We start from the raw sequence: 67,403 nt of genomic DNA, 5'->3' as shown, positions 1-67,403 counted from the left end.
CTGTCAGAAACGGACATGAAATAAGCTTTTATCCTGAGCAAGCAGGAGCAAAATGGAAGAAGGTTTGTGATAAAGAATATGCAAGCAGAAACTTAAGTCAGATGCACTGCTTTCTTTTTCCTGAGGCTCCAAGACACATCAAAATGCCTGAAGAACTATGGTGTGTGCAGGCTCACCAGTGGTAAAGTCTCTGCACAGGTATAAATAAATTCTACGGCATCACTGCCACAAAAAACAATTGGTTAGGTAATTTGGCTTACCAATTAGTGTAGGCACCCCACAGAAGTAGAGTTTATAATAAGTAATTTAAGCCATGTGCATGTAAAAATGAATTAATAGAAACACATGGAATCTGAATAATTTTTAAGCAGGTGAAGTAAGCTATTTTCTGTGTTGCACAAACATAATAAGGTCATTTAAGAAACAATTATGAGGCACCACAGGGTGAATAAAGTATAAAACTAGAATGACTGATGGCCAATATAACCTTACTTAGTTCCCATAATTGCCTATGTGTTCTACAAAGTTAAGTAAAGGGACACATGCAATTTAGTTGCTCCAATATGATTAGCTATTATCAAGGAAACAGGATGATTCCAGAGCAGGCACTTAGCTCAAGAAATATAGAATTAAGCAATGGTTTCTTCATACTGATGGTTGGGTTATTTTAAATTTCATAACTTTTTTTTTAGTTTATACTTTGAGAAAGGTTTTTTCTCACTCTAAAATGTCCATCAGCCTTCCAGAATTCATCACTGAGTGCCAACACAGTAGCTGTCATTCAGACAACTTTCTACCAGATAATTCCACTCACCATGCTATCTTCTCCGAGGGAGTGAAATAACAACATAACAGGAGCTTAAATGGTGGTTTTTATCCACAACATTATTCTGTTTGTGAAGAAGCCAATTTTGAAAGGTTAGAAGTCCTTTACATGCTTTACATTTTGTCAACAACACAATGTACTGATAAAAGTAAAGTTAAAGTAGTCTCTCCAATTATAATCAAATAACACAGGATATGCTTCTATAAGGCCTTCAAAGCCTGCTAACTGATCCATGCTTCTCTAGCTCTCAGGTACTTATCACTACACAGGTGTGCTTCTTATAAAGAGTAGACAATACCTTATTAGCTATTTGGAAAAAAAAATCTTGATTTTACAGTATATTGAAGCTTAACATAAGAAAGACAAAACATTTTTATATATCACTACTGACAGAAATAGTGGTCCTATTTTTAAGCTAGTTAATATAAATTTTAATTGGGGTTTTTAGTTAAAGAATTAGAACCATTTTTCTAGTCTGTTTCCACGTGATACAATCAAGCCACAAACCTTTGTAAAGTAGAAAAGAGTAGTACAGAAAATGTAAATGGACTCTTAAATAGAAGTATTATGACCTTGAAATTTAAATGCACCTACCTAAATAAAAATCATGATTCCATGCAAAAATCCAACAGCAGAGCTGGAATGTAGCTGTCTTTTGATACATTAAACCCGGATGACTTATTTTAAATTAATAAAAAATGTACAACTCAGCAAGAGAATGCTTATTAAAATCCCCCTTACATAGGTATTTCTCATTAACTTTGGAAAGCTGCTTATAGAAAACATTCCTCTAAGCTTAGCACCTTTCTGCAAAAAACTTTAACATGTTTTTTCTACTCTACTGAATGGACTGCCATAAATAGCATTTCTAACCTAAGTCATAATTTATTGTCCAACCAACTGTACAGTCCATCTTAGCACCGCCTCACAAGATTAATGTCATTTACCTTTACAATATTCTTGGAAGTAGTTATAATTTCTCCCATTGAAGAAGTGAGGAAATGAGAAATAAATGCTTTATCGAGGATCCCACCGAAAATCAAACACAAGATATCCACACAAATCATCTGGGTCCTAGTCAAGATAAAAATCAATAATAAAAAATATTTTACATAGTACTAGAAGAAATCTGACAGGTAGCTCACTATTTTCCACATTCTGGTTTAAGGTATTGTTGTGGTTATCTCTAGAATCATATTTACTAAATTTCCTTTTTTCTGACATAAACCACCTGCAGTCCAAGAAACCATTTTCTTCTGTCTCTGCTGATGGAAAACTAGCTAGTTTGGAAGTTTGGGGGTCATGGTCTGAAGCCCGGGCAAGAACTTGTGATCAATTTTTCTTCTTGCAACTTCAATCCTTGAGAATTTCAAAGGCAAATTAGAATCTAAATAGATAGTATTGATTTGGATTAACTTTACTTGAGAATTTTGGAATCTAGTGGACACAGCTCTAGAAATGCCTTCCCAAATATCTTTATCTCCCAATCAGAATGAGTCTCCCAGTCTGCCAAGCAGCTACATCCTGCAGCAGTCTCACGATAATTTACCTGCCACCCCTTGAGCTTTGCTTCCACATTTGAATTCATATCTATTCTTTTAGAAAAGGAAACTTGTTTTTGAATATTAAAACTATCTTTCTTCAAAGGTTTTAGACAAAATAAGAATGAATTTTTCCCTTCATGTTCAGTTTTACAATTTAAGTTTTAAAAAACTTTTATACTCCTTAATAACTGAAATAATCTGTTGCCTCTGATCTAACTTGTTTTTTGGGGCAGGAATTGCCTAAGTATTACCCTCAAAACCAGACACTCAGCCAAATGGAAAGCAAACCTGTAAGGACAGCCTGCTTGTGCCTTCCAAATCATGGAAGTGTGCCAGACAAGTTTGTGTGCTGCTAGGCACACTGCTTGCACTCAAGTCTGTGTTTCACATATGTGGATGGCAGTCAAGCAGGATGAAGAGCACATGGCATGCAAAACTTCTTCAGGGGCAACTCTTTATGAGCAGTAGAGACATATACGGTGGGTCTCATCCCATATAAAGCCTAAGCCACCATGAAAATATAAAATGATAGAGAGGTAATAAAACATTTTTTTTTTTAGGCAAAGGGAAAAAGTCTATTCAGTCCCACATCATATACTTGTGTTTCACACAAACTTCATAATGACGGCTGAGCTGTGCTGTTCAAGACAAAGAATACTAAATATAATAATAAATCATAAAGCTTTGTTAAATGGTGCTAACTAAATGTTTAGCAGCTGAACGTGTTAGCATTTTGTAAGACAAAAATAATTTTGGGAGGTCTTGTAAGTATATAGAGAAGGACTTTGACTCCACCCTTGCAGTCTTTAAGTTGCAGGAGGAAAAAACTTCTATTATGTGAAAATACTTACAGTGAACAAATTCAACATTTTCCTACCTCTTAGAAAGTGTTTTTTTAGATCAGGAGTAAAAGTCCTTCGGAAAAAAAATTTCTTTATTCATTACTTCTCCTGCAGTGCCTAGTACATTAGGACTGAGACCTCTAACTGTAACTACTGCAAAAAATCATAATGCAGATGAGAAACATCTTTCAAGTCTGCAAACTATTTCCGACTAAGAATGCAGAGACTTTCATTACATGGCTTAAAAATTATTTCTTTGGATGATGCAAAGTGTTCCGAGGGATTTTATCTTTTATTGAGCACTGACAGTGACAACCTTGGAATATTTCTCTCTCATTTGGTATACTGATGTGTAGGCAGCTGTCTGAAAAAATATAAGATTCTCTTTGGGTAATAAGAGCCTTTATAAAATAATACTCGACATATAGGACTAGGATTGTTCACCGAAACAAACAAATCAAGTACTCACGTGGAGATTGGTAGTCTCTAGGGCCCCATGCATGTTCTGTAGTTTGTAAATCACTTCTATTTCTGGCAGAAAATCCAAACTATTCACCTTCAAGAAGTCTCTTTCCACTGCATTAGAGTTACGAATTTTAACACCAAAACCAGAGAAGGAGGCAGTTCATGACCTTACCTTCTGCTTCTCCTGCCTTGCGACCTTGTCAGTGTCAAAGATGTAGCTGGATAACTTTTTTATATTGTCTTATTATTTGAAAGTAAGATGAAAAAAAAAAAGTGTTTTCTGAAAGAAAAGAAAAAACTATTCACAAATTCAGCATGGGACTAACTCTGAACAAGGAACAAAATCCCATTAAATTAAGGCCTGATAGCAGACGAGGCCATTTGAGCTCTGAAAAAAACCACATACCAGCATATTTATATTTTTCTCTCCAGGAAGAGGAGAGAGTTATACTCAGTAACTAACTTCCAGTAATGCATAGATGCCCATCATCATTGTATGATCACTTGTCTGCCTGACAATTAGCCAATACACTGATTTTTATCACTGGTACAACATTTTCTTCTTCTGCAGAAGCTCTCTTTAAATAGCACCCTTTATAGACAGCTGAAGTTCATCAACTGATGACAGGAACTAGACAGTGCCATCTGCCTTAGCAGCAGTTCAGGTAATAGCAAAGAAAACCTAATTGCCAAACATGAAATGTCCAGGAGTGGATTTTTTTTTTTAATAATGTCCAATTAAAAGTGGACCTATGAGACATTATGTGATACTTTGAAGAAGCACTTCAAGTCTGCTCTAATAGAGCTTTGCAACCAGTTTAATATTCAACCTGTGTTGAATATTATGTTATCACAGTTTTGTTCCTTTTGGTATCTAAAGTAGCTGGAAATCTTTGGTTAATACCCCATGGCACTTAGATGAGAGCTGGATACCAATGTGATAGCTATACTTAAGAGATATGTGCATTTTTCCTCCTTCCTGGACTCACAGGGGTATCTCCAGGGTACTGTAGAGTAGAGGAGGAGCTCAGTGGCAAACACAAGGGGTGACTGCTGACTCTGGGGCCACAGAGGCTAAGATGGGTAGGAAGCTTCAGACAGCCTCACACTTACGGGGCAAAATACTTTATTTCCTCCACAGGGAAAGGTTGAGAGCTCAGGACCGCATTTCCCCTTCTGAGGTCATTTTGCAAATATGTCAAATGGGAGGGAAGGAACATATTCAAACTGCAATGAAGATGACAGTAATAACTGCTTCTGGTTTTCATTCAAGAGCGATTTAGTTTAAAAGGCATAAACATAACTGGAGTCAGGGACAGTATCTCAAGTCTACCTCATCCCAGATAGATTTTCTCAGTTCTAGGCAACAGACTTAAGCTCTTTTCTGCCAGTGTTTCCTATCACAGAGATACCTTTTTTTTTTTTCACACAGTAGCCTGGGTTCAGCAGAATAAGTTCTTTGCCACCAGGTAGTCCGCAGAGAAATGGAAAGTACAGGGTTTGTCTTCCAACAGTGAAGTGAGCCATGGACCTGGACCCACTCCCCAGGTGACGATGTACTGCATCACATAAACTAGTGTATCAAGAAAAGAGCAGCACTGTTTCAAGGGAGGAATAAACCAAGCTCTTGGCATTCTGGGTCACTTGCCTGTGCTCAAGAAGAGGTTGGAGCCTCTGGAGCTGCAGAGGTGTTGCCAACCTTGCAGCTCTGGATAGAATGCACCTGGAGAGTTCTCCAAACTCACTAATGTTCCTGCCTTTAGATGGATTTTAGCCCGCAGTATGTAGCATCACAGAAAAAATAGGAACCTTGGTGTGTGCTGCAGGCCTGTGAATACTATCCAGGCAGCCAACTGCCTGTCTCTGAAGTAGAGTACAGGTGAAAACAGAAGTTTCCATGAGCAGACTATCTTCAAGCAAAAACAAGATGTTGGGACTACTGCCTGGTTCTTAGAGATTATCTGTACTATAGTAAAAATTTTGCATACACCTCTCAACAGCATGTTCTAATCAAGCTCCAGTAGGTATTTATGCTACCAAGTAAAATTATGTCGCATTTAGAAGATCCTTTTCCTGGCATGTACACAAAATTTCTTGGACTTCTGCACTGATTAGAATATAATTTCTATATTGGGAATCATTAGGAAAATTAAAACAATGTCTCCTGTAAAATTAAACACAAGCTGCATGGGGAATCTGTACAGCTCTGTTCTCACTTTGGAATTTGGCAATAACACTCAGCCCTTTGGGCCAATATCTGTGCAATCTAGATGTATTATTATTATTTCTGAAGTGTCTATAACAGTGGTATCTACGCACTGAAGTTTGCCAAGACGCTCAACTCCCAAAGCAATGCCTTTCAAAAACGATTCAAAAAATTAACTTTTCTACTACATTCTAAACTGTAGCACACTTATAAAAGGTCACATTCTGAAAATTTGCATGAAACAGACTCAACACAGCATACATCAAGAGAAGAAAGGCATTACTTCATCTTAATACTGCCTGTCCAGATGCATTCAAACTAATTAAAAATATGAGAATTTTTAAAGAAGAATCATGTTTGCTTTGCTTCTGAGTCACCAGGGATGAGAGCATCCAGTTTTATGCCCACTAGTTTTAAGTTTAGCATCAGCAAAATCTGTGCTCCATCACAGATCTCCAAATGAAAATCTGTCCTTTTCCAGAATACAGTACGCCTGTCTTTTTATTGAACTTCTTAATCTCTTGAAAAGTGTCCTCTTTTTTTTTTTTTTCCAGACTCTCTGCAGACTGTCTTTGACAGGATTACAGGAACCATGTCTAAATTATGTTTCTCTATGAAGCAGTCTTGGACTGCCACATTCTCTCTGATCCAAATTCCCATGAGCTAAAAATGTTGGATTTGGCAAGTCTGCAGTTACACATGGCCTCCAGCTGTTCTGTGATAGGTTAGGAAATAAACTGGCCTTCATCCAGCTCAAGGGATTCATATCAAAAGCTGTGTAATAAGTATTATATCTGTGCAAATGTAAACATTCACATTTTATTCCCTTTTTTTCAGCAGTCCACAGATAATTTTCATATTACTAATAAAACAGGAAAAAATGGCCTTTTCTTCTTGAAAGAGAAATTACATATTTAATTCAAGTTGAGAACTATATGAAATCTTTAGCATTAAACACAGCCTCCCAACAAGCATATATAAAAATTAAAGCTACTCCGCATTTTAAGCAATATATACACAGTTTTCATACAGAAACAGTGGTTCAGAAAAGACTGAGCATTCCTTAAAACACGTGTAAACAGCTATATTTTTGTTCCAAACATTAGTAGTAGATTAATGGCATTTTTCAGTCTTTTAAAGCCACACATACAGGAATTGTGTGCATTTTTCTATAAGAAATTAGAGTGATACGCTTTACTGATAGGATGTATGAGCAACAAAAAAAGCAAAACAAAACAAAACAAAACAAACTAAAACCAACCCTTTAAACCTTTTACAATGAAATAAAATTGTCCATAATCAGCACAGAAATGAAAATCCGCTCATTATCCACTGATCCTTATCACCAAAATGCAATATAAATAGCGCCTGATAAAAGGCCAAGAACTCTGTTTCTGAAGCAGCAAAATCAGATGGGTCAGATACAAAAATCCTCTGAACAGGACTCACAAGATTAAATGCAAACCAATTTGATATTTAAACAGAATGTATGGCATCGGTTCTTAGGTGAAATAATAATGTGAAGTGATAATAGATATCAGAGACATGACCAATCAGACTAAACAGTCTAAAAAAGTAAGTTAGTGATTGCATTAGTGCTTTTTGCTGGTAAATCACTGTAAGAATCTAAGCCAGTCTTACCATAGTAGTTATTTTGCTAGAATCATGATTGAAATTTCTTAGCTACTCAGCAGGCACCAAGAGAATGATATACAATGAAGGAATTGAACTTCAGAAAACTTTTGACAAATAACGATATTCTGAGGCTGGTATGTGCTTTGAGTGTAACTGCCTACACTTCAGTGAGATTAAATTTTTATTAAAAGACTTTTTTCTCCTTTTTTTCCCTTACCGTGAAAATTTGTATATCCTGCTGTTTTGAGACATTTCTTTTTATCAGAGGAAAAAATAACAAGGATTAAGAAAAAAATGACCTAAATAATAATAATTACATTTTCAATAATAAAAGATGTAATTTGAAAATTATTTGTATCACAACTGTCTCTATACACCCCAGTTGAGATTATGCTAAGGTTAATATTGGCAAATGGTGAGATACAAACCTGGTCCAAAGAGTTTGCAGAATAAGTGAGAGGTATCAGGAACTAAAGTAAGTCTGTAAGTGACAGCTACCAAGTTTCTACTAGAGATTTTGCTGCTGACCTCATGTGGAGAGTCTTACGAAGGGTTCAAATAATATGGTGCTGGCTACAGCAGTCTTAAAATGGATTCTAGGATCCTAGGATATTTAGGATGATATAATTAAGATACATAGAGAAAACAAAACAAAAAAGGAGGAAATAGAGGAGGCTTGTACCAAACTGGGAGATGTACACATGCACCACGAGCCCCCTATTTGCACTCTCACACATATTTGGGTACCCTGGGCACTCCCCCACTGCCCATTGCCTGCAAATCAGAGCAACCAAGAGATCAGGACCCTGCCAAGTGCCACAGCACACACCCACAGATCAGCTCAAACATAACCTCAGTGCCTTGTTCGACATCAGAAAAAAAAGTCAGGGACCATTCTGGAGGAGAAACAAGGATTCCTAGCTCCTAGTCAAAAGACTCTACAGATTTATATTGTGAAAGCTGACTGGGAAGAAAATAAATATGCAGTTTAGGAGCATCACGGAAGTATATGGAAGAAAAGGACCTCCTACCACAATCACTCTGTTACCAAACACCCAAACAGACTCTGCCTGTACTTCGCAAGGATTATGCTACTCCCCCCTCCTCCAGTAGATTTACCTCCTGATCAATAATAAAGAATTTGCTTTCCCCAAAAGGTCAGGCAGACTAGAAGTAAAACACCTTTGTGTGTAATCACAGAAAAAGAAAGAACTTCAGCTTTCGCTGATTAGCGATTACAAGATTAGCCCTGGGAGTAAAAATTCTGTAAGATTTATAACTGGAAAGAACTTTTATAGGCCTTGTGGACCATCTGGTAGAATTTAACAGAAAATTATGCTTGCATCATAGAATTCTTTGCTGGCACTTTCCATTACTTCTAAGGCTTTTTCTGTCAAGGACCTCTCCATACATTTTGCTGACACTAACATTCCCTGAGTGAAAGAATTAGTTCTGCACTCATTATAATGGACAACTTCTCTCTACTCTTTCATTCTATCATTGTAAATGAAATAGTAACACTTAAAAAGGACATTTTGGGCCATTTACTTGCAGGACATTATGCAATTCTGTTCCTTCCTTAACCTATAAGGCAATACAGCACTGCACATCACATATGCCCTATAGCTCCTCTGCTGTTCTCTTTACCAGACTCTTCAAAAAAAAATCCAAAGTCATGGTTCTGCCATTACTTGTGTCTGTAGGAGAGCAGACTATTGTAATATAGCTTGTATTTGGTAGTACTTGAAAGTCTGCTTTTTCCTCTTATTCAAACTGAAGTCTTTCCTTCTCCCTCCTTGTGACCAGCTTCTCATAGGAGACCTAGTTTGGAACAGCAGTGCCATAAAAAAGACATCATGATAGATTCTCCATGATGTAAATTAGAGTGCTCCAGTTCAATCACATCCCCATCAAGGTCTTCAAATGAAACCTCCCACTGAGATAGAAGCTATTGGATTTCCATCTGTGTGTCTCTTGCTGTCAATGGTTATTGTTTAAGTAAACATTGGTTTGTATTACTTTCTTTTTTTTCTTATTCAATACATGTTGATGCCTGGTTAAAAGGAAAGAAAATTGCAGTATTAAAAGACTAGTATTTTCAGCATCTTGTGATGTAAATTGCTAATTTAAAACCCAAAATATTGTTAAAGTGTCTTTATTTAATAGCAGACGATTGCAAGCTGTAATTTGCAAGCTGTAGTTGCAGATGGCAATGTTTTTCTCTCTTTTCAGCAGTACAGTAAAGTATTTACTGCAGTGATCTGCAGACAATGACATACCAACTGCAAAAGAAATACTCAGGGGTAATACAAACTATCAGAATTCCCATGAGGTCCACAATGGAAGAACCTGCAACTAAAGCATGAAATGTAAATGCCAATTAAAACATTCAAACCTCTTACATAGTCTCAAATAACAACTCTTTGCAATAGACATTTTTAGTACTTTCAATTGCCAAGTATTTTTCTAATATAAAACAACAACTCTTGTTCTCTTTCCTGATTTTTAATCTCTTTAGATCAAACACACTAATTTTCCAATTCAGACCTAGAGGCCCAAGTCTGGATTTGAAACTGACAGCCACCATCTGGACCACACCAGCAGAAAGGGTTATATGTGATCTGGCACGTGTAGCATACCGTTCCACTTTTTGTACATAAGGACATGCCAAAACACCAAGAATGTATTAAACAAAAGCTTTGTCTTTTATTTCATTTTGTTAAACAACTCCTTAATGTTTATTTTTCAAGAGAAAAATTATTTAACATCATCTATTTAACAATATTGTATGAAACATTTAAATACAGCATTCTGTAGTGCCATCTAGGGGATTTAAAACCTGGAATATAATGCTCATCTGATTTTCAAAAAAACCCAGACCATAAACATTAAGAAATCAGCTATGACTGCCAGAGCAATTTCTTACGTATATCTAGTGGTTTGGATTACTTTTTCCTGCTACAATAGGAATATTTGAACAAGGTCCATGTATAATGTCATATCTGTAGAATCCATAAATAGGAGATGTATTATTCTATACTTCTCCTTTATAGACAAATAATTCACAAAAGCAATCTTAAAAAAATATCCCAGATAAAATCAGTGTCATGTTCTGAAATAGGATTTAGAAAAAAATTTCTAGCCTTAGTTCAGTTACCAGGAAATACATGAGGGTTTTTTTGTACAACAGATATTAATAAAAAAAATCAGACATGTTATTGTATAAAATTACAGGAAACTGAAATAAAACAAGAGAGCTACCGGCACTTTCTTCAATACTTAGCTTCATTCGTATTATTTTTTATCTAAAATTTCCTGAACCAGATGCCATTACACAGTAATGTCCAATGCATTACTGAATAAATTGTTAGGAATTATTAACTTTGTATCATATTGATAGCTAGGATGATCTATAAGCTCTTTGAACACATTTGCATTTTCTTTCCTTACAGAAACCAACGATAACAAGTGCACACATTAAATAAGCGATCATTCAGAAGGGAAATGCAGAGAAAAAAATCAGACTGTAAACCAGAGAACTACAAGCCTACCTTAACTCAGACCACAGAATAGGTCCATTAGTTCATTACCAACACATAAAAAGAGATATTTCTGGATCATCAACAGTCTTCAGCTGCCAAAATGTCATTGAAAACGATGAATAATTGACACAAGTAGAGAACCTACATACTCACTCACATGATCTTGCATTTTTTCATAGTCCCCATAGATCAGTTTCCAACCATCGGGATGCAAGACAGGACCATTACTTTGCTTTTGAATTTCCAGACCTCACATTTTGACATTCTATCTGGAAAACATGTACATTAAACATTTACAATTATTTGCTGAAAACTACTTGTTCATAAGGGTAAGATTTGAAAAGCACCTATTAAGTGTTCTAAGAACACATATAACGTCTTTTGACGTGCCTTTCATTTGGAGCTATTTTAGGCAGTATTCAGCCTTTGATCCTGAAAGAAGCTTCCATTTTCAGCTGATTGCTCCCAGCTCCTCCATCCTCTCACTGCAGTGTCACCCAGACGTATTATCCTTTGCATCCTCCAGTCACCCACCCTACACTCCTTCTCACCTCCCCAGTCCATGTTCCTGTGTCTTCTTCTCTACATTTTTTACCACATTGCACCAACCCAGTGCTACACCCTGTGCCTGCCTAGGCCTCTACCTTGTGCTCCCACTTAGAAGGACAAAACACAACATTGCCTTGGGCACTTGAGAGTGCATAAGGGAACAAACTGATACTACACATCTTCTGATCAATGGTAATTGTAGTTCAATGGGCTCTTGCCCAATGCAGATCAACAGGTATATCATAACTTAATGAAAGGAAAGGTAGAGGTCTTGGATGTGTATTCCTATGGGAAGTCATTCCACTACCTGTAATTAGCCCACAATGTCTTAAAAGGGATTTATAAGGGATGATGCAGTATCTGAAAGTATGATTCTGTTGAGTGATGGTAGATTCACTCCCACCTCCTGCAGCGGCTCCAGCCAAGGACCCTCTTGCCCATCTGCTGGAGTCCAGCCCGGTGCCTGGGCACCTATGGTCTCTGCCCAGCCTGAGGAACATGGCTGCTGCTTTCCCAATTGCAGGTTCAACCAGTAGCAAAGCTGCACATACGTCCCAGAGACACACACGCACGTGCACACACACACACAGACACAAGGACACAGAGAACACTGACACGGCTGGTCACACAGGCTGCCATAGACAAGGTGCTGCCTTCAACAGCACCTACATACAGAACTCACAAAACACAAGCCAGACATCCAAGTCCCCTCCTCCTCTTCAGCTGGTAGAGACAGGAGGTCAACAGTGCAGGCATACACATGACAATCTCTAGATTCATGAGCACACACATATTCACAGTTCCCTTGAGTACCAGCACAGTCCCTCTGTCCATCCAGCACGCAGGTGCCTTACTCGCCATCTCCTCTAGCTTGATGCTCACTAGGAAACACACACACTCACACACATCCCTCACACACTTCACATTTGCAAGTCTCTATGGATGTACGAGCACAGACCACCTAATACCCCAGTCCCCCCTTCCCCCTCCCCTAGTTGGGAACACATAGAGTTCCTGTCCTAGTGGCTCAAAATTAAAGATCCCCACACGCTACAGCAGAGGCCCCACTGGCTCCAGCAGCTGACACCACAGACACCCTCATCCCTGACCTGATTCCAGTAGCTAACACAAAACCCATTGACACACATACAGATCTCACAAGTGACTGGCACTTAGTCCTTGTAACACACAGGCACAGGGGACAGAGAGTATGGATACACAGAGAGACAGTCAAGAAAGATTTAATAAGACATAAGAAGATAGGACATACTGCAGAGATCAGGTGCAGGGCTTGGTCAGGCAATGTATTGACCAGCCCCATTTTACAGGTGACCAGACTCCTTCCCCTCCAGGTTCTCCCTGGATTTGTACTGATCTGTCTATCCTTGGTCACCCCCTGATCCAGGGTCCCCCTGGTTCACAATTTTATCAGTTGCAAAGTCCAGGTTGATCTTCCTGAAAGTAGCATATGTGGTTCTTTGATAGCTCATAATTATTGTGAGTCAAAAGGTCTGTGTCTTCTCACTGTCTCCATGTTTGCTTTATCAGGTCTGTGTCTTGGTACCTCTTGGTTTCTGGTTTCCCCCTTTATCCCTTGGATTCCCAGCTGACAAGGTGCCCCAAGGTCTCCAGATTGCCTCACTGGAATAAACATTCTGACTCTCACATAGGTCCCCATCAGTTAGAGTGATTGATCAGCTTTAGTTCCCATCACTGACTCTCTTATCATTTGTCCACCAGGTTTGTATCCTTCTATGTTCTTGTTTATGGCTTCCTCCTTTTCCAATTATCCCTTGTCCCCTGACGTTGAAAAGGTCCTTGACCAGATACCCTAAAAGCAGCAGACACTCTCCTGTCACACAGCCTTCCACACATTCTTTCATCCTGTGAAAAGGCACACCAGAGGCTCTGCCTTCCCCATGCTGGCTGATGTTGCTGACCTACCTGCCTATTTCTCCTCACTTTTTTTGTGGAACTGTTTTTGTAGCTTATTGTTTCCTTTACACCAGCAGTGACCATAGATAGAGTACTGCTAACGGAAGAATGATCATCTTTTTTTTCATTTTTCAATGAACACAACTATGCAGAATATTAGCCCCAAACTAGAAAAATAGTCAATATGTTTGAGATTTTCCAGGGAGCAGGACCTAAACTAGCTTGAAAATTTTGAGTGACATAAAGTTTGAAGCAGTGTTGATATAGAAAAGGATAAAAAATATGAGCTTTACAACAGCAATTATTTTTGAGGATAACAATCTGTTCACATAAAACACCATCTATATTTAAAATAAGAAGTCACCGGAGATAAGGGGAATTACAAAGCAATGAGACTCACTGTGGTTTCAGAGAAAGTAATTAAGAGCCTAATTAGGGACAAAACCATACAAAAACAAAAGTAAAGCTTGATGAGGAAAAAAGCAGCAAAGCTTCCACAAGAGGAAAGCACTTTTTCTTACCCTGATGTATTTCTTAGAGGCAACGAACACTCAAACAAGATTTTGTGGGCCAAATTCAGGAACTTGAAAAAAGCAACTAATCCATGGAAAGGGCAAATTTTACTTCACGGTAGTATAAGTTAATGTACCCAAGCAGTAAACTGATAGCCTGGAAAATTAGATCTTACTTCACCATACCCAGATTGTGCACCTGGTATCTGATAACCACAATGAAGTGGGTGCTCAAGGTGATTCTAATTGACTTGCTATACTTTGCATGACAAAACTGACAGTTAAGGTATCTATAACAGTATAGTATTGCTACAACATCCCTATATGGACAGCCATGAATTATACATTATGGTTTTATTGGAAAATACAGGGGTAGAGGAGAGTTATGTATCTGGTCTACTGTCACAATAAATAAACATCAGTTTGGAAATAGCACCTGAGTCTCCAGATTACCAATAACAACTATATTTTTACTTTTCTTTGCAGCTCTATACCAATAACAAAATATGAGGAGTGAGGCTGGAAACTCACTGGAGCTTCCAGTATGTTGCTATAGAAGACTGTAAGAGACCTCATGGGGTCAATCTAGATTGACTGAACAGGGAATGCTTTTGAAGGATGCCAGGGAATAAAAGCAGAGCATGATTTTGATGGACAACCAGGGATCAGAATTGTGCAGGCAATTTAGACACATCCACTGAATTCTCTACTGACTACAGGAGGATCAAGGCAAAAGCTATGCCCAAGAATATATTGCAGTTCAATAACATTCATGTAGAACATCAATTTTGAGTTTGTTCATTTGTTTTTTTCAATTTACATTTTCCAACCAGAACTTTCTGTCAATATGATTTCCAAGAGGCTTAAGTTGTATTGCTTCAGGGGCAATCAAAATGTCAGAAACTCACAAACACAGAGCATCCCAGACGAAGGGGAAATCTCCTGGAGGCTTACCAAGGTTAGACTACTTCATCTGCCTCTAGGGATAAGGGTGCAAAGAAAATGCAGACAGAAGTCAAAGTAGTGTTCTCTTCTATCTTTCTGGTCAACAGGATAGACCCAGAGAGAAACAGACATCTGTGGCACAAGAACAGCTGGATGCATTCCTGAATCACCAGTAATGCTTTGTTTTCTTTCTTCATAGTGCACTAGGAGACAGACACGGTGACCTAACAAGGAGAGCTTTGAACGAGGGGCTCTATGTCCAGAGGTAAATTAGAAAGCAGTGTATATAAAAGTCTGCATAGGAAAGGGCAGCAAAGGCACAATCCTGCTTCATGCGCTTCCATACTAATGCTCAGTGCTTGAACATGAAACAAAACAGAAACCTGAAGTTATCTTGGTAGAGGTAAACAACAACAGAAGATGCAGCCAACAATAACAGAAGCTGCAGCTTGGAAGGTTCAGGCTGGACTTCTAAAGCACTCCTCACTGGGAGAGTAGTGCAGCGCTCAGTAGTCAGCAGACTCACTGAGCTGCATATTAACTAGAGGACTTCTAGGCATTCTTTCCAAACAATTCTAGGATTCTGTGACATATTTAATGTGCTCCATCTGCTAATTTGAATGCAGTCTATGGGATAGGACTACTGCTCTTCTGAAGATAAACACCTCAAAACTAAATAATGTGAACGTCAGCTTCTCAGCATCATCTTGGTCTACAAATCTGCTCCTACCATGTTGCACTACTTACTAAAATATACATAGACAAAGAAGATAGTTTTAATACCTGTAGGAACTTAAAGGTTACTGATACAAACCCAGTATGATTTTCAAGAATTTCAATATCCACCTCTATTTCTTCTAACACAAAGCTGAATCCTTTTGAAAAATCCCCTTTGGCATCTATCTCAATCTTCAGGCACCTTTTAAAATTTAGCCCTAAATTCTCTAAGCTCCTTTGGAAAATCCTAGCCTTTATCCCTTTAGGAATGAAAAGAATGAACTGCACAATTCGAAGTTAAGAAAAAGTAATAACTCATGCACATAGTATCAGCAAATTAACTACAAATATGTGCTTAACATTCTTCAAGAGAAAAGCCCTGCAAAAGATAGGACACATCAGAAAGCTTATAAAGCAAGATAACCATTATTTTCAATATAATTCTTCTAACCTGATTCTGAAGTCCTCATTTTAAATTATTTAATGGTTTTGATCAGGCCACAGTGTTTTTTTCATCATTCGTTTCGCTGACTAACATAAGAAACATAATTATCCGTCAATTTTATAAAGTTTGCAGTTCATCACATTTTTAATATTATAGAATTAATCATGCAGGAAACTCAAGTGCAGAGACTAGAATGGACCAAATTAAATGAATGATAAAAGTAGGGAAAAAACTTCCAAACTTATTTTTAAACAAAATGGCAAGCTAGCAAGACTTCTTGTTCTCATGGATTAATCCCAGCCTGCAACTAAGTACCATGCAGCCACTCACTCTTTCCCCTTCATTGGGATAGGAGATGGAATCAGAAGAGTAAAAGTGAGAAAACTCATGGGTTGAGATAAAGACAGTAAAGCAAAAGCTACTCACACAAACAAAGTAAAACAAGGAATTCATTCCCCACTTCCCATGGGCAGGCAGGTATTCAGCCATCTGTAGGAAAGCAGGGCTCTATCACATTTAATGGTGCCTCTGGAAGACAAAGCCAGCACACTGAACGCGCTGCCTTCTTCTTCCTCCAGCTTTATATGCTGAGCATTACCCCACAGGGTGTGGAATTTCCCTTGGGTCAGTTTGGGGCTGCTGTTCCAGCTGTGTCCCCTCCCAACTCCTTGTTCATCCCCACCCTCCTTGCTGGTTGAGTGGAGCTAGAAGCAGAAAAGGCCTTGACTCTGCGTCAGCACTGCTTAGCAATGGCTTAAACATCCCTGTGTTATGAACACTGTTTCTAGTAGAAATCCAAAATATGGATATTCCCATATTCCCAACCATTCAATTGCACTAGCTAAGCAGCTCTTCTATGAGGCACTTGTCAAAAAGAACTGGCTAAACTGAGGCAACAAGAATTTTCATGGTAAGGGTTGAAATAGAAAATAAGTTTCCTGCTGCTTACTCATTTAAGAAAAGTTAATCACTACTTTTTCTTTTTTTTTTTTTTTGAGCAGTACCCAAAGTCTGGTAATATTCTTCGGAGAGAAAACTCATTGATTTTACATGACTTTGGATCATCTGGTCTCAGACTTTTCTAGGTCAAGAAGGACCATGACAGACTTCTGTAGCACATTGCACTACCTCATAGACTAACAGCAGAAGCAAAGCGCTGACACTGTAAGCAGTAAGAAGCATTTTTAATTATGCTGTCAGGATACTAAAAAGCAAGTTCCCTGTTCAACCTATGCTATAGATAACCTTCCTCATGCAATATTCACAGCAGACTTCTATCACATTATTAGCAATTTCTTAGCATCAGAAATAATGCTGGTGACACTTGTCACCTAATCCTTTCATTACAAGTTAGAGTAGGATCAGCAGTAGGAAGAAGTTGTATTTCTCTGAAGTTATCTCCATAGAAATGGCTGATTTAATCCTAACCTTCAGTTTATCAGTTCATAACTTTGTCCTTTGCAAAAAGGAACTACTTATAGAGAATGATACATGATAGTCTCTATTAATATTTTCATCCTTTGACACATTGCATATCCCCACTGGAATAAAATAATTAGAAACACAAGTGCAAATTTGCTGTAGCAGCCGAAATATTCTGAATACTCAGAGTCCTGTATTAAGCAGCTAGCTTGGGACTTCTGTGCCTTGGCTTTTCTCCCTATGGTGCAAGTTAACCACCTGGATAGGTGAAGCAGTGATTATTACAGCAGGTCAAGAGAGTACAGAAACCATGAGTGAATTAAAGATTTGGAAGCATGGAAAGTGATATGTAGAACACCTATTTGCTGAGTTCAGCAGCACTTAAATTAAACATTGCTTATGTGACTTTTCCTTCACAGGAAGCATAGTATTTCAATTTGTCTCTCATTGCCTGGCAGTCCTATACACATTTAACTCTTTACACCAGCCTGTGTGCCAGTTCTCTGCAGCATCCCATCTGTGTCTGTTCTTCAAAACACCCACAGATTCTCTGTTTCATGCTGCATCATCATAATACCCAGAACTGCCATCATCGAACCGGTATGATATTGACAACAGCCCTCAAACATGGGACCCCACACATCATGGTCACTGCTGAACTGAATGAGATGCAGACAGAATCACCCTGTGGTTGGGACCAGCTGCTAGCCAGATATAATGAACTTTGCTAGATCTTTGATATACAACTGAATGCCAGTGGCAAGTGACTGGTTCCTTCGGAGGTGTTTAGCCTCTCTTTCAGCGCTCTCTGTGTTGGATCCATGGCAGTTGTCATCTCTCACAGTTGCTCATTACCTGCATTTCGACAGGTTCTGCTCACTTAGGAGTCATTACACAGGGAAGAGGAAACAATAAACAAAATTGGTCAAATCAGTCAGGCCAATACAGAGGATAATAACACATTCCAGGGAACACCAACCAGCTGAGGGGAGAAAACAAAAAAAGATTCTCCCTTTTTCTCTTTTTAAGCTCTTTTCCCTTCCATCCTTCTCCTACTACTGCAATACTTTTTTTTTTGTTGAATTTTGAACTCAGAAGTAGTAGCTGCATTCTTGAAGTGATTTTTCTTCCACCGTTGGTTGTTTTCTTTGTTTCTTCTTTCTCAATTTTTGTCAAGTGTTTTTTTCCCACTCATTCATTCACTCCCTTCTAATTTGTGCAATTTGTTTGATTCTTCAATATCTCTCCTCAATATTGTATGCCCTTTTCACCTTCAAAGAATAACAATATCTTACATCATTTGTTCTAAAATCTTAGACACTAAAGTGAGGGACATCTGTATAAAACCATAATTGTGTGGATATGTGTGTGATCAGGCAGATCTCTCTATTTAATTTCCATCTCAATCAAAGAAGATGCTGTGACTTCATTTCATGCTTTGTCTAAAAAAAAGGAAGATTGTCTTACTATAAACAAAAGCAATGGCAAAGCAAAGAGAAAACGACACACGCACAGAAAAAAATCTACTGAACATGTTGATGCTGTTCCTGATACTTGTATTTAAAACACACTGTTAGTGCCCCAAAATAATAAGCTAAGTGATCGTATTACTACAGTCATTTTTCTCAGTCAGGTACGTTACTAAATCTGTTACCCTGACCCTAGTTAGAGATTACATAACTAATGCTCTGTTTGTGATGGGTTAAGATCAGGAAGGGTTTTGTATCACTAAGAAGCTATGACATTGGTCCCTCAAGAAGGCAAAAAAAGAAGAAATTGTAAAAGCATAATGTATATTCTATGCCAAGAGTTAGTGAGCCATTAATTGTACTTGTGACAAATCTAATAAAAGAAACTATAACTAACAGCTATCAAGATGCTGAACAATTCACCAGCAAGTACTATCAAGATGCCAAGCAGCTCACAAATGAAATACTATCCTGAAAAGCAGCACACTGGATGACCTACATGTATTTCATGAAACAGATAAAAGGTGCTGTGATCTGGACAAACTATCTGCACTGGTGCCAACAGTTCTTCAAGATATTCAATTAATCTGTTTAGGATCAGTCACATGTTGCTTTTTGAAATGTTACAATTATTTTTTAGATACTTCTTAATTAGAAATATTTAATTGATACTGTATTGCCTCCAGAGTGCTGCTGGTAGACACAATTATAATGTAGCTAAAATGGAGAAAACAATTAAAGACTAGATCCAGAAGGGCTGAGGTCATAGCTGGACATTAAAATTAAGCTTGAATCCCCTTTTCCATGCCACCAGGTTCTCATTCCCATATTGTCTTTTCTTCTTCACTGGACTATCTATCCGTATAGCTATATTTGAAGCAGAAAGGGAAGCTTTAAATAGCCAAATTTTGGGCTGTTTGCTAGGTGGGTCTGTTCCCTACTTGGGTTCACTAAGCAGCTGCAAAAATAGAAGTATTAACACAACTATGAGAAAGCAGTGTAGGGATTCCCTAATGGTCATGGAACTGTCTTGAAAGAGAGGTAACACAGATTTGTATCCCAATCCTAGAGGGGCTGTAACATGGATGTAAATTCCTCCAACTGTGTTTTTGAACTAGGTATATCTTTCCTCGAATCTTGTAGGACATTGATTTAATTGTTGAGCCTTGTTGGAATTTAGGTGGAAAATGAATGCTAAGTCCTTTAGTACATATCATAAACTAGAATATAGACTGCTCTTTTTACAGTGCACTCCATGCAGCAAGTGAAGGCACAGAGTAGGAAGCAAAGGAATAGACACAAGAATGAAGAGAAAGTGAGAGAGAGAAAAGGCAGAAAGGAAAATGGTACCTATCGCCTGAATGATGGTTTGCATTTTCAGACACTGACACTTTCCTTCAGAAATCTCTCTCTCTCTTCTTTGTTATTCTGCTTCTACTGCCTACTCTCTAATAAGCCTGTAGTTGTCTCTGCCTTCATGCCCTCCACTACAAAACAATGAAATCACTACAGGCATTACCATGTTCAAGACCGGCATGGTCTCACTTTCAGAAAAATATTTAGAAAAATGAGAAAAATAGAGAGGTTTGCTTCAGAAACTTGCTCTAGGAGTTTAACATTCACATTTCACCTACAGTGAAATTATTATCTGATATGGAACATGCTCTGTAGTCCTAAAAGGAAATTTATATATTCTTTGTTATTGAGATAGAAGGAAATAGCACCATGCCTAACACTTAGAGAATAATATAGTACTTAGAGGACAATATATTAATATTCCTCCCCAACCAAAATCTAGCAAAGAGAGTCTAACAGTCAAAGCCAGCAAATGTGGAGTTTTGGGCAAATACTCTTACCGTGTTTCCAATAATTTTAAATTTTTTTTCCTGCAATCAAGGAAAACCAGTTTCATCCTATCTGCACTGTGTAATTGGTCAACTACCTCACTTTTTTTTTTCTTATATTCTCTGACTGATTCAATAAATAGCGATAGCAGATATTTCATTTCGTGCATAAATTCTCTTGTTCTAGTCCAATTTGAGAAAATCCCAGGTGTTTACACAACCAAAATCCATTATCACTAACTTAGATCAATAGCTATGAAAGAGTAGTAGGGACATGGTCAAACCAAATAGCTGATGGCAGGTCCTTCAGTTAAAGTCATGAATACACTATCATAGGCATTTCAGCACTCCTGACAAGTTGTATGTCAGATAGGATCCAATAATCCTGAAAGCAAGCAAGATATGGACTCTGCATCACTGAAGCTGATGGTGCATTAGCACTATAGTCTAAATTTCCAAAATTAATTGGAAGACACCAATATGAATGCAGCAGTCAAAAGTACTTTAGGACTTTAGTCTTGACTGGTTAGATAGCCAGACCAAGTTTTAGTGACGATTTCAGGGAGAAAAATGCTTTCTTGTTAAGAAAATAATAATCTCATGAGCAGTTAGTTAGGACAGCAGGTGTTTTTGCTGGTCTACAGAAAGGCCAAGATAGAAACTCATAACACTTTATTCACGGAGAGATAGTTACTGAGAAAGCATTCAGCTGCTGGTCTCATGAGAATATTCAGCACAAAGCACATCCTTTAAAATTAATAGGTCAGACACAATCAAACAAAACTTTTTTTTCTTTTTTTTCTGGCAGTATGTAAGGTTTCTCACAATGCTCTTATTTCTTGCATTCTGCAGTATATACTTCTTTCTTCTCTGGAAACCCCTCGCCTAAGCTATATGGTTAGCCTAATATTTTATCATTGGACATTTGTTCTAGTGTGGACTATCAGCCTTGTCCTTGGCTGTAAATGTCAATCCAAGCATTCCTGGCAACAGCTGTACAGCCAGAAAATCATTAGCAGAACTAAATTCAGCAACCTTATCTAATTGCATCACCTCAGTCAACCTTTCTGTGCCATCAGGTGAATATAATATGGTCCAAGGTTTTGAATACATTCAATTTATCTAAGCAGTCCCTAACCTGTTGCTTCTCTATCCCATGTTGTCCCCAAAACCTCCAGTTTTGCTGGTACTGAAAATTTTGCTTGTGAAAACAGAGGCAAAGAGAGACACGGAGTCATTCAGCCTTTTCTGTACCATCTGTTTTTCCTACACTCATCAATAGACCCACATTTTCCTTGAATATCCCACTGATTCTAGCATATTCTTCTGCTTACCCCTTATGTTCCTCAGTACTTTTATCTGCAGCTAGGTTTTGGTCTTTCTGATTTTGCTCCAAGTGCTCAAGCAATTCTGTTTGTATTCCTCCTTTGTTGCCTAGTTTCCACTTCTTGTGTGTTCTTGTGTTTCAGTTCATCCAGAAGCCAAGTGACTCTTCTGCCAAAACTTCTCATCTTCCTACGCAAATGAAATAGAGTTAATTTTTGAACTCTGAGTAAGTTTTCATTGAAAAACAACCATTTTGCTTACGAACTTTTTTCTTTCATGGCAGCTTCCAGCAGAAATTCTGCCTAACAATTTGAAACTTGGGCAAAGGAGTTGCCAAAACAGATCGAAATCTGCTTTCCTGAAAGCCAGAGTCTCAACTCTGCTGTGTGTCTTTCCAGCTTTCCTTCAGACTCTAACCTGAGAGACATGTGAACAGCAAGTCGTGTACACCATTATAATGTCTGATTCCTCCAGCATCTGCACTGGGAAGCAGCCAATATGCAGTGCAGTAGCTTCTTGAATTGCTTGCATATTGCTGCCCTTCCAGACAGAGAATGTCTGGATGTTTAAAATCCCACACAAAGGTAAGGATGTATAGGCAGCAACTTTCTGTGCGTTTTCAGTTATCCTCATATCCTCTTGGTCACGTGGCCTGTAGCATACCCCCAGCACAATATCCCCAATACCAGTCATCAGAAGGTCTTGATAAACACATTTCCACTTTCATGGGAGAGCTCTCTAACACAGGGTTCATATCCTTTTCCTTATTTTCCTAGATAGGTTGTAACCATTCATGGAAGTGTCTAAATTGTGCATAGTACTGCACCCAATCTTTTTGATTTTGATCTTTCTAACAGGCTTATGGAAGTGCATAGACTTCCATAAATCATTAATAGATATATTCTTATCCATATAATAGAGAATATATAGAATATAGAGTTTAACCAAGCTCTATATTCTAACCAAGCTCAGAATATACAGAATATAGAGCTTAACCAAGCTCTGCACACTGACGTACAGGCAGTTGAGGAAGGCCACATAATGGCTTATTTACAACTTTCCCTTCTACAAATGGCTTTGTTCTAAGTTATGCCTGTTTTCTCCCAAATATATAACAAAATAGAGCTTCCTAAGCCTTTTAGATACTTCTCTTTCTTTATGCAGCCCCACCTTTGTGCTTTGACTCCATACAGCAACATCTATCACAATGCACTTCTGATCTTCCTTTTGGTTCCACTGCAGCATAAAGTCAGGTCAAGAACCAATGGAAACCAGGTAAAACACTAAGGGATACCACATCAGTGATGTAACAGTGGTTGGCAGAAAGGAAGTAGCAGTAAATCAGAGCTCAGGCTATGTGAGCATCAAAACACACCACTATAGCACAGCTTGTTTTCTGTGCATTTCACCTTGAAGTTGTCTTTAAAATATGCCCTAAAAAATAGCAGCCACTTTGTTGAGTTATACACCTGGAAAATGTATGATTTCCCAATGAAGATGAATGTTTCCTCCTATAAAAAAACAAAGGTGACAAAAAAACTTCCAAAACAAAACCACAAACAGTGAGAAATTTATTTTATATATATATATGTCTTCATAATAAGCCATTTCTTTTTAAACCTACTGACTAGTTAAACCTAAGCCTATCCCTTCTTTTTTCTGTCTGCCTAGAAAAAAGAAAAGCTAGAAGAAATATCAATTTTTAGATTTGTCTAAAGTAGAGTACCTAATAGAGCTGATTGCTAGTGACTCCTCGCTCGCAGCTTCTCAGAGAGGGTTTCAGTGGCGCGATCCCCCTTCACTAGGAGGAACAAGCCACAAGTCTCTTCTCTGGATTCCAGCAGTGAAAAGCGGTTTATTTGAAACTCCCACGGGCTTTTAAGGTCTCCAGGGGAGGGCTTAGAAAGAGGAATGAGATTGGGCAAAGGTCCGGGGGAAAGGGAGTGGTTTGAGGGCTCTGCTAACCAATGGGGGATACAGGAGGACCAAAGTTCAATAACAAACCAGGGATTGGGGAGAAGATGAGACAACCAATAATGTTTGTGCAGGGGCAGGGACCAGTTTGGGGAGGGGAGACAACATGGCACTGCACAGGGGGACCGCGTGGGTAATGGTGCTGTACAGGGAGTCTGCGTGGGTAAGAGGAATTACATAATTCAGGGGAAAACCGCACAATAAAAACGCAAGTAGTTGGTGTTTTTCCACTCCGCTCGATCCCGGAGAGCTGTCGCTGTGATGGACCCACTTTTAGAGTCATTCATAGTCTTTGCATTCCCCCACAAGTACCTTGTTATGGTCTTATTCGTAAGAGGAAAAAGGCACATAGAAAAAAAAAGGGCAACTCTCTTTTTATATTCCTCATGAGGAAACTGAAATATGTGCACACAATGCTAGAGTTAGTCTAGTTCAAAGAGGTATGTCTCAGCTTAATAAGATCCACTTTATTTGTCAATGAAGAGACTCCTGCAGGATGTGAGTAAAAGAAATACCATAATTTGCTCTCCTGTTTCTGCTAGAAACTGCTAGCATCACTTTTGGTGCATATTAATGCAGCTCAGTACTGTCAATGAGGTGATTATTTGTTCCCTAGAGAACTCATCTCACAGCTAGTTTTTAGGATCCCTAGGAGTTTTCATTTCATGCGGTGCAAGGTATAAATTCTATTGTACAGCTGATTCCAGCAATGCAGTCAGAGAAAAACCATCTCCAGTTGTGATTTTAGTCACTAATTTGCAAAGGTACAGAAGGACATGTAATTTTTCATTTTACAGGGTTAAATCAAATGTTTCTCATTACAACACCTATGAAGCCATTGTACATCCATAGAGGTTTCATTGCAGTTCATATAAGTGCTGTGACACTTAGTACCAACTGTAAAGATATAGTGATACTGACTTTATCAGAGCCAGAATCCCTAAGTGCAAATGTAAGCATGTTTCTCTGCTTTGGTTCCAAGTAAAAGCAATTGAAGCTAACTGATATGTGCCTAAACAAGCCCTGATCACATATAAGTATTTTTTTTAACTTTGGGCTGATTAGAGTTACTGCATTTACTGGTGGCAAGAGGGACTTAAAGGATACATCTATATTAGTACTTTAATTTAGGAGCATGCTTTGAAAGGATTAAGTACTGCACTTTGGCTCAAATCACAGAGGCATCTTGGAGTACACAACCTGTATGTGATGGATGAAACTGAAAGAAGTACTCCAGCGACTCAACTCACACCCTCCAAACACAAATGGACATTCAGTCACTGGGCCAGACTACTGTTGATCTGATGTAATCCCTCTGAATTTCCTGTTGCACAGACACTAGCTCTTAGCACTGATCACATCACTTTTTCTTAAACATATGTCCTAATACAAATGTAACAACTTCAGTGCACTTCAAGTTTCTTGTGTTATAAAGAAATAATATTTCAGCCATTATTCTATTCTTTTAACCCATGCATATAATCACAGAATCACAGAATCACAGAATCACAGAATCACAGAATCACAGAATCACAGAATCACAGAATCACAGAATATGCTGAGTTGGAAGGAACCCACAAGGATCATCAGGTTCAATCCTTAGCTCTGCACAGGACATCCCCAAGAGTCACACCACGTGCCTGAGAGTATCATCCAAAAACTTCTTGAAATCTGTCAGGCTTGGTGCCATGACCACTTCACTGGGGAGCCCGTTCCAGTGCCCAAAAAGATTCTGCACCTGGAATGGGACAACCCTGGATGTTTGTACAGACTGAGGAATGAGAGGCTGGAGAGCAGTGCTGCGGAAAAGGACCTGGGGGTCCTGGTCAACAGCAAGGTGAATATGAGTCAGCAGTGCCCTGGCAGCCAGGAGGGCCAACCATGTCCTGGGGGGCATCAGGCAAAGCATCGCCAGCCGGTTGAGGGAGGGGATTCTCCTGCTCTGCTCCGCACTGGGGCGGCCTCCCCTTGAATATTGTGTGCAGTTTTGGGTGTCACGACATAAGAAAGATATTAAACTATTAGAGAGCATCCAAAAGAAGGCAACAAAGGTGGTGAAGGGCCTTGACGGGAAGCTGTGTGAGGAGTGGCTGAGGTCACTTCGTGTGTTCAGCCTGGAGGAGACTGAGGGGATACTTCCTTGCAGTCTACAATTTCCTTTTGAGGTGGAGGGGCAGACACTGATCTTTTCTCTGTGGTGACCAGTGACAGGACCCAGGAGAATGACCTGAAGTTGTGTCAGGGAGGGTTTATGTTGGATATTAGGAAAAGGTTCTTGACTCAGAGGATGGTTAGGTACTGCAACAGGCTCCCCAGGGAAGTGGTCACAGCATCTGCAGATTATAATATATTTTTAATAGTTGGATGCAGTTTACAGCAATTGAAACACTTCAATTTTAATAAAGCACATCTCATTTTTTATATTCATTTCCAGTTTAATCTCTTCAGATTCTTTTTTGTAATCATAAATTGTACAAAATAGTGCACTCAGGCCAAGATGAAGATACCTCTGACATTTTTAAAGCATTTCCTCTGTCACACATGGCAGTAGTTCTTTTTGTTGATGCATGCAGTATAAACACACTGACATCCACTGAAAACCAGCAACTTGTTCAGAGTTCTGTCTGGAGTGTATGTGAAAGGCCTTCCAGTCCTGCACTGACAAACTAAGAAGGAAGCACACTTTGCTGTGCTAACAGATGCTTTAAAAGGCAGCCAAATGAGCATGTGAAGACAGTCACCCAGGATGTGAGCTCCAGACTCGCCTCTCCTCAGCAAGAGAAGTCACATGACCCTAGAGCTCCCATAATCCATTGCCATTATAACCATTATTTTTTCCTTTTAGAAAGGAAGCAAAAGGTGTAGGTACTGGTTATATAAGTAGCTGATTATGTGTAATACTTTGGTCCAAATAAGCTACCTCTTAGATTAGGCAGCTACACTGCACCTATTTCCTCTGCATTTTGCTTTCTGCGTTTAATAGATCCTTGCCTGGCTAGTTTTGTCATTACATCAATTTCACAGATCCCCTTTCTTGCATAGCAAGGATGATAGGGTGGCCATTTATATAATAAGCATTTCAATAGAAGTATAATTTCTTCCAGATTTAAACTTAAGTAAACTTGTTTTATATTGTGAGGACTAAAAAAGAACTTAGCACAGATACATCTCTGTCTTCTGCATTAGTAAAATGAAACAGGCATTTTGAATATTTTTCCTAAATAGTTCCAAAGAATTTCGTCTACATGATGACAAAGAACTACCATGATCTGAGGAACTCTGTTTAAATTTATGTGATTATCTATCTATGCTCTCATGCCATTTTCAAAGATAGTACTTGTATCCAAAGGTTGAGTTTTCAGTTGGTTATTGGGTTTTTTCATAATTCAAACTACAAAAATGATAAGGAAGTGCTGTACCTTACGCAGCTTTCCAAAGGCTTTCTTTTCATACCTTATATAAAATATTGCCTTTTTTTCACCGATGCACTTAGTAAGTATCTTCCACTTCGTATTGCACAATCATTCCTCTTAGAGGCATAAGATGCTGCAGTAGTTATGGAAATTAGCTCTGTGTCCCCACTAGTGCACATTTTAAAACAGCATTATCACCACAGTTTTGTGGCATATGAGTTTCTGTCAGCGTTTGTATATATTCCTTCAAACAGTCCCTTTTAATTTTCTGAATGCAGACTCTGTACACTCTCTCAGCAAAAGAAATAGTCAAAGTGCCTGGTCACAATGTCACATACACAAATCTATATGTCTACATCTACACATATAGAGCCACTGAAACAAATCCCCTGCATCTAAATCACAAAAGTTAACTCTGCTTGGTCTCAACAGAATTGATGTTTACGATTGCTATAGACAGACTGTAGCTAAGTATCTTCTTTATTTATCTTGTTATTTTTCTAGTCTCACCCATCAGTGTGTGCCATTTTAGGAGTCATTAGATATAAAAAATGCCTCCTGTTCATAAAGGCATTTAAATGAAAAGGCAAGCTTGATTCCACAACGTGTGGTATAAATTTAGAACTACTGCATGTTTGTCTACATCAGCAAGCACAAAGAACATTAATCCCAGCTCATGAGCACACTGAAATCAACAACAAAGCTTTTATAGCTTTTTGTTGCATAACTCAAATCTACTATAAATGACTACAAAAAGTCCCCCTCCCTCTACCCTCGAAAGCCTCTTTAAAACTAACTCCTTAGAATAATTATATTTCCATTTTATTATTTATCATAGAATGTAATTCTGCTGTGTGAGAAGGAAAGGAAAATGCTATATTTCTTCCACAGAAAATGAAAATGGTGTTCTTCAAGCATTTTATCTTTGCTACCTAAAATCATTGGACATAAATGCTATGCCCATTACCCTGTTCTATGTTAGTCATAGGGAAAATCTGCTTAGACTTTTTATCATGCTCTTCACTTCAGTGCATTAAGTGACCTGATTAGCATGTGTTCTCTTGTCAGAGGAAGCAACGGAACACGAGCGTTTCATTTAATACAATTCTTAAAGTAATTTTAATATATATATATAAGCATATTACCATCTATTTATTTCAGGGAGGAAAGGCTGCAGAAATATATGGTCCACTTAGAGCAAACATGAATTAAAGAGTACAGTATGCACTTTGTATCATTTGTCAGCAGAGAGCCAGCACAGCTACACAGCTCTATTGTTGCTGTCCAGCTGCATCCCAGCTTAGAGGTGATGGATCATTTTGTGATCCATACAGGAAAATCACCCCATAGTTAAAAGCTTAAGTTTCTGAACAGATAAGCTTTACACTATCATGGACACTTTTATTGTGTCAGAACACGTTTATCGTGGAGCTTCAGTTGACTGGGATGGGCTATGCTTGAACTATAGCACCCAGTAACATTTCTTAGCTCCTGGTCCTGGCACACACTCTGGTCTCATCCAGGCACACAGGAGCCTAGTTGCTCGGTCCCTATTTCACAGTTTGGACAATCAAAAGAACAGAGCTACAGTACAGACTCTGGAATAAATCTGTCTACGTGCAAGCCTGACGTATCCTTTTGTCAATGTTTAATTGGAAGTCTAGATGGAAAGAAGAAAACAGTCATTTAAGAAGACAGGCAGATTTAAAGAGCCCTGTAAGCTCGCTGGCTTTCCAAAGCTTTCTATTCAAGGTTTCATAGTTCATGGGAGACTCAACAAAGGCATAGCAATGGAGAAAAGAACATCTGTCAAGGTGAGACAGAGTCCTCTGGCTAACCAAAGACAGTATAGAGCAAAATTGATTGTATGAGTGGGTTCAGTACTGACAAGTCAAATTTCTCTATATTGCTATGAAAATTAACTGCTCACAAATTATGCAGTGTGCTATGTTCCTCTTCCTTAGAAAAAATAGAGTCAACTACCTGGAGATGTAGCATACAAATTATTTGAAATGCAGCTAGTTCTCAGAGTTCTGTTGAGACAGTATAATTGGGTCTGATTAAAGACTCTGCCTAAATACTATCCTAGTTATAAAGCTAAATAATATATTACTGTGGGCTAAAAAAATAAATCAAGAGAGAAGGTAAAGCCATTTTCCCTCAACCAGCAAAGTTCAGGTGCTCCTGTGCAAACATGCTCATTGTTAAATAATGTCAGCATATTTGGATGTGCAAGCTTTTTTGGCTTTGGTTTCTACTAGTTAGCTCATTAGTGAACTGCTCTTATAATCAATAAGTTGCCAACTGGGAAGCTAAGAGTTTCTTATTCACAGTTTTGCATGTTCCAGTGTTCTCAGAAATATTGATGAAACTGCATCCTGTTTTCCTTAAAACAGCGTCTCTCTTTTTGGTTCATTTTAGCCTCTACACCACAGCAATTGGAATATTCTTGATGTTGTGAGTAGTCTTACTGTGCCCAGAGTATTCTCTCTCTAGGTTGAAAAAGCTAAAGTAGATGCAGTATATTCTGCAATTGTTTTTCAAGAGCTGTTGTCTAACCCCAGCACCCCCAATTAAATCTATGAACATGCAAAGAAGTTATCAAAAAAATTTCAGTAGAATTATCTGTCTGATACATATCTGAATATACATCTTCTGAATCTGTGACAAGTCTTAGTAAAAACAAAGTACCCCTTTGCATATACTGTAGGGCAGATAAATAGACACTTAGTGCACAATCTTTAATGCACTCCAAGTTCACCAGCATTACCCAGCACTAATTTGTCCATATCTGTACTTTCAGCAAGCTGATATTTATTGTGAGATTTTTATAGGTTATGTAAGGTAAAACCAAAAAAATATTCTATGTTGTCTTTCTTAAGAAACACCTTTACAGCTTTCCACCTAGCTCAAACATGTTTTAAGCAGCTGAGTTTTTCATTCACAGTATTGCCTGCTATAGTATTAAAGGTGCTCTAAAGTGTCTCATACAAATTTATCCCACTTCTTTGAGAGGGAAATTGTTTATAATGGATGCCAGGATCTGGACCTATATATTTTTGCATACATTTGTCAACGTAATTTAAAACCAACAACCAAAATAGGTAACAAAGCAGAAATTCAGTTTACTTTTTCAGAAATGTATGTTCAGTAAAAATTGGTTCTGTCTAACCCAAGTTATAGCCCCATACATGAGTCAGATGTGCATCTGGCTAAAATTTGTCACCATCAGGAGTGCCTCTTTGAAGCACTTTGGCTCTTTAGTGATGCAAGCTTAACACTCTGTGCTTCTCAACATCTTGCTTCATAAAAATACTGCTTTCCCAGAGCTACATGCAGCATATTTACTAACACAGAAACATAAGAATCAAAATATGAGATCACAAGAAGGTCCATCAAATGATCTCTTAGAGCATCCAATTCAATTGTTTGCATTGGGAAAGTCTAAAATCATTCCGGACTGAAAATTATCTACAATCTTCACCAAGCTTCATCTTGGTCTCACATTGTTAGAGATAAGTTTAAGCTCTGAAATGTGAGACATAATATGGTTTACAAAGTTGTTATAATTAATTGTAATGATTTTGTATATCATGATTAAAATTACAAGAACGCAATCTCTTTTGAGTTTTGCTAAATGTTTGGTCCTATTGCTTTCTGTTGCACTATAGTTCTCCCATTTAATTACTTTATGTGTGGGGGGAAAAATATCAGCTTTCAATTTACTATCTTTATTACACATGTCCCTGGACTGTTTTCTGTAGAGCACGTAGATCTCCGTCTGAGTCCTTGTGGATTATGTTACCCTAATGCTGCTTAGGTTTTATGTAAAGATATTTAGTGTGTAATTATGTAAGGAAGCCTACTGTCTTGGATAGATATCTCTATTATTCTAAATATAAGTAAATAAAACAATGTTCTCATTAATGCCTCTTTTTTTCCTGTATTATAAAAGAGGAGGAAAAACCGCTATTAATCTTTCTACAGTATTGAGTATTTTGTACACTTTTATTGTGTTCCCACTTACTCATCTTCTTTCCAAGGAAAACACTCCCAATTTTCTTGTGTGAGAGCTACTCCAGATTCTATAATAGATATTGTCCTTCTCTGAATCCCCTTATAGTTTTTATTATCTCTCTGAAATTGGGTGAAAAACCCTGCACACAGTATTATACAAGAACCCCTATTACTGACTCACAAAAGAATTATAATAATCTCTTATTATTCTTCATCCTACTTCATATGTCTCCCTATATCATGCTAACTTTCCTGACTGTAGCCATGCCCCGAATTGCTTATAATTATTTTTCTCCCTTTATTAAAGCAAGACTCTTGACTTTGAATGCTGTGAAGTACACCGGGGGTTTTAATTTTAACTTCAGTATGCATTACTTTGTATTTATTAACACTGAATTTCATTTGATTTTTGTTATTCACTAAGCATTTTTAAGTTTCTGAAATTTTCTACTGTCTTCTCTGGTCAAATAAATTTCCCTCGATAGGGATTAAAGTGGCATTTTAACAACCAGATCTTCTTGAATCAGTCAAACTGGTCAAGGGAGGGACTTATCCAATACCTTTTGAATAAACCTCTCAATTCTCAACAAACAAAAACACACAGACAAAAACAAAACATATAAACAAACCCCCCAAACAAAAACAAACAAAGACCCAACAAACAGTAGTTGCCAGGAAATGCAGATAAATAGGAAATCCTTTTTGAGTTATAAACAAGTGGCATTTGAAAATAGAGCAACAGAACGATACACAGTATTAACAAGGACACGTACATTGTGTTGAGTAAACAAGAGATAACTCTATTAACATTCCAAACTTGGTAGCATAATGGTAGCACAGAATATTATAAATGCATTACTGTGTCACCCTGGATTGTAGATAAGTGGGGTTTTTTAATACGTGAATCAGAGCAGTAATAAATTTGAGTACAGCAATGAATGATATTTTTAGTCTTTATTTTTTCCTAAACAAACAAACAAAAAAAGACCTTTTAGCCATCTACTTCTTTCCTTGTTTGTGTTCTTATAATTCTAAGATCTATAGAACCATGATATATCTTCTAAAAGTAATAACTGGCTTTACATAGAGAAAACATTTCTGACTACATTGTCAGTGCTCCACATACAGGTAATTTGTAATCATGACTTTCAGAACCATTTGTATAAACTACAAGCTTTCATATAGACAAAGAACTAAAATTTCCCATAACAGTTTAAATTTTTATGAAAAGAAGTTCACGGAAAAATATATTTTAGTGAGCATGCAGTTTAGTATAATCTTAACATACAAACTCTGATCTGCATAGGTCTGACTATGCTCTGAAATATTTTTAATAAAAAAAGCTACATCATCACAGTATTTGCCCTACACATTCTGACCTAAGACAATTTGGGTTTTTTCACTCACCCATACTGATAGACTCTTCTTGCATTATTTCCAGAATAAATAAAGAGAAATCAATGACTAGGAATAAAAAGCATAAATGTCACAAATTACCACATTCCACCTCTGGATATGTCTCCAGTTGCTTATAATGACTTCACGTATTTTTCTAATCTTTCTCCTTGTGATGGCATTTACTTAGCCTGAACATTTTGGTCAATTAAACTAGAATGCTTTGTTTGTGGTGTTTCGAGGTTTTTTTATTTGGTTGATTGGTTAGCTTTTTAGTAGGGGAATTTAATCTCAAAATTTCATTTTGGGTAAAGACAAGTATTGTATTTTTCTTAATTTGGGAGGGAGAATGAAATATATTTGTTTTCTTGAATCGTGTTGTTTGCTTTTATCTTTTCTGAAGCTATTTATCAACTGCATTAAGATAATAAATCACTATGTTTTTTGGTTTTAAAAATCATTCTCAGAAAATGTTTTGACTGGGTCTAATTATGGCATCATTTAGTTTCTTCTAGAATTACGATGCTCAAACTAATTGCATTTACTCTCAAAAATAACTTTTCTTATTTTTCTCTCTATCACTCACTCCTATAGTTTTATTACTTGCTTTTTATGTATGCAAGTGAAAATCACATTCAGCTGTTGGAATTGCTCAATCTAAAACTCTATTTTTTGTTTGCGTATAGTTTTCAGAAGTTTCAGCATAGTAAGAAACCTTGATACTTAATCCTTTCTTCACTAAAACTAATCAATGGTTAACTATGGCTCTCAATCAGACCAGGACATCCATGACTTCTGTACAGTGCTAAAATATAGAAGCAAAATCAACTTGAATAAAAGAAGTTTGGTCACTGTTATGGAAAAGAGGGGGTAATGTTTGCATTTCCATTATATAATAATCCTTGCAGAACCTACTTGAAAAGCTCTGAAATAAACCAAGTTGTAACACTGACCTAAAACTCTCACAAAAAAAAATATTTTCTATGTGAAATATGTCTTCGGTGAGATTTGTTTTTATTTTTTGAGGTTTTACAATCTTATGTGTACTTACCTTCTGACATCACATATAGCCCTTTTGCCAGTAAATACTTGTAGAATACCACAGAATGCAGTATTAATACAATAGAACTAGCATAGTTCCTAAAAATATGAAAATTAAGAAAAAAAAACCTAAAAGCAATCCACAGAAAGGGATATTGAATAGGCAAACATTTACTCCTGCCAAAACATGAACCTTTTTTAATAAAGTCTACATTATTTCTTTATTTTCTACTTTGAAATGTATTATTATATTATATATCATAAATTATCTAGCTGCAAATACCTGCTGTAGTATTTTGCTAATTAAAGGCTTTATTGAAGTGCCTTCCATTGTAAAACCCATACAGAAACAAAAGACAAGCCAGCCAAGCTAAAAGCGTTACACATTATGAATTGAACAAAAATGTTGTTTATATCCCATGATAGACATAAACCACAACAACTTGCATACATGTCCCAGTGAGTAGCAATAGAATTATGCCAGAAATTATTTTGGTTCAATGTATGATTATATCAATTTTGTGGTTTCAGTAAGGGAAACAGGCTACTTTCAAAGTTTCTCATTCACTTTGAGGGGGACAACATTTTGCAATAAGTTTCTGAAGTTGAATGAAATGGGAATGGGACAAGGAATGCAAGGGAGAGGGACTGAATTTACAGAGTTATGAAAACATATGGAGGGAGTGTCTTTCTTCTTAGGAATCTCGGTTATGTAAATAACTAGTCTCCCCTTTCTACCTGGGTGATTACTTAGGACATCTTATTAATAATAATCATCCGAGCCGTATACATTGAAAAACTCAAAACAAATGAAAAGAGGTTCTTAAAATGCCATTTTTCATTCAGATGGAGGGATCATGAAGGAGTTCTGTGACAGAAGGCCTAGCAGATCAATCAGTCTTTAAATCAGAGTTTTCTTTACTAGGTATTCTCAGTGAAAGATAGAAGGAAAATCACTACTGACCATGGAATAGGTTGGCACTTCTGTATGTGAAAACTTGTGATTTCTTGCTACTCAAAAACCATGGTCAGTTGAAGTTATTTCTGTATATTCATATTGATACTTACAAAGACATGAAAAGATTCTAGGATAGCAGTGTTACCAGTAAGACAGTGCAGCATTTTCTAGTTCCTTCCCTGAGATGAAGTATTTAGTCTTTTCAATAAGCACAAATGCGAAGGAAAATTGCAGCCTGAATGGTTTTCCTAGTCAGAGATGATTCAAACACGGTATGAGCTCACAGATATGAGCATCTCATACTGGCAGAACAGGTGTTCATCTTTGTTTAAAAATACAAAACAATGGGAAGATACAATGGGGTTTCAAGAGATCACCATGTGAATTAGGAAAGAACAGTAGGAGTTTGTCCACAGGACATGGATTATGTCCTACACCCAAAAGTTGGAATGCAATTTCAAAGAGCAGTCCTCAACTGGGCAATATACAATGTCTTCATATTACTTTTAAGACAACTTGTTCCCAAGTAGCATATACACTTTGCTATTTCTTGCTGATATCCCTCTAGTCTTTTACTCTGACTCAATGGCTTTTTAAATTTCACGGAGATCCTTCACGTAGCTCTTGGCACTCAGTGTTGCATGAAGGTTTTCCTGAGTCAAGTTCACTACAGATGTTTGCCTTTCTGTAATCCCTTCCCCAGCAGAAATCTCCCTACTTCTCTGCCCATTTTACTATTTTCTTCTGTACAGTTTGAATGATCTCTCAACAGCTCCTTTAAAGATTCATGAATTTTAACAGCTAATTTTAAGTGAGATCTAATATACCAGAGGTACCAAGAAGCTACAAACTGAAGAAAAATATTCATTTGTGTCATATTGGTAGGACCTTTGTTGATGACTGAAGTATGTTGCTACAGTTCTCTCTAAATAATTAGCTGAGAGGTGCTTTGGGAGTCCTCTAGACATATAACCTTCATGCACACACAGAGATACATCTAAGTGTTTCATTAAGTGAATAACCACTGTTTATTACTTCAGAATATTTTTCTTGCCTTTCTTCTTTCTCCCTGTCCTTTTCATGTCAAAGTACTTATCTTTGTTCTTTTTATTCTTACCTCACCACGTTTCATTTTTGCTTCCTTTCTCTTTTTTTTTCTAATCCTTACATTGCTCATTTTGCTTGCCCTTTTGCAATGTTACACTTTAATATCTAGATCAGTGGAGGAAGAGGTTGTAATTTGTTGATAAATAGATTGGTAAGAGAGAAAAGAATAAATCATCAGCTAGGAAGAAATAATTTGAGTGGACATCCCTATAAAAGCATCTATAATTTTCTGCTTATGTGTTTTGTCCTAAAAATTTTGTCTAGAATGTGTAAGAAACGTATTCCCTTTTTGTGTCCTTCAAAGTTCACTTTGAATACATAAATTACACATACTTCATTTAGAATCAGTCCTCTGATTTACTGAGAACTGGATTAGAGAAGATCTACAGGTAGATTCTGCTGTCATCATATCATAAGGCCATTGCAAATGGTACAGCAATCGACATTGGAATTGTAGAAAACACAACTGTGTTTCTACACAAGAGGAATCCATCAACCGAAGATAGTTTCAGCTTCTTACAACACTGCAAGCAAACTATGTCCAGTGAGTTAACCTTGGTTGGCTGCCAGATGCCCACCAAGTCACTCTCCACTTCCCCTTCCTCAGCAAGACAAGGAGACAAAATGAGATGGAAATGTTTATGGTTTATTAAGGACAGGAAATCACCACAGGCAAAAAAATACTCTAGTTGGAGAATATTAATTTAATTTATTGCCAAATAAAAATAGAGTAGGAGGATGAAAGTTCAAACCAAACCTTGCCCTCGCACCCTCTTCTTCCCAGACCCAACTTCCCTCCTTCATTCCTTGCTCTTCAACCTCCTCCATGCTCAGTGGGATAGGGAAGGGGGCTGTGGTCAGTCCATAACACTTCATCTCTGCTCCACCTTCCTCCCCATGCTGTTCCCCAGCTCCAACTTGGGGTGCATCCCACAGGATACAGCCCTTAACAAGCTGCTTCAGTGTGAGTCCTTCCTATGGACTGAAGTTGTTTACCAAGTGCTGCAGCATGGATTCTTTGCACGGAGCACAGTCCTTCAGGAAAGACTGCTCCAGTGTGTGTTCTCTATGGGTCAGCAAACCTGCTCCAGCATGGATTCTCCAAGGGCTGCAGCTTCCTTTAGGACATATCATCTTCTTCCAGCCTGGGATCCTCCATGGGCTGGAATGTGCATATGTGCTCCAAACGTGTCCCCATGGGCAGCAGCAGAGTAATTTGCATTACCATGCTCTGCTCCTTGGGATGCAGGGGAATCTCTGCTCTGGCACCTGTAACACCCACTCCTCTCCTTCACTGACCTTGGTGTCTGCAGGGTTGTTTCACATTTTTTCTCATGCATCAGTCCTCTTTCTCACAGCTGCTGTGCAGCATTCTTCACTCTCTAAGTATGTTTTTATGGAGGCACCTCAAGCTTGGCTGCTGGAATCAGCTGAAGCTGACTCTGTGCAACCCAGGGACAGCCACAGTCTGTTCTCACAGAGGACAACCCTGCAGCAGCTTCAATCCTCATCCCCCCATACCTCCGCCCCATGTACCAAACCACAGTTTGCCCTGTTAATACCCCAAACTCTTTCTAAAAGTCACTTGGAATGTCTAATTGTTTTCTCAACTTTTGCTTCTATGGAAGAACTTAAAAATGAAAAAATGGTAGCAAACAAAACTTGGAGATAATTTTAGCAGTAAGAGGGAGCAAAATGAGAGTTCTGCAGGATAAACAGTGAGCTGAATTTTTATCGCAACTAAAAACTGGGAAAGTAAATTGTTGAATAGTTGTCAGGTCCTGACAAGTGTGAATCTTGCTAATAGTGAATGAAAACTGGGGTATACAGAACTGTAAGAAAGATTTAGTGGTAAAATGTTCTTATTTGGTACTGAGAATTTATCATCAATATAAAAGAAGTAAGTAGGCATTTTTCTGCAAGTATTTTATGCATTAAAAATTATCCTTAATTTCAAAGCTATCTGGTTATGGTAACTAAGCAAAAAGCGAATTAATGGAAATACAGATAAAAATACATTTGATGTCTGTAGTCAAGAAAACTGCGAAGAAATATTCAGCTAATTGTTTGTAATTCTCTGCTGTATCCCTGTATCTGCTCAGAAAGCCATCCTCAGAAAACTAAGCTGTATGTCACACATTTTCACAGAATGTATAACATTATTACTATACCCAGAAACAGATTTTAATATTTACTGAGAGTGAGAAGTTTGGGGGAGAAAAAGAAAAGCAACTACAAAAAACAAACCCACGTGAATGAGCATACACGGAATAGTGAAATGGCTTCAGTAACTTTTTTCCCCACAGTGCACTGCTTTGCTTTCAGCTGGATCTACGGTAAAAAAAGTTGAAAATAACCTCTTTCTGTCTAGAAGCCATTTTTCTCTTCTTTTAATTTCCCTAGCCCTCTAAACAAGAACAGTGTCTCACCTTCAAACAACTAGAGTTTGAGTCTAACCATCTCCAAAACAGCACAAGGATGTGTTTTGCCATGGAAGTGGCAGCACAGTAACCTGTTTTTCAAGACAACAAAATGAAGTGAGTAACAAAAGAATAAAGTGACAGTTTAAGACAAAGAAGAGAGAACCAAGGTTATCTGATGAAGAAAAAAATGTAGCTCCTATGAAATCTGAGCAACAGGGTATTGAAGCAAATACCATAGGGGACAAAGCAAGGCAAATTACATTGTATGTATTCCAAAGGTTTTAATTTATGAAGCTCACAAAGTAGGCAAGAAGAATACATTTCTTGTACTTGTCATGATGGAAGTTGGTCCTGAGGCAGAATTTACATTGCAAACTGATATCAAATACACACAAGAAATCATGAATATTTATGATAATGTGTTTCATAAACACATAGAGCCAATAACTGCTATCCTAGATAACCTGGTGCTGTTAAATCTACGAGTAAGGATGTTACAAAGAAAATTATGCATCATTTCTATGTAAAATAGCAAATGACAGATTCAAATAAGCTGTAAGAGTTATTATATCAGGTATAGAAAGCAAATGAAATATCTGTCACTCATTACAAAAGACTTGCTAATGTTTCAGCACCAGACTGCTGTGTCCTCTCAGAGAAAAATAGAAATTACCTTGAGGGGTAGAAGAAAGCACTAATTTAGTCTAAAACTTGAAGTAATAAGCAGAAAATAGAGTGCCACACTGTCATGTCATCAAATAATCATGAAATAGATAAAACAAATCAAATCAGTAAGAAGCACAGGCTAAAAAAGATCCAATAAAGATAGAACATCTGAACAAAGTACAGTCTCAGAGACTGTCAGGATTCATCAGGGAAACGTGTAAGAATGGAAACTGAACTGTAAAGAAAGTGTTAAATTCAGAAAGTGAAGGGTAACAGGTGACCAGTTCTGATAAGCTAATGGCACTTAGGAGGTCAGGTGAAACCTCAGACCTTTAGAAGGACTCCATCCAGTTGCTTTCTGAAGGGGCTGCTGCATACTCAAAACTTTGGGAATTTTAACAAGAAAACACCAAAAGTAGGCAGAGTTTTTCATGCCACATTAGAACAAAACCAGCACCAAAGCAACTAAGAACCCTGACACTGCAAAGTGCTTTGCCCTCTGTCCCAGCGGGGTGAGCCCAGAACATCAGGAGCAAACAAAAAGTGTTCATTGAGCAGCGGGAAGAACCAACAGCAACTACAATGCTAAAACATTAACTCCCTAGAACAGAGGAAATGGTCTAGAATGGCAACAACAAAAACATCTAATACAACATACAAATACACATAATCCCAGGACTTCAGTTTTAAATTCTTCTAGGTATGTCTAGTACAATGCCTACTTTGTCAGAAGTCACAGCTTGGGGAGGCCCAAAAGATCTACAATTCCAAACTATCTATAGTTTTCCTAACACATTTTGAGATGATGTGGCATCTCAGCTGTTCAAAGAGAAGTGTTGTTTTCTACAGCTGTACTCTATGTTTATTTTGTATTTTGTTCTGCATGAACACCATTCAAAAAATATCCGCACCACAATTTCCCTGCATCTTAGGTGGTTAAACTTTTGAAGTGTTTAAACACATTAGGAAGGTTTAAATCATCACTCCTCAAAATCACTGCATTTAAGCACTTAAAACATAAAACATGAAACTGTTCAAATAATGGATGTATGTTAGATGACTTTACCTGCAATTGTTGACCAAGTGCATTGAGCCCACAGAGTGAATTGTCACAGAAAACAAAACATATGACTTGCTTTCAGCTGCCATAGTGATATAATGATTAATTTTTAAAAAAAATCTTAGGATGGCCTCCACACAGACTTCCTAGAGTAAGGAAATATTGTAATTTTTTAAACCACTTGGCTATAGCTAATGTTAATAAGAACAGAAGGCAGGAAATTTTCTATAGTATGTTTCATCCATTCAGTGTCTACCTTACACACACATATAGCCAAATGAATTCCACCTAAACAGTAAATGAATATAACAAAGTTATTTTGAATTAGTATATGCTACAGAAAAACCAAGCTAAAGTAACAAGCAAGTCAAGATTTGTCAGTAATATGTAAGAATATGCACACTTTCATACCTTTGATTAAGTAACTGCAGCACATTTAGCTGCAGTTCTGAACAGAGTCAAACAAAACCTTGAATTTTTCAGCAATTTAATCCATTCTAGAGACTGCATGAGTGTAATGTGGCAGTTGCTATAGTAACAACATTTTTCCTTGGAACTCGGAGTAGATACAAGTGGAAGCGATTTCTCCATCTCACTGTCTAAGTTACTGTTTCGCTATGATTCTAAGCACTAACTCTAACCCAGAAACTCTCCCAGTTGGTAGTTATTTAAAATACATATAACATTTTTTAAAATATATTTTTCTGAATACTTAATTCTACCCTATGCTTCTCTGACTTTGCACCCTTTCATAAATCCAGATGACAATTCAGAGAAAGGAAAAAATTCGAACTGAAAACAAGTGATAAATAGATCAATTTATAATTTATGTTTTATAAATTATAACTAAATTATAATTTCCATATATAATATATAGAAATATGTCAACACTTATTCTCAAATTTTCTGCTTAGGACATTCTTTGAATTATATCTTGGTGGCAATGCATCCAAAAGAATTTGAATTTTTTTAAAAAAACTCATTACTTATTTATGGTTACTGCAAAGCATTTTTATTTTTTGTCACATTTTCACTTCAATCCCTCCCAATCAAAATAATTCAGAATTGAAACCATGTTGGTAATTTACACCCTCGTAAATGCATAGCAGATTCTGCTGTTTTGATGCCTATCTTTCTGGTATAAAATGTGCAAGTATCATTCTACTTCCATTTAGTTGCCAAAGACTAAATCTGCTAAATTTGCTAGAGGTAAAAACATACAGTAAAACAGGAATGTTTATGTTACTCAATATATGTTAATGAGTAAAAATTTAGGGACTATGCTCTTAAAACTGTGTTGAAATAAAAGAAACAATCTGAATACACATATCAGGGATTCCAGGGGTGCTGAGCATTCACAGTTCCAAGTGAAAAGAATGGGAATTGACGTCAGTGGAATTATACCAGCTTCTAGTACCTGTGAATTTGGCCTCAAGATGACCTAATATGCCTTTTCCATCTTTCATTTCTGTTTGACAGCACAACAAAAATATTTACTCCCCTTTACAAGCAGACTAACCAAACAAGCTATGCAGGACAGAGCATTCAATGCATTGAGGCGATTTCCTATGTAAGACCTGTTTAAAAAAAATGGTCATTTTCTTGGTTGTCTACAATTCAAATTCCTCCATAAGTATTTTTCTATTAAAAATTCCCTTAAAATCCTCCCAAGTAAACAAGAACATTTAAAATTCAGATAGTGAACAATTATTTCACAGTCAACTGCTTTTATTTCATTCATGGGTAAGTTAACACAGACCTTCAACTACAATTTTTGGTCCTTATATTTCCAATTATAAATTCATCATTTGTCTTTTGCAAATGGTCTTTTCATTTTAAGCTTGACAGATGTACTAGCTTTGCCCACTAGACTTGTAGTAGAAGAGAACAAGAAGCTGAGGCTTAAAATCTAAGTACCATGCTCCAACAGGACTCAGTGGAATTGTTGATGCAGCTTGGGAGGCTTAGTAGCAAACTCTCAATGTCCCAAGGAGTTTTATGGACTTCATTTCCAAAAGTTGACCATGACTATCTCAAACCACGACAGATATTAAATGTACCTTTCGTGCTGGCTGTGACTGCTTGTTACAAAGCACTGCCTCTGACACAAGCAATGCCCTCTTTTATATAATAAAAACCTGCCTGATAATGTCATGAGCCATCAGGAAGTGGGAAATAAGGTCTTGGTGTTCTTCACATTCTCAGATTATCCTTATCCCTGGCAGATCTCTTACAGAAGAGAAATGAGTATCTTACCACTGCTATTTAAACCAAACCAGTCCACAGAAAATAATTCAAGCAGAAAGAGCAAAAATGTCATTCTTGCCTTTGAAAGCTGGCAACATTGGAAATAATTATCTATTTCACGATTTATGGCAAGGACTAATTAGTTAATGTTTATGTAGTATCTCAGAGATAGCAGATAATGTTGGAAGGATACATGATTAAGATTGGAGGCAACACAAAGCCTCGGGAAGTCTTCCTACTTTTGGAAAATGAGGATATACTGATCTTGTGCAATGTGGCAAAACACTGTTAGATCGTAATGAATGATGAATTATACAGATGTCTTTTTTTACTATGAAGACTGACTGTGCACACTCCCCTAGTTACCATTCTGAATTAAATTGCATTTTGTAATCTATTCATATGTGCAGTGCAAAGGGTAAATATTTTTAATGTTTCTCAACCACAGCAAACCACCTGTCATCTTTTTCTATTTTATTTACTAGATAACAGCTTCTAACTACACCAGACCTTTTGACAGTTTCCTTGAAGTAAATTTTCTATTTCTTATCTAATCCAAATAGCAGTAATTGGTCTCTATACCTCTCCTATCATTCTTAAAATATGAAGCCACTATTGTAAACAGCATTTTGACTTCCATGTAGATAGAAGTATTTCTTGCTATAAAATTTCCATTCAGTAAGCTGCCTGTTTCCATTACACAGTTAAAGTTCATATTCCATTTTGCTACTCTTTCTCTCATTCAGGGTTTTTTCCCCCTGTTCTTCCTCTAGCTTCTTTCTCCTAGTCCCAGTATATATGTATCTATTGAAGATTAAGAACCAACATAACAGTAAAAAACCAATCTTTCATTTCTTGCAAAAAGCTCTGAGATACTGACAGATGAGTTAAAATGGAGTTGTCAGAACATTTGTTTTCAGCTTGAACCCAGGTCAGTTTTCCCTTAACTTGAAATAGTATTTCTATAACTCAGGTCATTGTGGTAAATCCTAAGGAAATCACCAAGCAAGTACAACCAACATCATCACACAGCTTAAGTGCTTGTAAATGGATTTCTTCTGTGTCCTTACTAAATTAAAGTGTAAAGATTTACAGTGTCACCACGTGACAACAGTCAGTACATTAGATGTTACATTACCCATTAAGCTCTAAAGATTTTATTTATGTTGCTTTGTTTTTTAAAATTATGTGATGACCTCAAACAGTAAATAAGTATTATGTCATCATAATGGATTTCACATGTAAATTGCAACTCTATCTATAATACAGCTTTCCCCAGCTTGCCCAGTTTTAGTTAAATAAATACTTACTAAAGCAACTAGGTTGTTTTTCTTATTAAACTTGAAGATGGATTAAAGATTCAGATTCCTTGAATCTTTTTGTCACATTCTGCTAATATTTTCTGAAATCTTCAGAGCCCATATGTGTTAAAGTATTTAGGCTCCCACCTGAAACGAAGGGGATTTCATGATGTAAATTTATGGGATTTAGGACTTTATCCATTTCAAAAGTTACCCGAGCACACAGATCAGATTCATAGGGCTTTGGTAGGAAGATTCTTGGATCTGTCTTTTTTTCCAATTTATAGAAATACTTATCATATCAATTTCTAAATATTTAAAAGTAACTGTGACAGAGATGTAGAGCTCCAACTTGGAAATCAAGAAGTTTTCAAATTGATAATTTTTTAGCAGAAAGAAGAAAAAATAAGACCACAAGGAAAAGGAAGGTAGGACTGATAACTACACATAATAACCACATTGGCATTGGTACTATTCTGCACTGAGAGAACGTTTTCCTCAAGCTATTTGTTGTTGTGCTTTTAGTCTGCTACTGTATTTTTCTCAGTTTGCAAGCATAGGCAATGTACAATTAATAAAGATTAATCTGTTCCAGGGTCCAGCATAAGTCAAAGATTAAATGCCATTACATTTTCTCTATCTTTCATTACAATGAAAACAATGTGCCAGTAACTCAAGACAAAAGCCCCCATATTCTGCTATACAAGTTATAGGGAAGTCATAAGCTGTTACCACCAGCCTGGGAGTGTAACACTGAATGTCCTTAACTTACTTTGTTTAACCTTTTCAGTTTTTTATTAACAGAGAATGGTGATTTTGTGAGAGGGGAGTGGGGTTTTATTCTTTCTAAATAGCAGGGTGAGCATCAAGGGGTTTTCATTTCCGTTTTGCTTCAGACAAAAAGTTATAAGATCATCCCCAAGTATGTGAAACAAGAGGACTGTAGGTATGATGATGCTTTTACAGAAGTTCTCCTTTAGTTAGGGTGATATCGTTAGCCAATCTGAATGCAAATATATTAATTGCCTCACAGCTTGATTCTGTGGGATCAAGTTCACTTATACGGGATCCCCATACATACAGAACAAGCATAACCTAATCATTTTGCTTTGTTAGAGGGTTAAAGAGTCACCACCATACATAATACTCTTTGGAATGATCTATTTGCTACTTGCTGATCATTGAGTCTAAAATTATTTATATGATCTTTACACCACAAATCCAGCACCAATGTTTAAGCCCTCTTACAGACACAGCAAAGAGAATTTTGAACAGCAAGTCTTATTCTGATGTAAATTCATCTGTTTCAAAATATCTTATGGCATTTACTTCAATACACTTAGTCCCAGCATGATCTGGCTTAGAATCCAGATAATAGATATCAGAATCCACTCTTAACATAAAAGTAGAAGGTTTTGATTTAATTTTTTTCTGACTTTTTTTTTCCTAGTACTGCCACAGAATGGTAATCAGCAACTGCATTACTGTAGACAATTTAAAAAAAAATACAATTTTTCAAACTGACATAAGATTTACTTTGAGATTGATATTTAGAGACTACATTGACCTAAACCCTGTGATTATGATAGCTTGTTAAATCTCTCTCGCTCATGTTTTTTGACTTTTCATTACCATAGGTTTTCTGATTTCTTATTCCAATTTCACATTTTATTTTTTATTCAGCAGGATTCTGATTGCACTCTGCCACCTGCTAATAGCTAAAACAATGTTTCACTGATTGGGAAAAAAAAAAAAAGAAAAGAAAAAAGGCAACAAGGAGGGAAAAGAAACGGAATTGGCTGCTGGTCTTCCTAAATTCTCCTATGAGGCCTTTCTGGTTTGGACACATGATAAACCACTAAGTTACCCACCCTTCTGGCAAGACATGAGCACTCCCACTCAACCAAATTCTACATGAATCTACATTAGTGCTACTTCAATTTCTGAGTCAATGGCCTAATAAAATCATATAATTATAGGTGCATGATTTAGGTGATTCTATGCAACAATGAGATATCATGCAGCAGTTGAGGGAAAAGCAATTACAAATCTGAATATATCACTATCACCCAATAACAGTGCAGAGCCATGTTTATTTAATTAGTAAAATACTCTGTGGCACTAGAAGGCACCACATTGTTTGGTTACCTGACTGCCAGGGCCGTGACTACCAAACAGTTTTGCTGTGTATTTCCATGTACACTAAAAGGCTACCTGACACAGCCTGATACTAACTGATGTATATTAACTACTGATATACCAGTCAATAATCCCAAACTTTCTTCTATGTGTGAAAGAAATACTAGGAAAAGCTTTACCATTTCACCTAACTAGCTCGTGCTGACAAATATTTAACTTTGGTCATATGAGTTCATATGCATACCAATGAAAACTACCACACAAAAGTCCTGTAAATAGATTGGCAATATGAACAAAGAAGGAAAATTTCAAAACGAAAATCATACTTGGTTGTGGTTTTCAAACCTTCCAAAATCCAGAAGGCAAGAGACAGATACAGAGGGTTAAATCCAAATCCATTTTGAAGAACCATTTTATCATGAAACTGCAGAAGAAAAAAAAAAAAAAAAAAAGAAAAAAGATTAACCAGGATGAATCAGGGATAACGAATACAGGAATATTTCCCTTTCAACTTTAATCTTACCAACTCATACAAACATACAAACAAAGCTTTGTAGTCAGACATAAGATTAAATTTCCCATATAATTGCATTCCAAACTATGTTTTTCTTCTCTCTCAGGTATTCATCCCCTAATTAGCCTAAGAAGTTGACTAAACATGTTTTTATTTCTATTACCACCAACTACATGTTGTTAACCGCAGATCTTGTCAGAGACATCCTACAATAAATGTGTAGCCCACTTAAATTCTGTTCCACATTTTTTACATTGTAAGTTATCTGGTGCAAGTTAGTGTTTTGGAAAATTTTCATGTCTGTTCACTTTGCAAAAGATAAATTCAGATGCAATGTACAAATTCTCATTGATGTGCAACCAGTTTTAAAGCCCTTTTCCTAAGCTATAAATCAGTGCTGCAAAAAAACAATCTGCATGTGTTTTTTAGAAATTGTTAAAACATACAAAAGCCATCAGAAATCACAGTGATTGGAAAATATTTTAAACTTAACTTTTTCATTGTTTATTTTCCAATGTGTGTCCTTGGGGAAATGCAATGTTTCTTTGTGGAGAGATGTGCAATAATGTAGTTCTAACACTAACTGGGATTTAACTCTTTGAAACAAAAAAATTCTCTTTGGTATGCCAATTTCATAATTGTAGCTGTCAAATCTGCGCTGCTGCCGGAGACAGGAACAGCAGGGAGATGAGAAAATACAGCGTTTTTCAATCAAACAGTCAGGTTTTATTTCATTTAGTGCCATCTCTTTTCTCCTCATGTACTTAACATTACCAGTTTACACCACGAACAGCAGAGATTCAGACATATTTGTATCCTGTGTAAAAATTCTGGACATTCGGGGGGGGGGGGGTTTGTACATCTGCACATACATTCAAACAGATCAAGACACTCAGAAATCAAGATTATATGCAAAAAGACTTTTTAAATTCTAAATAAAAATAATCTACCATTAGAATAGGGTTCTGGAGTTTTTCATACTGCTGTACTTAAAACGGACAGAACATTTACAGAATACATAATATATTGAATTTCTCATGAAACCATTGAAGTTATAATATACTTCTTTGTATTAACTTGAAATGTTAGTTGCAAATGCTAGAAATACACTGATTTCTTTATTTTTATATATTCACAAAAAGTAGTTGCATTGTGCCTATGGATTCTATGCATTACCACACACAACAGCAGCCATTCACTGCTGAGGACACTGAATGTGTCTTCTGAGGTGCAGATCTGTAGAACTCAGTTAAGGGCCTTGCAAAAATACTTGACTATCACAGACACCAAACACAATGCTACTATGTTTATAATTGCACTTAATCTTATATTGTGTGCTGAAAAGCACTTATTAACCTAGATAGTGCCACATTACACAGCTATATTGCTTTCACAGTCCATGACAGTATGCTCAAGTCTAACTGTAGTATCTCTCTGCAGCTCTCTGTTATGCCATGCAAACATAGTCTGAAGGACACTTCAGAACTTGACAGCATTGTTAATTTTGGGCAGTTATTTTCATTACATTGAATGGTCAAACTTCACCTGCTTCAGCAGAAGCTACTCCTTTATCTCACTCTACTTTCCACTGAAATTAAATGATATTATGTGAGATCTCAAATATTTCTCTTGATGGTATGTTGAGGAGCTTTGGCAATCATCACTTTTTTCAAATAACTTCCTTAAATTTTAAAATTATGCCTATTTGACTGATGCAGAGTAAATAGGACCCTCTCCGTGTGCAAGACAATCCCCCAAGTATTACAGCTCCTCTCAAACACTTAATTATCACTTTGAAGCCCTCTTGAAGAGTCAGGTGAATTCTGAAGTGTTCTGTTTGCAGAACATTCATTTTGACTATTTTCTGATTTGTTTAAACAGTCCTTAAGCTACACCACTGCATTATCTCACTTTTATATATGTAGTTTATCTAATAACCCTTTCTTAATACCTATGCAGTGCTCTTCAGTGCATGTTCACTAGTCTGTTTAGTTTCCTTTGGCAGTGCTTTAACTATTGCCCAGCTAGAACAAGTGTGACTGGGGAGATGGGGCATGAGATTTTTCTCTTCTATTTCTATTTCTATGAAAATATGCAGCAGAATTGTATTAATTTTCCAACTTATGAAAAATAGTAAACTTGAACTCACATTAATTAGCAGGTTTAATCATTCTACAAGTATAGCCCCTCATACCTATTTGTTGGTACTGCTTGAGTATGAATGCACCTCCACAGAGGTGCTCACTCTCAAGACATGGCTTCAGAAGAGTCAGGTCTCCTTATTGCCTCTGCTCATTGAACCACTTGTTCCTTTTACAGGAAACCGTCACACAAATGCTGCTTTACATTGAATATTCTTTACTAGAATTAATATACTATGATATTCATAATATAAGCAGAAATATAAACCTAAAACTGTGGCATACTATTTATTGTTACTTATTTAGTGAGTAAACAGAAAGAGAAATAGATTAGTTTTCCAAAATGAATACATCTGATGAAAGATCTATGGAGAAGTGCCAACACAGACAAATTGCAGGCTGACAAGCAACATATTCACTTTGTTTTCTTGCTTTGTGGCTTCTAGGCATTATATGAATACAACATCACCAGTCAAGAGAGCAAAATCCACTGATGACAGACTGTGACAACATAAGGCAGTCAAACACTTCAGCATCTGCTCTTTTTCTGTACGGGTGTTGAGGGTGATGTGTCAGGTTATATATCCCCCTTGCCCACCAAAGTAAGTCAACACAGTGACTTCTGTTCAGGACAACAGGGAAGTTACTTTGGATGCCATCTCCACTGACATCTGAAAAAGAGGTCACAAAGTCCCAACTGAACAATTGCATTGATTTTCTGATAGATTTATAATCTGACAATCTTATAGAATGTACAGTATCACCTCCTGTTGAGATATATGGGACAAACAAAAGAAATTCTGATTTAACAGTAACAGCTGCAGACAGTACAGGTACTGCCAGCCACAGCTAGGGATCCTTCAATTCCCAGTTGCTATTCCTTACACCCAGAGAGCTCCTGACTCTTGGCAGGTATTGAAACACTACTGAGAATTTTGCGTGATTTTTGTTCTGTGGATCTGAAAGTTGAAAGAAAAATCTCAATCCTGCGTAGTTTTGACTGATCTGGTAAAAGGCATGGTCACATTAAGCTGACTTCAGAGTCTCACAGAAAGAATATCAAAGTGTAGAAAGCAGTGTCCACTGGAAACGGACACTGACAGTGGCAAAAGCATGTCAGATAGAGGATGCACTCTCAATAGATAATTACAGCTTGTTGAAGCTCTCCTGAGAAACAGCCTAAATGTTTCAGCATAGTAGTAAGTCGGGATGCGCGCAGCCTGGGGCCAGGCCCCAGATGTGTGTGGCCCAGGGCCGGCCCCCAGATGCGCGTGGGGCAGGCCCTGGCGGGGGAAAGGAGAGGGGAGCTTCACCGGCAGGGACTGCGCTCTCGTGGGAGAGGAGAGGGCGAGCTTCGGAGCACACAGAGGTTTGCTGGTCCAGTTTGGGGGAGGGGAAGAGTGTTGGGCAAGCCATGAGGGTCCTTGGACTGACAGGAGGGAGGCCGGGACAGCTCTGTATGAAGTGTCACAGGTGAGCAGTGCGTGAGAAGATATGAGGTAACACAGTGGGGAGAAGATAAGGTCAGGGTGGATAGCAGGTTCTTCTGGGGGTTGGGGGTCTCAACCAGACTGGGGCCTTAAGAGGTACCTGAGCGCCAGGTGGGTACAGGGGCTGGAACAGTTTGGTTTTGGCTCACCTGCTGCTACTGCCCTGGTTTGGTATGTTCTGGATATATTTGTTGCATCCTGAAAGCGTGGTCAGGACAAAGGGATGTTCCTGGTATTTCCCTGGGATTGAATATAGATGGGTGGCAGAAAAGTAGGGAGTGAAAGGCTTGCCCTAACTGTTTTAATGGGAAAGAAGCCTGTGTACCCCAATGCGGTTGCGAGCTATGCTGGCGATGGTACATGCTTTCGGTAAGGTCGCCCATGCCAGACAGGTCAAAACCATAGGGTCAGATATAATATATCCATGGGTAGGATGAGCTCTTTAGCCTTCTGGCAGTCACCCTAGGAGAAGGACAACTCTAATTCCAAACGCAGGCAGATGGAGCTCAATTAGCCCTGTAAGGCCATCCATCTCAGAGGACACACTAATCAAACCTACGTCCTCAGGACCTCGCTGCCACTGTCCAAGCTCGCTCGGCTCTGGCAGATGAGCCTTAGGATTAAAGGGTGGGTCCAGTTCCACGCATACTGCGTCTCACCTAAAAAATCCACGGTGCAGGTTCGAAGGTTTTACCCACATTTGCAAAGCCCTGTAGCGACGGCGAGGGTTGAAACAGTAGGTGAAAGGTGCACTGGAAGCCGCAGACCCAACCCTGCATGCAGGGGGTTCAGGACATTGGTTGTTAAAGACTGACCCGAGATGACAGTCTCTTTGGGCAGCATCCTGAATGGCCAAGCAACCTTTTCAAGGACAGCACTGCTTGCTCCACTTGGAGAGGGGCCTAGAAAAGGTGGCCTAACCAAAGCTCATCTCAACATTTCACCCGTTGGTTAACCGCAACCAACGGGCATCTTCTTCTAATGCAGTCACACAAAGATCAAAAGACAAAGGCATCCACCTGCCTCCAAAGATGTACCCAAACTGACTCACATGCTGGAACATCAGAACCACACTTGATACTGCGGATAGTGGACGTCCTGAGCGTCGCTCTGCCCTAATTGCCCACGAACTATCACCTCTCAACATTGACATAGCTGCTCTCAGTGTAGTTTGTCTCCACGAGGAAGGCAGCCTCAGAGAACATGGTACTGGTTACACACTCTTTCGGGCAGGTAAACCCAGAACCAAAAGGCATCTCTCAGGAGTTGGCTTCATGATTAAAAACTCTGTTGTTCCTAAACTCAAAAATCTGCCGACAGGTCATTCTGACCGCATTATCTCCCTACGCCTTCCACTACACAACAAGCAACCTGTTGTCCTCTTTATGTATATGCCCCAACTCTCCAAGCTGACCCTGCCGAAAAAGATAAATTTTACACCAACCTGTACCGCCTTAACCAAAAGGTTCCTGCAGATGATAAGATCATTATCCTTATGATAATGGTGATTTCAACGCCAGAGTAGGAAAGAACTTTGAAGCCTAGAAAGGAGTATTAGGCAAGCATGGTGTTGGAAACTGCAACAATAATGGTCAATTTCTGCTAGAATTCTGTGCAGAGCAAGAGCTCACCATCACTAATACTATCTTTCAGCAGAAAAACAGTCTGAAGACAATCTGGATGCATCCTAGATCTAAGCATTGGTACCTCATCGATTATGTTTTGGTGCAACGGAGACATGTCCTCGATGTCCACCATACCCGCATGATGCCTAGTGCAGAATGCCAAGCAGACCATCGACTTGTGCGCTGTAAACTTAACTTCAATCTTAAGTTCAAACCTAAAAGGGGCAGTATCCCAAGGAGGAGACTCCAAGTTAACAAGCCTCAATCAGCCACAGTGAGAGAGAGATTCCAGGCAAATCTTCAAACTAGGCTCGAAAACCATTCCATAGATTCTATAGATGCCTCTCCTGAAACACTTTGGCACCATATTAAAAACAGCATCTTGCAGTCCTCTGAAGAATCCTTAGGGTTCTCCTTCAAGAAGAACAAGGACTGATTTGATGAAAACAATCAAGAGATCCAGGAATTGTTGAGGAAGAAGAGAACTGCTCACCAAGCACACCTTGCACTGCCATCCTGTCATGTAAGAAAAGCTGCCTTTCATCTTGCATGCAGCAAGAAACTGTGACATCCAGAACAAGTGGTGGATCAATCTAGCTGAAAAAACTCAACTATGCGCAGATACAGGTGATCACAGAGGATTCTATGGGGCCCTGAAAACAACATATGGACCTACATACCAGGTCCAAAGCCCTCTACTCAGCGCTGATGGGCAAACGCTTCTGACAGATAAAACCTCCATTCCGAATTGATGGTCTGAACACTTTCAGACTCTTTTCAGCACTAGCTGGGTAGTCCAAGACACAGCCATTCAGTCCATCACACAACAACCAGTAAAGTATGAATTGGATATTGTCCCCACTTTGGGAGAAACCCTTAAGGCCATACAGCAGGTGAAAATTGGCAAGGCAGCTGGGGTTGATGGAATTCCACCTGAAATCTGGAAGCATGGGGGCCAAGCACTCCATACGAAATTTCACGAGTTTGTGGTGCCCTGTTGGGAACTAGGCGAACTACCATCAGACCTTCGTGATGCAGTCATCATCACTTTGTATAAGAAGAAAGGAATTAAATCAGACTGCTCAAATTACCATGGTATTACTCTGCTCTCCATTGTTGGCAAAATCCTGGCAAGAATACTTTTGAACAGACTAATACCCTCTATACCAGAAGGAATTCTACCTGAAAGCCAATGTGGTTTCAGAGCCAACAGGAGTACCACAAACACGGTGTTTGTTCTCAGACAACTGCAAGAGAAGTGTAGGGAACAGAACAAAGGTCTCTATGTAACCTTTGTTGACCTCACCAAGGCTTTCGATACTGTGAGTAGAAAAGGTCTATGGCAGAATTTGGAATGCTTAGGTTGTTCCCCCAAGTTCCTTGAAATGATCATCTCACTCCATGAGAATCAGCACGGCCAAGTCAGATACGGCAATGCACTTTCTGAGCCCTTTCTAATAGCCAGTGGTGTGAAACAAGGTTGTGTTCTCGCACCAGTCCTATTCACAATCATTTTCAGCATGATGCTCCAAAGGGCCACAGCAGACCTCGATGATCAGGACAGTATCTACATTCGATACCGTACTGATGGAAGCCTTTTCAACCTAAGGTGACTGAAGGCCCACACCAAGACCTTAAACCATCTTGTCCGGGGAGCTGCTTTATGCTGATGACGCCGCCCTTGTCGCCCACACAGAAGCAGCTCTGCAGGGTTTAACATCCTACTTTGCAGATGGTGCTGAGCTCTTTGGACTAGAGGTCAGCTTAAAGAAGACTGAAGTTCTCTATCAACCGGCACCTCTGGAAGTCTTCCATCATCCCCATATCACCATTGGCCAGTCAGAACTCAAATCAGCCCAGCAGTTTAATTACCTAGGTAGCCTCATCTCCTAGGATGGTAAGATTGACGGAGAGATAGACAACAGGTTAGCAAAGACATACAGTGCCTTTGGAAAGCTTCATAAAAGAGTTTGGTGAAATAAACACTTGAAGAAAAGTACAAAGATCAGTGTTTACAGAGCCATAGTGCTGTCTACTCTCTTATATGGATCTGAATCATGGGTCATCTACCGCCACCACCTGCAACTCCTAGAACGTTTCCATCAACGCTGCCTCCATACAATTCTAAACATCTACTGGTCAGATTATGTGACTAATATGTCTGTTCTAGAACAAGCAGCAGTCACAAGCATTGGAACCATGTTGCTGAGAACACAGCTGCAATGGGTAGGACACGTCTCAAGGATGAAGGACCACCGCCTCCCCAAGATCTTGAGTTATGGTGAACTTGCCACCAGCTGCCACAAGAGAGGAGCCCCAAAGAGAAGATACAAGGACTCTCTGAAACAACATCTCAGCCTTGGCCATGTTGATCAACATAACTGGTCTACTCTGGCCTCCAATCGGGAGGCCTGGAGACACACAGCAGCATCTATAATGCTGCTGCTTCCTTCGAAAAAGCACGCAGGATCACTCTCGAGGAGAAAAAACAATGCAGAAAGAATCGTGTCTTGCAGAATATACCACCTAAGGAGTCTTTCTGCTGTGCCTTTTGCAACCAGACGTGCCTATCTCGTATTGGCCTCTTTAGCCACCAGTGGGCTTGTAACAAACGTGGGTAGTGCCTTCCCAAATCTTCGTTGGTGAAGCCCAGCCATGATGAGTAGTAAGTCAGGGAGGAACACTGTTGTACTGATTCTAATGCCCTATAGATAAAACAGTGTTCTAGCTGATTTACAGTACTTAGAGAAAAAACCTTACATTTCTGAATGTCTTTAAGGTTTTCCAGTTTCTGATCTCAAGAGAATCATGAAGAAAGGAAAGTGCTTCTAGAAACACTGACTTCTCTTTCAATTTTTAGTTTCTTCCCTAATTTGACAAGAGACTGGAGTCCCAAAAAATATTTTGAGTTGAAGAGTCAGGTCCATAATTTACAGGAAAAAAAATCAATTTTAACTATATTTAGTTTCTGTTTACAAGAAGAAATATTTACTTTGCTTTACTAAATTATATTTGTGCAAGTCAAACATAATTACATGGCTTTGAATAACTCAGAAAATTATTTCCATAGCCCTGACTGAATTAAGGCAATAATATCATCAGGACTTTAAGAATATTTTTTCCTCTATTGATATGGCTTTTTTATTCTGTCCTTGCTGAACTTTTTGGTCATTCTTTATTCAGGTCACATCAAATAAGAGAGCAGAATGGACTGGTGAGTAAAAGCACTCTAACAAGGAAGATAAGATGCTCCATCACTTTGTGATGAAATATTCAAACACATAGCCCACTGGTATCAACTTATTCATGACTGATTTAAATGATACACTGAAAAATGTGCTTTAATCTTCCATATAATAAGTCTTAAAAAATTAAAACTGAAATCACAGTTTAAAGAAAATGCTAGCAGACATTTCAGTCATCATTTACTTGACTTTACATTTTCTGCTGTTAAAGTGGCTGGTTTCATTAAAGAACAATACAGCTGCTAGAGTAATGCAGTTTATGATCTAGAGTCAGTAATTTGTGAGCTATTGAATGTCTTGGTGGGTACTGATGTCATTACCCTTTACATTAAAAAAAATTGTTCTTTCCAGTTATTTTTTTGCCTGTGAAGAATCATAGAATGGTTTGGGTTGGAAAGGATCTTGTAGGTTATGTAGTTACAACCCCCCTGCCATGAGCAGGGACACCTTCCACTAGACCAGGTTTTTCAAGGCCTCATCCAATCTGTCCCTGAACAACTCGAGGGATGGGGCATCCACAGCTTGTCTGGACAACCTGTTCCAGTGCCTCACTACTCTCACAGTGAAGAATCTTTTCTTTATATCTAATCCAAACATGCCTTCTTTCAGTTTAAACCCATCACCTCCTGTCCTATGCCTGTGTAAAAAGTCCCTCTCCAGCTTTCTTGTAGGACCCCTTTAGGTAGTGGGAGGCTGTCAACACCTTGACAAAAAAACCTGAAAAGGATATATATCCTTAGCCTACTCTCTACCACTTAAAGAATTTTTCTTTGAGAAAGTTCAAGAGACACTATTTAGAATAAATACTGATTCAATATAATATCCCTTAGAATACTCTCTGCCCCTTTATTATTATTTTCTGCTATATATACTTAGCACTCAGAGTTACTGCTTTACCACAGGTTTAATCAATGCCAATAAAAAGATGAGCTTAAAGAATTAGAGCACATGGACAACAGAACTACATACAGAACTGATACATACAAAACAGCCTTTTTTCTCTATGAAATCTTTCCATTTTAATGAGAATTTTTGATTCCTCTTTTTTAATCAATTAATTTTCTCCACAACTATAGTGAAAACAGAGAAATTAACTGTGAAATTCACTATGATCCTGGGAGAAACTGGATAGACCTTGCTTGACAATTTATCAGTGAGTGTGCTAGTTTTCCTAAATTTCATTTCTTTTTTTAATTTAGTTAGATGATCAGAATAATTCTTTAAAAGCATTAATTTCTAGGGACAACACAGGTAAACAATTAGCATTTACCTGCCTCCATCAAATTACTGGTATGTGTACATTCTTCCTTCCTTGATGCAAATTAGGAGTCCTCTTCAAGAATTAATCAAATAAAAATCATTAACATTTATTCAAGCATGGAACTGTCAGACAGAAATTTGCAAGTTATGAGTAAATCCCATTACTTTTATCTCCTCATTGATTTATTAAAATTTCATGGAAAGGACAGTAAAATCTTCCTATACTAAGACCCACAAAACTCAGTACTGTCTTCTTTAGAAAATAAGTCACAATCATTCATTTTGTACTTAGTAGTATATATTACTACTAAATAATACATATATAATATATAATAATAATATATAATACAAAAAGAAAAATTACAGCACAACTAGGAAAAGCCATTTCAGAAACCAATAAAAGTGAGGGCATTAAAACAAAAGGAATCCTATAGGTTTACAGAGCTCTTCACTCTTACCTTTGCCAGCTAGTCTAGGATAGCATTTACTGAAAGCTGTTTACCCAGAGCAATTACACCTACAAATGTGAAATCAATTGGAAGTCTCTTTCTGTTCTCTTTCTAATACTAAGAAATACTGCCATGTAGTTAATATCCATGCTAGTAATGGATGCAACATGCAACAAACGTGGGTAGAACCCTTCCCAAATCTTCGTTGGCGAAGCCTAGCCATGAAAAAAAAAAATGGATGCAAACAGAGAAATCAAGGGTTGAATAGGTAGGACACACACCTATCTGATTTCTGAGATGATATCCACAGATCCAAGTTAAAATAGGCTGCGTGAAAAGGTTAGTCTTCCAATCTTTTCAAGCAGCCCTGAACACATTAACTCTTCTTCAGGTTTAAATTACAAAATCTGATTCTGTGATCTTGTCAGAAAGTTTTAGCATCTTTCCAATTATATGAGATTTTTTTTAAAAAAAGATACCATCTCTACCTGTAAATATTGCATCACTTACAGTCCCAAATCATTACAGTTACAATAATCTTACTACCTAAAATAGATTAAAGTTACATTGTCAGAAAGTATATGAAGTTATTTGCCTTGGCAGTACCATAATCTGTTAAGTGAAATGGACTCTGTTTTCCAAATCTTAAGCACTGAAGTTGGCTAAAGCATGACTAAGAAAACACAGCCCTACATCCTCATATAACTTTGTGGTTTTCACTTACATCTTCTGTCTGGAGGACAGTAACAGGTACACATCTTGTGAAAGGCATAGAGATAACAACAGAAATTTTCCAAGTATGCCTTTATGAAAAATCCACTGTGGATTTGAAACAAAGGGTTTACTTTCTTATTTTATCTGACAGTCTGTTTTCTTTGTGTACTAAATGCTCAACTATACTTAAAACTATGTTTTCAATTATGTGATTATGCATTTGTGTAGCCCCATTGAGCTTCATAGGATTACTCAAGCAGAGAAAAGTTTGCAGAATTACAGCTCAAGCTTGTCGATAAGGTTTTTTTCAGTGAAAAAAACCCAGACTTTCTTTCATAGTTAATTCATTCATTGAGGAATATGTAGTTGCAAGTATTTAAGTTTTTTAATTACAGTACATTATACAATAGAAAAGATAATATTTCCCTAGAAACAGTGTTTATCTTCATTCTTTAATTTTACAAGGATAGAAATGTCACTGTCTCTACTACAAGAATGGCCCTTCTGAATTGGTTTCCATGAAAGTAATCATTGAACATTACTCTGAATCATAAATTGAAGTAAATCATGCATTAGAATGAATAAGCCCCAAAGTTTCTCAGAACGTAACACACAAATATAAAATGATTTTACAATTTCTGCAGAAACAAAAATAATTTCACTTTCAGGAACTTAATTTTCCTTCTGTGGTAGTTTGGTCTAGGCCTTCCTTGGTGACCAGTTTGTAACCAAGGAAGGGCCCAGATTTACCCAGTATTCCCTACGATTTTTATGTAAGCTGGGCTATAAGAAGAAAGGAGGAGAGGCCTTTGCCCCTCCTTCCTTCCGGCGGCTTGCAGGTGCAGGTTCCCTGCTGTTGAGTCTGTTGTGTTGAGGAGTGAGGCCTGGTAAGGTCTTGTCGACCCTGGGAGACGGAGGTTGCCGGCGATCGTTCCAGAGTGATTCTCGGTTGTCCCAAGGAGAGTAGTGAGATATTTCTTTGCTAACTATTTTAGTTGCCAGATATTGGGCTACTAATTGGGATATATATATATTCTATTCTGGTTTTGTTCCTTTTCCCTTCCCCCTTCCCTTTCCCTTGTGAAATTGTATATATATTTCAATTGTGTATAACTGTAACATAAGTGTAATTCTATTTATATATATATTGCTTTAGCTGTCTCTCTCGTTTCGGTTTTTCTTGGTTGTTTTTCTCCCTCTTCTCCCTGAGGTTTGGGGGGGGACGGGACTTCTGGCTCCCTGCCAAGTCTCCTAACCTTACCACCTTCCCATGGAGAAAATGTACACTTTCATTGAAAAAAAAGTCATCTTCTCTGATAAGATTAAATTCAATCTTTTTTTTCTATTTGTGCCACTTTTTTCAACAGTTTTCCACAGAAATAAGTCAAATAATGATCTGACAAAGGACTGTATAATTTACAGTGTTTTCTAATTTACACAAATATATCGCAAGCATGAGCAATAAGTTGAAACAAAAGGAAAATGCCAGAAAACATTCATTCCCTCAAACTAATTTGGGAAGCTAGGTAAATCTTTGGCTACATCATTTTGTCCAAATGCTGTTTCAAACTGAAGTCATATCGTGCTATTTGTTCATGTAACTAGGATAGTTTGGTCCTGATACAGAAGCATGAGAATTTCTTTGAGCTAAGTTCTCTCACAAGACATTTGCAAGAATGCTTTTGTGCCCCCATGCTTTCCTTTTGATCTGCTACTTGCATGTTTATACATCTGTGTTCCAGCATGAACTCCAACTAAATTGGCAGTCCTGGTATTGTTAAAACCTGTCACAAATACTTCATTACGCTGCAAATCACACTTACAACCATAAAGGAAGCATAGATGAAAAGTGGGAAGAACTTGTCTTGCAGTTGAAACACCGGACTGAAACTCAGAAGATTTGTGTTCATTCCTGGCTCTGACAGATATCTTTTGAGTAATTTAATCTTTCTGTAACTGAGGTCTCCAAGTGTAATACATCCGTTTATAGTTCTTATCAGGAAGATAAAGTTCCCTAAGTCCAGGTTTTCTCCTTACTTTCCATATGTACAAAAAATTTTAGACCAAATTCTTGTTTGGTCTTTCCAGATACCACCATAAGAAAAAAAAGTGGTTTTGTTCTCAGAAACAATATGTAACAGTCTTGCTTTCTTTACCTTCCACATGAACTGATGACATGAATAAAATGTCTTCTTGTCTGAAGTTAATCTTAAGCTACTCTTGCCTTCAACAGAGTGCATGATTTCACTGATCATGTTTGGAAAAGATCAATTAACTGGATTTTTCATGTTTTCCTCTTCTCATCTTAATCTCCCTGCAGTAGCTGTAGCACTGCTATTTCTGCATCAAAGGAGTTTGGACTTGCTCCTGCTTGCACTGAGCCAAGTCTCTGAAGTGTTCCAATGGGAACAAAGCAAATCCATTGTCAAATTCAAGCTATGAATTTAATTCTCAAGCTATGAAATTAATGATGAATTGTTATTAAATTCTACACACAGACACACCAACAGGAAAAAGCCAAGTCCATTTTCAGATTGATTAAAAGAATTGTGCCTATCACAACTACTCTAATGATTGACAATTCACTTTATCAATTAAAACCAAAGTCAGAGTCATTATACCTGAGGATGGTCATTATGTGACAGTGATCCTCAGATTGAGACAATATCATTTTATCTGGATATACCGTTAGGGTCATTAGGGCCTTATTGAGTTGTATAATCCAGACATTAGGCTCCTGTACTGACATTCAGCCAAACATTTTATTGTCAAGAAACCAGCCTGGCAATCGAGCACCCAGTTTACAATTTTCAGGTGTCAGCCTATTCATATGAAGTACATATGGAACAGTTCAACTATATAACAGCCTTAACTTAGCATTTCTGAATGCCAGTGTGTTCTAAACATCTTTGTAGAGGTTTTTAATTGGGGAAGTACATAGAACAGCAGCTTCCAGTATGTAGCTGCAATCTTTCTCTTAGCATTGCCAATACACAGGCTATCAGAATCTGATTGCTACATTTCAAAGAAATAATTTTCCATAACAACAGATAAAGGAAGTAAATGTTTACTTCACAACTGGGTCTTGAATTCTAGTGTTTCATGACAGGTGTAAAGTTCATGTTATCTCTATGACTGACTTTCAAATTAGAGCTTGTAACTCTTTCACTCATATATAATTAAACAAGCCATATATGGGACTTGTTAGTGAATACTGCTCTCAACAACATCCATTATAAGGAAGACCAATTATTTTTAACACAGAGTGAATGTTAATGGGTATCTGCAGAAGTCCTACACACGTTAGTGAAAGATTACAGGTAGATCTCACTACATGAAGAAATAAAATCAATTCCAGAAAGGTGCCAGTGTCTGACATTAAGACAAAACACGACAATGAGAGAACCTGGACTGTCCCCAAATCCTCCTTAGTCACACCAGTATACTATGGTGGAAAATATCCTTAGAGATCTGCTGAAGGGCACAAAACTTCAAGTCTACAGGAAAAGCACCAGTACAGATTATTTTTCACAGTTTCCTACTGATTGGAATTCCCATTAGAAAAGGTCAGGTTTAATTTACCACAGCAGCATTCAGATAGCCTGTGGTCCATCATAGTTCAGGTAAGACAAAGAAAAATAAATGCTGCTTAACTCAGTAGGAAATCATTCCATTATATTATACATACAAAATATGTACTCGAGGGCATATGGTTTTAGTATATAGCTACTGAATGTTAAAGGCATGTAATAAATGTTGTTCCTAGGTTATGAAAAGATATTTAAAAAATAAGACTGGTATTTTTGAGCTTATAGGACAGAGGAAAGTCTAGCAAAACCTAACCTAGATATTATTACTGCAGCTGTCATGTCAGGATTTCTAATTTTTTAACATCCATTTTAAGTATTTCAGAGCTATTTTATGGAATCCCTGTTACATAACTGGCTTTAAAAATTACTCAAGTTAGCATTTTGTCTATAAGGTGCAATTGGGATGGAAGTTTAAAATAATGCTTCATATTCTTTACACATGTGAAAAGCTGTGCCAATATTGTATTTTTTGTGGCAGCAGCTGCTTGAAAATGCCTTTAGAACTGATTTGGGTTTCTCTGTCTTGTGCTAATGGAGTCAGACACAGGCTTTAATAGTGTGTATTCAATGTACACAGTTCCTAGGTGATCCTACCAGAGCAGATAATTTCCTAGCAGCAAACTGAGTGTGCAATTACAGAATCATCATATCTTCATAGACTTTTTTTCTTCACCATGCATCTTGCCCTGGCATCCAACCATATTGCCAGGTAGTTCCAGAGGCTGTAACTCTCACTGCTGCAAAACCTCTGACCAAGGTGGGTGTGAGAAGCCCAGAGTGCAGGAACAAGTAACCATTTGACCTGTGTTACAGCTGCAGAATGAAGGGAGGCAGGTTCTGAAGGATGTGCTAAGGAATAGCACACTGCACTTACAGTGACTTTCAGCATAAATCAATCTAAGCAGTTCTTATTTTTTTATATGTGTTGCCACTACTTAATTGACTATGAATCACTCTATTCCTTACAAGTGGGAAACAAGGTAGACAAAATGACACAGAAAAGGAACCGAGATTCCAAATGTGTAGTAACTTCCAGAGCACAGGTATGTCTATCTAGGATTTGACAAAAAATTATTTCAAATTCTATCAAGTATATGTGTTTTATTCACAAATAGTCCTTTAAAAACACACCCATTTAAAAATAACATTTTATAAAAATAAAATCTATTGTCCAAAGAAAGTTAAGACAAGTAGAAAATTCTTGTCACTCCAGACTGGCGGAATGAGAGCAAAGTGAAAACTGGAACACTGGAATAAATCAGGTAGTCATTATTTTAAATAAATGTTGATATGGTTAAAGAAACTATTTAAGGTAAATGAGGAGTAAGACTGGATGTTTCCTGTCTGTGTGGTCATCATTAGCAGTAGCAGAAGTTTTGTTCAGAAAGTGTTTCTGAATGGATTCTTATTGCCATGGGAATAGCAACAAAGAATAAATGATATTGCTTTATACCACCAGTCCTTTAAAGCATAATATTTTGGTGTCCACCATATTTAAAACACTATACTATACTGCATGGAAAATTACTCTCCTGATTCAAAGAGCATGACATTTTTCATATATATATTTTCAGTTGACTCAACAGAAAAAAATCACAGTATGGTAGCTGAAGTGTAAAAGTACCAGCAGCTCTCTGGAAAAGTGATGATTCCACATGACAGTCCACCAGACTACACTGCAAAATTGATGATCTTGTACAAGAGCTTAATGAAAACTCTTTTGTTCATAATATAAAGATGGAGATTTAACACATTTTACCTGGATATAGTCTAGTAAAATAGATACAAATAGGGCACATTCTTTGGAAATGAAATAACACTTGTGATCAAAATTATAAAAAGGGGTTGAGGGGCATTATGAAAAAAAAAAACATATAAGCAAACAGAATAATTACCTACCTCAGGTAAATCAACTGAAGTTAGATGTCCAGTCTGCTTTAGTGAGCATGAAAATCCCATTAGATACCTCTAAGCGTCTAAATGTCTTTGAAAACATATCCCTCTGTGCTTAACATTATTAAGAATCATTTCAAAGGCTAAAGGGGCTCAGCCTCATCTGCAATATACTGTAAATGTCAAGCAGAATTCATATTATTCAACAGTGCAGATGTCCAATCAAAGATCCCTCCACCATCAACAGCGGAAGACAGACACCAATCATAAAATCTCCCGTAAAGAATAAAGCACCCTCTGGAAATACCTTCTCAGGCTTGGTATAAATTGGCCTCTGGAAGACACTTAGAAGGAGTTTAAATGCTTAGACACATAATTCATACCTGCAGTCTAGGAACAGAGTGGAGATCTGTACTGCTGTACTGCTGACTTCAAAAAGTCTTTGGTTGAGCTTTTGCTCTGCCCCAAACATTAATTAGGTTCATGATTGTGATGACTGTCACATTAGAGTAAAAAGAATCAACCTAAAGGTAGGTTCCAGGCATCAATTTTTTCTACATCCTTGGGCATGAATCCCCCCAAAATTGTGACATACTCACTGAATCACAGAGTAAATGCATCAGGTCATGTAAAGGCACAAGGATGTAACCACGATGCAATCTGCATGCTTATTTAGTGACTCCTTTTAACACAGAAGTAGTAAAGTGGTCTCTTACCTGCTCATAAAAGATGGCCAGTGCAGTCTGCGTGAGAGAGCACAAGACTTAAGTTACTTAAATTTGACACTACAGTCATGAAATAAAATAAAAATGAGGCCTGTTTGTTGATAAAAGGGGAAAATTTCAGAGTTCACAGGGTGAAAGACACAGTGAATTCTCTGAAATACTGATAGATGGGAGAAACATGAAATTTTGAGGTTTGACAGGCCAGGGACAGTAGGAATACAAGCAGGAAGAAATGAAGGGAAATTTTGAATTAGCTTTGAGAAAATGGCGGAGATAATAAGGACATGATAGCAATTTCACAATGCTCCCTATGCTGTGAAGTTGGGGGATAGTTCATTCTGAATACACAAAATGTAGGATGAAGAGAAAGAACAGGTATTCTCGTTCTTTCCACACTTTCCATAAAATCATATTTATTCATTATCTACCTATTAATGGAGATCTCTTTTGTAGCCATTTGCTTTCATTGTAATAAGTTTTCTTCTGTTTTTAATCTTGGAAATGTGAGCAACCTGCAAGCAGAATAATGAGTCAGTTCCCCGAAGAACCCCACTTGTTTTGTTATCTATTATCATTACAATAACCGTATTGCATTTTGCTGAAAAAATAATTTTACATGGCATAAGTAACACTTATAATATCAAAATAAACATTAGAATTTTCAGAATTTTAGGAAAAATCCATCAACATTTGTTTCTAGTTACATATAGCGTGGTTCAGCCTCTTTTAAACTGACTAATTAATATCCATTAAACTTAAGGGATATCTGAAGAGACCTATATTATTCATCATACTTATCTTTCATATTTATTGAGACCAGAAACAAGAGAAGGAAAAGATTTCTAATGCAAGTTTCTTGAGTGTGTGGATTAGGACTTTTTATGTTCACAAAGAAACTCAGCAAAACTTTTGATCTGAGAGACTGTAACACTAATGATCAGAAAGAATGTCATGGAGGATTTGTTTATATTTCTAAAACTGTACATAAAAATTATTTATAAAGGAAACAAAATGCAGGCAAGAAATGAAAGACATTCTTTGATAAATTAAAAATGTTTGCTTTCTGCTATAACGTAAGAAATCTAGATGTAAGAGAAGTATATTGTCTGTATGTTCAAAGGCTTAACAGCACAAGGTATAGAAGTATTTAAAATGGTAAGCACTCAGAAAATAGTATAGGTCTTGAAATGAAATAATCCTCATAAATAAATCATCAAATAAAGATAAAATGACAAATTGGTATTAGTCTAATACAAACTTAGCTGAAGTATTAATATCCTTTTTTTCTCCCTCAGAAGGAAACTTGCTATAAAATTTGAGTTCAGATAAATGTCTTTAGTATGTCTAAGCATTTGTGGTGCAATTCTTTATTGCTTTTGGTCACTTGCAAGAATTCTAGTGATGTCAAACCACTGTTAATGTGTCAAACTACAGAGCACACATTATACGTATCTTTGAAATCTACTCTACTATTTCTGAAAGTACAGGTTCCACAGTTCTCCTCTTAAATATTAGGCATTGCATCGATGTTCCCCCTACTCCTTGGTATAGACCCACACTCTTAGTGGCAGCTGTGCATTTCCTCTCTGTCTGGAGGACCATATGCCACCCTACAATTGTGTGTAAATGCCTGGTAAGCCTGATACATATGAAGGAAAAGATGCCCCCTTTGTACAACTGACTGAACCCAAGATTTCACAGGAATTTTCCTATGAAAGAAAGATGAACCTCAGAATATAGGGCACAGTATTCAGAGCAATATCTCATCATAAAGAAGTCCTACGAATAATGAAAATCCCAGCTACCTAGTTCTTATCAGCAGCTAATCCTCCTCACAGTGCACTGCTGGAAGGAAATTTCACATCATCTGTCATTTTAGCATACTTCATACCAGCTATTTTTTTTCACATTCATAAAGCTCTTGTAACCCTTCTTGCTCCCACTGTCAGGCTTCTAATTGTTTGTACTGAAACCATCCTAATTAGATGGCAAGATTTGTAGGGTGTGGACCATGTCTAATTGTTTGGTTTGTAAGAGTGTGAGTGTACAGTACTTATATTAAACTGCATCTTGTCCTGTATTTTATTGTGCTTGTTACAGAGAAACAGTTAGACATCTTGTTTTCAGCTTCCTTTCTAAACTAAACAAAGCTTATATGATCAAGGCTACATATATCTCCATGTATGTTTTTACTCACAAAATTTCAGATCCCTCTGTCCAAGTTTTACTATATTTACATTCCCCCAAAAGGGGAGTAAGCTCAGAGATAACAAATACCTACCATTATTCATGAAAATAGGTGTGTTGAAGATATTACTTTTCTGAGAAAAAAGCTGCAGAACATGATCAATACTTTTGAGATATTATGAAACAACAGATAAGCACACTATTTACAGTTCAAATCTCAGGGAAGAACATCAGAGCTCACATCTTTCATTTGCCAGAACCAATGTGCGTCAAACATCCATAGAAAAACAGATTCACCAGTTGTGATGCTCATACAGTTGCTTAAGAACTTACAAACAGATCTAGTGAGTCATGCCAAAGGTCTACCTTGTCAGGCAACCTGTTACTGGCTGTGGTTAACAGTGGGCTTGCAGTGAAAAGCAGAGCAGGGAAGATACCTAGCAGTTTTTCCCCAGAGCACTGCTTCTAGCAATGTATGGATCACAGACATCCCGAGCTTGGCATTATGTCTGTGTGCTTAATAGCTCAGCCCCCTTACAAGGATTTGTTCAATTGCTTTTGGTACTTCTGTAAACATCTGGCATCTCTTACTTTCCATGGCAATGGAGTCCCACATCTTACCTAGATGCTTCATAAAGAAATGTCTCCTTTTCCTTGCCTTGTACTGCCACCTGTTAGTCTTACATGATACTCCCTGGAGTTCATATTTTTTTAAGAAAACAGCTCTTCCTTGGTTATCCACAATTTATAACCTTTTAGTCTAATGACCTTGGTCATATTCTCTCTCAGTTTCTTCTTTCCCAGTTGTTTAGCGGAAAGATTTAAAACCAATTAAAAAGCCATTGGAGCTTCACTGACTTAGTGGCCTTTGGATCATTTTCAAAAGAGGTATACAGTACACAGTACACTAAGCATATGATTGACTACCCTCTGTGCCAAAACCCAATCACTAGCTCTTGAGATAATTTTAATATTCTACATTATATTTGTGGTGAAATAATATAGAAATATTTCTGTCTTTTTTACTTCTTGAATTCGTATCAGTATGTTAGAGATAAGGTCTCAAAAAGAATGGTACAAACATTGCAATAAAATTATTTTTAACTGATTAAAACAAGCTTCTGTTATTTACTACCTGAAGAACAGAAAAGAAAAAGAAAGAGCAAACACCTTTCACGTTTTCATAGGGCTTAAGATGCAAAGGAAAAGAAAGCAGTATGATAAACAAAACAATGGGGATGGATGGCTTAGCACCATTTTCAGGCTAAGTTCCAAGTAATTTCTATAATCAAGTTCCAATCCAAGTACATCTTTGCCTCATTTCTTTTAGATCTGACAAACTTAAGTATAGGAAAGTCAAGGGTTTATTTTTTTTTTCAGTTTCACTTTGATGAAAGTATTCTTGCTTTTCATGCAGTTTTCAGATCAGATCAATTGTTTTATTTTTCCAAAATGCCAAAACCAGCATAGCTAGGAGGAAACTTATGCAGGAAAAAATGAGCTGTTTCTTCTCTACTTTTTTGCACAACGTCACTTGCTTTTTTCATGTATTCTATTAGTTCTAGTAGATCCCACACTCTCTAAAGCTTTATTCCAGAAAGGAAA

General features: G+C 37.6%; 1 long non-coding RNA gene across 2 annotated transcripts; it reads right to left on the bottom strand.

Annotated features, from left to right (window-relative positions):
* Positions 1–8,518: 8,518 nt before the first annotated feature.
* LOC127472231 (uncharacterized) lies at positions 8,519–24,104 on the bottom strand. Of its 2 annotated transcripts, XR_007904921.1 has the most exons (4): positions 23,951–24,104; positions 22,233–22,413; positions 11,218–11,329; positions 8,519–9,571 (listed from the first exon to the last, which is right to left on the bottom strand). It is a non-coding gene; the product is annotated as an uncharacterized LOC127472231 (long non-coding RNA). The 2 variants fall into 2 exon arrangements; XR_007904920.1 differs by lacking the exon at positions 8,519–9,571 and having other exon boundaries at positions 10,620–11,329.
* Between the last annotated feature and the right edge of the window lie 43,299 nt (positions 24,105–67,403).

This window comes from Manacus candei, unplaced genomic scaffold (assembly GCF_025592945.1).
Source record: "Manacus candei isolate 608988 ecotype Guabito, Panama unplaced genomic scaffold, ASM2559294v1 h1tg000028l, whole genome shotgun sequence".
Classification (NCBI taxonomy): domain Eukaryota; kingdom Metazoa; phylum Chordata; class Aves; order Passeriformes; family Pipridae; genus Manacus; species Manacus candei.
This window is presented reverse-complemented; position numbering and strand designations above follow the sequence as displayed.